We start from the raw sequence: 72,089 nt of genomic DNA, 5'->3' as shown, positions 1-72,089 counted from the left end.
CCAAACAGCATCACCCTGTAAGATGTGTGTGATGCCGAACAAAACTCATAGTTCCTGAGTTTGATATCAGATACTCCCGTGTAAATCAGGACTGATTCTACTGACATCAGAAGGTGAAATCTTGGCCCCATTAAAGTTAATGAAAGTTTTGCCATTGGCTTTATCAAGAGAGGCCAGGATGTAACCCAGAACTTGTAGAGCTTCTGTAAGTGAAATTGGAATAAGCTACAATGTTTAAAGAAATTAAAATATCAGTTGTGTTGGTAGAATTGTACAACAAATGATGTGAGGTGAGGGGTGTGGGGAAGCAAAAGATTTAAATTTGACTTCTCGACCCTAGTCAACAAAAAGGGTTAATCCATCACTGTATGAGGCCAGAACATTTTCTATTGCAAAGGCTGCAGTGCCAAACAAAAATAATGGTTCAAATATCTATAGAAGGCCTCTGCACAGCCAGCTTTTCTGAACTTCCGTCGGCCGGCAGATCTATGGTGCATAGTACATGTTGCTGTATTTTGACACTTTAAAAGTGCAAGGAACAGTTCTCCGTGTGTCAAATCCATCTGCATTCTTCTGAACTACCAGAGGCCAGAATCTGGCATAAGGAATAAAGATGAAGCCTTAAATTGTGTAGGAATCACTTCTTTAAGACAAATAATATTTACTATAACCTCCGTGTTCTGATTCAGCTTATCAGCTCTCAGTAATAAAAGTGAATCAACACCCAATTTTGCACATGATGGAATGACCAAAATTTGATCTAAACTGAAAGAAGTCCCTGTTAACTGGACAAGAAGTATTGCTCACTAGGGACTTCTCCACTAATATTCAAGATGACCGGAGAACTTGTGCTTATGTTACCTTACCATTTTAAGAAGGGGGATGCCATCAGTGGGAAAATGTTCAGTGCTGTCTCTCTGTGCTATCTCTCAGGCAGAAAGAGTATGAGTAAAGGTTAGGTTGCATCCTGATGTTGTTTGTTTTCATGTCATAAGAAGAAAAATTCTGTGGCTATAAAACATCAGGGTGTGGGCTCAGTACATATTCCCCTTCATTGTATGTAATGTATGTCTTTGTATGTATAACAGGATGATTTATTTGGGCAGTTTAGCAGCCCCATTCTCTCTCTCCCCCTCCCATACATGCATTCATTATGCTTCGTTATGGTAGATTGACTTTCCACTGGCATTGATTTTTTTCATGTCTTTGTGTATGCAGGAGCCAAACTCTACACAGATTTACTCCAATGTCACTTATCTAGGCCAGATTGTGAGTAAATCATTGTAAATCCAGGGTGGTTCTGTTTAATTCAGAGCAACATCATTGATTTTATTGTGCTCTCACTCAGCAGAGAATTGATCCATGTATTCAGGCCCTGAACTGGGAAGTGGCACATGAGCTGTGATGGATCTCTATGGATAAATGTGGGGGTTGATGTCCATGATGGAGAGCAGGTGGTAGCATGTTCAGATCAATGAGTCAGGAGTGCCAGGCACATAAGAAGGGAGATGGGGTTCTTTGGTTTGCTGAGGAGCCAACTGCCCAGACTGGGTCTAAGGCCCATTGCGTCTCAATCCACCACAGCCTTCACTTGCACAAGAGTAGTTCCACTGGCTTTGAGTCTGGTCTTCCTTAGACTAGTTTTACACAGTGTAATTCCACTGATTTTGACAGTTATTCCTGATTTACACCAATGCAAAGGGGGAAAAAAAAGCACAGTCTTTAAAAACTATAAAGTGAAATGGTTTGTTTGCCTGATTGAGAATGTCTAAACCTGGGGGTAATGGAATTCAAAGCTCTCAGGAAGGGTGAATTTACTTACTTTTCCTGCCTTATGAAGGAATATTTTACTTTAAAAAAGGGAGCTTAGAAGCCAGCAGGTGTTTCTCTGGGTCTCATTTCTCCCTGGACATTTTAAAAATCCCTCCCAGCTTCAAAACACACAAGCCTTGTGGATAAGGGAGAAGCAGTGAATGTTGTATACCTAGACTTTAGTAAGGCATTTGATACAATCTCACATGATTTTCTTATTAATAAACTGGCAAATACAACATAGAAGGGGCTGCTGTAAGGTGGGTGCATAACTGGCTGGATACCCCTTCTCCAAGAGTACTTATTAATGGTTTGCAATCATGCTGGAAGGGCATAACGTGTAGAGTTCCGCAGGGCTCTGTTTTGGGACCAGTTCTATTCAATGAACAATCTAGATATTGGCATAGACAGTATGCTTATTAAGTTTGCAGATGATACCAGGCTGGTAGGAGTTGCAACTGCTCTGGAGGATAGGGTCAGAATTCAAAATGGTCTGGACAAACTGGAGAAATGGTCTGAGGTAAACAGGATGAAGATTAACAAGGACATATGCAAAGTACTCCACTGAGTAAGAAACAATCAGCTTCATACATACAGAATGGGAAGCGACTGTCTAGGAAGGAGTACTGCAGAAAGAAATATAGGGGTCATAGCGGACCACAAGCTGAATATGTCAATAGTGTGATGCTGTTGCAAAAAAAGCAAACGCAATTCTGGGATGCATTAACAGGAGTATTGAGAGCAAGACACAGGAAGTCAATCTTCCACTCTACTCAGCGCTCATTAGGCCTCAATTGGAGTATTGTGTCCAGTTCTGGGCACCACATTTCAAGAAAGATATGGAGAAATTGAAGGTCCAGAAGAGCAACAAGAATGATTAAAGATCTAGAGAACATGATCTATGAGAGGAGACTGAAAGAAATGGGTTTGTTTGGTTTAGAAAAGAGACGACTTAGAGGGGACATGATAGCAGTTTTCAAGTACCTAAAAGAGAGTTAGAAGGAGGAGGGAGAAAAATTGTTCTCCTTGGCCTCTGAGGATAGGACAAGGAGCAATGGGATTAAACTGCAGCAAGGGAGGTTTAGGTTGGATATTAGGAAAAACTTCCTAACTGTCAGGGTGGTTAAACACTGGAATAAACTACCTAGGGAGGTTGTGGAATCTCCATCACTGGACATATGTAAGAGCAGGTTAGATAGACATCTACCGGGGATGGTCTGGATGGTGAGAGCAGGGGACTGGACTCAATGACCTCTTGAAGTCTCTTCCAGTTATAGTGTTCTATGATTCTAGTAATGATAAGGTAAATCACCCAGGGAAGTTATGAAGAGGAGCAAAGCCAAGAAAAATCTGCAAGCTGCTGTTAACTGAGGTTTATCACATCCAAGAACAGAGCATCTTGAGAAATTTTAATTACAAAATGTTTGTGATTAGAGGGAGAACATTGTGAAAAAGGGGCTGTAGGGATTTTCCAGTGGGGGGGCAGAGGATTTCCTATAGGAGGAAGATGGTAATGCGCTCCAGGGAAAGTTTGGAAAAGTGACTTGATCCTGGCTATGAAGCTATGCCCACACTGGAGAAGGCCCACTCTGGATTACAGCATGAAGAGATAACACAGATCAGGAAACCCAGAATGTCTGGGCTGATAGTCTGAAGGGTCACCTGGAAATGAGAATGGGACCTAGACAGAAACCAACAGTCTGCTGAAAGGGCTTAGTTACTTTAAGAAACTCTACTTCAGAAAGACTTGACTTAAGGTAAGTAAAGTACAGGAACAGGAGACCCAAAGAAAGAGAGAGAGAGATCGTTTGGGAGAGCTGGTGATTAGGAAGTGTAAGAAAACTCAAAGCTAATTTATGTTTAGGAAAAACCCAGAAGGTGCTGGTCACTGAGAAATGAACAGGACTATAGTTTGGAGCTAGAAATAAGATATACATGCTAATGTGTGAATGATGCTACCTTAATAATCTCTGCCTGTTTTGTTAATGATTACATCTAATTGGCCTACATGAATCTAAAGGAGTAGAAATACCTCCTCCTCCCCATACAAATTGCAATATAAGTGTTGACAGACACACTTTGTCAACACAGTGATGTTACAACCTCTGATGTTAAATCTGTCTGGGCTATTAGAAATATAATAACCAATGTTTCATTTGTTACAGAGCCAAATCCTACACAATAAAGTTTATTTATTAAGAATAAAGGGTACTTTGTCTTCTTGTGGTTGTCGTTCAGTAAGGACTGTTGATCCCTCCTTAATTACATTAATGAAATCATGTTCTATTTGTGCACTAAAAACGCCTCTTCATATTTCAATGGACAGTAGATAAAAAACAGTTTAATGGTGATGTAGGTTAGATGTGTATAAGGCAATGCACGCCTGTATTCATACCTTACACACCCTAGTAATAATCTTTGTACAGAATGTGACTAGTGTGGTATTTTTTGAAAATTGATCAGTAATATCATGATAAAATGTGTGTAGCAACATTATTTAAAGTTATGAGTTCCCTCTGAATGATGGTGATAGCACGTTCCAAGCCATGTAGCCCTGACTATGTAGGACTGGTCAAGCAAGCCCTAAACAAAGTAATGTGTGCTTACCTTAATATACGTATAAACTGTAAACATGTTCCTTAGACTGTGAGAGAGGGAAGACAGGTGACAAGGAAAATTTACATTTTAGCAAACAAAAATGAGAAAAAAACATTCTCTTTCACCAGCAGACACTGAGTCATCTTGTTTGCGGTTTGCATAAACTTTAGTTGGTCATGACCCTTGGAAAAATGCATTTTAAGGGATGACTGAAGTGTAAAAGAGGGGCAAATACACCCCAAATTATCTCCTCTACATGTCTGTGTTTTCCACTGAAAAAGATTAAAAAAAAAAAAAACAGCCTGTGGACTTTGGGGACAGATCCTGACCTAAAATTTGATCAGCAGTGACACTGGGAACCTGTGGGAAATGACTTCACCTTGAACCGAGTCTAGTTTTTTAAGTTTAGAAAGCTTTTTGTCTTTATTTTTCTTGTAACATTTTCTGACTGCAATGCCTTGTACTTATATAAGATGTTTCTCTTTGTATTTAAATAAACTTGTTTTATTCTTTAATTAAAACCAACTGAGTATCGTGAATTGTTTGGTCAACTCCATTTAAAGTAGTAGACTATTGTATATTGATCCTCTTAGAGGAGCGATGGACCTAATATATCTGGGCTGCCAGGAGAGGGCTGGACAATGCAGAACATACATTTGGGGATAGCAGGGGAGAGAATCTAGGACTGAGAAGGTGTTGGGACCAACCTGCAAGTAATAAGCAAGGCTGATGGAAGCCAGAGTGTGGCAGTGTTTGGTAATAAGCAGCTGGGGTCAGAGCTGCAGGACTTCGTCTGTACCTATACACAGACGCTCCAGGTGTGATCTGCATGCTGTTTGGCTATTTGTGAGGAGCCCACATAGAAGCAAAGCACTGTGAGACTCCCCAGGTTGCTGAGCAAGTGGTGACACAAATCCTTGCTACTCTGGACTGCGCTCAAAGCTATGATAGTGCAGTACCATGCCATATGTAGAATAGGTCTAGCACATAGGCAGTGATGATACAATTGTTCATGCAGTCTGCTCTGTCAGTCCTGACCAAGCACAGAGTTGAGGTGGTAGTTTAGGCTCTGTGCAGAGTTCATCGATTGGGCCTTCTAGGTAAGATCATGGTTGGACATGTGAACATGTGGTGCTTAGGTGGACATGTGACTACCAAGAATTGGACTGAGATTAACTTATCAAATCTCTATATATTTAGGAGAGTGCATCTGTCTGCACTACATATGTTCCAGAACTTCTCTTAAGTCATAAGAGCTATGACCACGAAATTTGGTATGCAGCATCCGCTTACTGTAACTTAAACCAAGGTCAGGGATTGGTTGTGCCTGGAAAGTGGGACTTCATGGATATCCCATGGTTTTCCAGAACATTGAAAGGGAGGGGCATCAGGAAGAGGGGCGACATACTTTAGACTCACCACTGAGCCAGTGACCATAGGAACAGTGATTCTGCAGAGTGAACAATGGGGGCAGCTGCAGCAGGAACACAGTGGCCGTGTGGCGAGAAGGCTCTCCACTCTGCCTGCCACCAGATGGATAAGTGCCCCTCAGACCCATTGCTCCACCCTCCCTCACATCCCACTGACCTGCTCCCTGACACTATTCTCCTTCCCTTCAGATACTGGGGCCAGGAACCCCAGCCTTCCCCACCCCGATGCCTGGAACTATTTCCCCCCATCCTATGCTGGGGCCAGGAACCCTGCCCCTAACAACTTCAAATGCTGGACATATTGCCCTGCCCTGGCCCCAGCGCCACCCCCAAAGCTTACCCTGGTGCCAGCCCATCCCTGATCTTCCCCCCCACACACTGCGCTACCTCCTCCACCCCTCCCTACCCACCTTCCCCTGAGCCCTGCTATTTAAATGAAGTATGAGGCCTCTATTTAAATAAAACATGTACATTTTCCATTTAATTAAAAAAAAAACAAACTTCAGTTTAAGGACATGAGCAACGCCCAGTACATCTGCTCATGATAATGTATTTCAGTCACTACTTGCCTGGACTGGAGGCGATAGGGAAAAGTAGCTAATTACTGAGTTAACTGATCTCACTGTTTTAGCTCCTGCCAAGACACAGCCATGGGCCTGCAGTAGAAAGGGGATTAAAAACATTGCTACATGGCATTGCCCCCATGTGTGCACAAGCCACGCTGGCACAGACACAGTCTGCCTGATACTTTGGCAGTGCTGTGCCTGTGCTAGATAATGCCCAGCGAGCTGCTGACTGCACTGCATGCCTGCTTTTCTGGTACAGTCAGGGCTTCCACATGCCAAACAGAATTTCCACATGCCCACTTGGCTGCCTGAACTGTCACTGGTACCACCCTACATGTGCCGAGAGGCCCTTTAGTCTTCCTCGGTGATACAGCAGAGCCCAGGGCTCTGAGAGGATGCTACTGTTGCAGTAGTAGTGACCTGGATCTCCACGCTCTTCCTATTCTTTTAGATTGCCTCCCACCCTCTCACCTCATCTGTGGGCCTGCTTGAATCTCATTTTAAATTTAGATCTACAACTTTACAGTTAGTTTTAGATCTAGATTTAAAATGTAAACAGCATTATTTAGGTCTTGGAATGTGGCAATGTCTATGTCTCCTTCCTCTTGCATACTATTAAACTTATGAAATCAACATGTTGTAGATTCATTATTATTTCTTTTTATTTGTTAAGCACTGGTAATGTGTTCTTTGTTGAATCAAAGTGAATATGATCTCTACCAAGAGTAGCTGGAGATTTCAATAGTAACCAAGAAAGAAGTAGTTCTAAAGTCTTACGATCGCACAGTAGTCCCTGGATGACATACAATTCATTCCCAAGGATATTGTCTGTTACATTTCCTTGTGCTGTTGTTATTATTACTATTACTACTACTACTGAAAATAACGATGTTTACTATGGTAGAGCCAAAGGGTCAACTGAGAAGTCATATGAGTTATGGTATAAACAAAGGGAGCTTGAAGAGTTTGTAGTGCTAACAGAGCAAACAGGTTCAGGGTGGGGGAAAGGGCACAGCATATAAACAGCATAGACAAAGTGCTGGAGGCAAACATCTTGGTAATACCTTGATATTTTATTTATTTGTTGTTGGCTGGTTGGTCCAATTAGGTGGGGTAAATTAAATGGAAAGTAAAGGAGGACAGAAAAGGGAGAAAGAAGCTAACAGGAAGACATTCAGAAGGAAGCTAAACTGAAAAGACTGTAGTGAACCCACTTGTTTAAGCAGCATGCTAATATTATAATGACTCTGTACACACAGAGGAACAGAGTGACCTGACATTCTGAACTCAATATAAATTCCATTCACATAAGCAGTACATGTCTTTAGATCTGCTAGGCAGCATATTTTAGCCTGAATGGTCCATTTTAGAAGAAAGTTCAGAACATAAAGAAGAAATTAATTTCCTGAATGCTCTGATCCAAATGGGTGGCAGCTGCACATGATTTATCTGCATTTATCTGGCATTGCTAGCAATTTTGTGCACAATGTACTGCTATTGGTATGTTTTGCCAGAGTTTTTGCAATGATCTGTCATTGTTCTCAGATCACTTACATATATAAATCCTGAGATAATAGTAATCCTTTCAGAATCTTTAAGAGGATTGAGGGATATTAATACTTACTAAATAGCAATTGTTTGAGCTACACACGTGAGAAATGTCATTGAACACCAGGTAATAGATGAAAATAATAGATGTGTGTGAACAAAAAATTCTGCATCAAAAAGCTCTGGATTATACTGGGGGAAATCCACATTCTGGCATCTAGATACTACGGTGATGGGTATATTAGAAGTATACAAATTAGACCAGGATATCTTTAGATTCAGCTTTAGATAAGAGTCAATTAGATCAAATCAGATCAACTCAGCTCTAACATTATCTATTGAGGTGCAAATCCTCAGCTCCTACGTTCATATTGCATAGGGTAGTGTTTTCATGGCACATTCCCCTGATGGAAAGATCACAGATAGATTTCTTATTTGTTCTTCAGAATTACAGCTTTCATTTTTTAAAAATAAGTTTCTGTTACTGTTGTGAAAAAACCTTCAGCACATGGAACAAGTACTGTATAACACACACTGACTACATCTACACTAGCCCAAATCTTTGAAATGGCCATGCAAATGGCCATTTCAAAGATTAGTAATGAGGCACTGAAATGCATATCCAGTGCCTCATTAGCCTGCTACTGGCCGCGGCTCTTCGAAATTGCTGCTTTTCACTGCCACGCAGCTCGTCCAGATGGGGCTTCTTTTCAAAAGGACCCCGCCAACTTCAAAATCCCCTTATTCCTATCTGCTGATTTTGAAGGGGATTTTGAAGTTCCTGGGGTCCTTTCGAAAAGGAGCCCCATCTGGACAAGCCGTGCAGCAGCAAAAAGCAGCAACTTCGAGGAGCTGCAGATGGCGGCATGCTAACGAGGAACTGAGTATGCATTTCAGCGCTGCATTAGTAATCTTTGAAATGGCCATTTGCATGGCCATTTCGAAGATTTGGGCTAGTGTAGACACGGACACTATGTGATATCTGCTTGAGTTTATAGAAAGCCTGAAACAATGGGGGACTATCCTGCTCTTTTCAAAGTGTGATGTTGATGTAGATGCCAATGATGGTACTTTAGTAATGTTGATCTTATTTGTTTCACAGTTCATCAAAACATATAAGCAAATAGAAAGTACATCATGAAGATCTGCAACAGTTTTCTGCAGTGAAAGAGGAAATGAAGGATTGTGGTAAAGAGGAGTGGAGTGAGTCACAAAAACAGCAGGCCTTTAATATCACATGATCAGACTGTAGAGGAGGTAGCACATAATTGCTTTAAACTTCCATAAAGTGGAATCAGCTTTCCAATATATGGCAAAAAACTGTCATAAGGGAATGGCAGAAAGCTGACACCTGTAGCACTACACTTGTCTCCTGCTGCCCTGTTAGCAACCTGCCAGTGTAGTGAACATTCTGGCTGTCTATTAAGGCATAAATGGGAGTTTCTTGAGCTGCTTGTGCTCCAAAACTCCTGGGCTGACTGAATGGCCTGCAGGGAGCCATCGTAGGTGGCATAATTTAGGGTAGCCGTGAGCCCGCTCTAATTTACATTGTCAAAACAAAAAAGCAGTCAAGTAGCACTTTAAAGACTAAAAAATAATTTATTTGGTGAGCTTTCATGGGACAGACTCACTTCTTCAGACCATAGCCAGACCAGAACAGACTCACTATTTAAGGCACAGAGAACCAAAAACAGTGATCAAGTTGGACAAATCAGAAAAAAAAATTATCAAGGTGAGCAAATATTTTACAGTAACAGAGAAGGAGCTGTGTTAGTCTGTATAGTATCAAAACAAAAAAGCAGTCAAGTAGCACTTTAAAGACTAACAAAATAATATATTAGGTGAGCTTTCGTGGGACAGACCCACAAAATATTTTATATTGGAAGCTGAACAAGAAAGCTGCTGCTCCCAAAGGAGTCTTCACCCATCAAGATCTGTACTGAGAAGAATTTGACCACACTTAAAGATCTGATTCTTAGAATCCAGATAGTGAGGAAAATGTTGTGGGCTGGATAACAGTTGTAGAATTAAACTATTTAAAACTATTTGTGTTCTGTAACTTGTGTGCAGTTACTTTAAGGGAGCATCCCCAAATTACAGGTAAAACTTTGGCTATGTAAATGTAAAGTGTTGACCGACTCAAACCTCTTTAGCCCAGCTTCCTTTTAACATTATCAGTAGATTCAATTCTATTTTTAAAACAACAGGAGTCCCTGCACTCCCACACCAATACTGAAACTGAAACTAGGCAGGAGAATGAGAGAAGGACACTGTTAGGTGGGAGAAGAAATAATAAGGCTGCCAAGGGCTCCCTTAACAAACCAAACTCTCCGTTTGAGTCCTGTGACAGCCAGCATCTATCAACGGGTAGCTGTGACCCAATAAATCAAAGGAACGATTTTTATGTGAACCAAACATATGATAGGTTTTTTAAGGGAAAGTTTACAATAGGGGATTCAGGGGAATATGCAAGAATAATTAAAACAACCAGTAAACAGTACAATAATAAATTCCCAAACCCACAAGGGAAAGAATAATTTTGACTGAGTCCAATTGGTAAAGCAAGTAAAATAACAAAAGTTTATAGCAACCTTCTTGCTAGTTCCCAGACAGTTGCTCAGGATCTCTATATCCCTTGGCTCCTGTAGAGCCTCAGGAGAGGAACTCTGAGTGATCCCTTGCAGTCCTCCTTGGAGTTTATGGTGAATAGTGGTCAGGGTGGCTGGTGTGGATTTCACTGGAGTCTCCCAAATGGCTGGAGATGTTCCGAATCTGAATCTGATGACCTGCAAAGGAAAACCTTGTGCACCCTGCCTCTAGGATGGGCAGTCCTGAGCTGTCCAGCTGTCAGCTTTTTATCCTGAGGTTTGATTAACAGTGTTTCGTATAGCAATCATCCATTTTGTCATGTGTCTTGTGTTTATCATGTGTCTTGTGTTTATCAGTTCATGATTTTCCCGCCTTTGGCAGAGAAAAGTGGTAAACAAGTTCCAGTCTAAACTGGATTTACCTCAGAGAAGCTGAATTACCTCAGAAAATCTCTAGGGGGTCTCCCTAGCAGGGGCAGATTCTACGGGGTCTCCCTCCCTGCTAGGAAGACCCCATTGAGATTTTCTGAGGTAACTCAGCTTCTCTGAGGCAAATCCAGTTTAAACTGGAAATTGTTTACCACTTTTCTCTGCCAAAGGCAGGAAAATCATAAACTGATAAACACAAGACACCATACATTATTAGCCAAACCTTAGGATTTTTCCCCAACAACTGTAGAGCCTATTTTCATTGTTCATGCTGATTGCAGCACAAAAAAGGAAGCCAGCAGCATAAAATGGAACATTACATTCACTTAGCAAATTAAAAAGTGATAGTTGATGTGTGGAGAAGGAAAGGGAATCTAAACAAAAATATTAAATTAACCTGACGTGCTTAATTCCACCATTTAAGCACACTGATAATTGTTGCCTCCCATCACCTTACATGTTGGATTGTATTCTCTTTGGGGCAGGTACCTGGGCTTTTTTGTGCATAGTATACCTAACACAATAGTCACTAGGCAAAAAATGATGATACCATGTCACCCAGGAGACAGCAAAAACAGGACAGAAAGAGAGCGAGAGAGATCCCTAAAGAGTGACTGAAGATCACTTTATTATCTATTGTTATTGTCTGTACCTAAATTTTTTTTTCAAATGCTGAGGTAGCTAGTCCAATAATTCAGCCTCTCAAAGGACTTGTTTGGAATGAGGAAGCTGTCATGCAGTAGAAATCAAATAGCAAATATTAAAAGATAACAGACCTCACAATTCCTATAAGAATTATATTACTGGAGAAGAGGTTAAACACACTAATCAACAGGATTTCTGTGAGAAGGCAACTGAGGTTTCTTGCTTGGGGGAACATAACATACAGAAAAGTTTGCATTAGCTGCAGACTGCAATTCTTTTGGCAATCTATGTAGGGACACAGCCAGAGCTTTATGAAATGTTTGCCAAAAAAAAAAAAAAAGTCATCTGAGTTTGGGCCTCCTTACAGACTCAAAACATAGCTCAGGTTTAGTTAAAAAGTTAACAAACCTTTCAAATGACTCCAGACTAATTCACAGATGCTGTATGATTGACTATGACTGTTTATATAATTGATATTATCATTGTTGCACAATTGCAGTTTGTACACAGTATGTCATATAAGGTATCAAGAGGAAATTTATGATTGCTTAATATAATTATTTTATTTATTTGCACGTATCATTTTTGTATCTGAAGTTATGAATATTGTCTATATACTGGTATCTTACACAGGTATTGTAGTCCTGAATAACATCCTCTCTCCCCACATTCAGAATTTACATTAAGGTCAGACAGCTATGTATTGATAGCCTATTTAGATCACAATGGGTCAGATGGGTGGTGTCCATAGTTGAATAGCAAACCTGAAAGAAACAGTAAGACACCACTTGAAATGTTACTGGATGATGAAGATCATGGTGCTCTAACCTCTGAACCAGTGATGAATCAATATCTTAGGGAGGGACATTTTTCAAAATGTCTGTTACTCCTAGGTCCTCATAATTTATAGCATTAAAGAACATATGATGTTTCTTACAAGAGTATTGGCGTTAACCCCATTTTTCTAATAAAATTTCAGCTCAGATAATGACATTCTCTCTACCTGAATTCCCCCTGCAATTTGAGCTAGGAAAGACAGGTTTGCTATTATTACTTGCATTCAGTACATAACATCCAGGCGATAATTTATTTTTAACACAATTGATGACTTAAATATACTTTATTTCATTGTTGTCGTAAAAGTGGTTTATAAAATGTGTGTTGTAAAATAGTGTTGTATTGTAGCTCAGAGACAGCCAAAACACAACCAGGCTAGAGATGGTCCTTACTTATTCGTTTCCCACCTTTGTTACTTTGGCAATGCTGATAAGTACTCTAACACTGCACACTATTAATAATACTGAAAGTTTCTCTTGTTCTTCTTTTTACTGTTCAGGCCTCCAACCTGCTCCCACTGAAACCAAACGCAAAAATTCTTTTGACTTTGATAGGAAAAGAAGCACTAGCTGTTATCAGATTGGATAGGTGTAAATATACTGAAAGCCAGTCTGACTCAGATGCAGCTATTAGGAATACACCCAATAACTGAACGCCCCAAAGTTTTATTTTAAAGCTCATTCAGAACTTTATTTTTAAACTTCTGGATCCTTCTGATACATCTGGGCATGAAACCTGAGAAATACTCAAATCCTTTTAAGCCAATAAGCCAATATGTCAAACACTAACTTTTTAAAAGATGAGTATTGTCAGTCTTCTGTAGAGCAGGGACTTTCCCTGCCACAGCGTGTGAGCCAATTCACTTGCTCCCCGACACCACAGCATCTAGGAGAGGCTTGGGGCATGGCTAATGGCAGTAATAAGTACAGACAGAATGGATCAATCATGGTGGTACAATTAAGAGCAACTGTTAGGCAGCAATAACTTGCCCCAGGGTCTCACCCAGCACTTTGTTGGTTCCAGGATCAGAGGAGCTATAAGGTGACAGAGCAAAACTGGGCTGGATTATACTGCATATCAGGCTTCTGCATCCTGGGTCAGACACACCAGTCTGCCTGGGGAGCTGGTCCAGAATTCAGAAGATTGAGTTGCATCATAATATGAATTATAGTGTCTTCATTTATTGTTACTTTTTTCACCTGAGTTTGTGTTTGTCTCCTGTGAGGCACTTCTGTACTCCTTTGAAATGGATTTTTATGGGAGCTGGGTGACATACTATACTGAAAGTACTTCTGTAAACTGCTATGCACGACTATGGTACTGCTGGAGCAATCAACATTTATAATGATCTAGAGAAAACATCTGGACTTTTGTAAAACTTCAGACATGAAGGGTAAAATTCATACCTGTGCAGAGACCAGCAACAAGGCCTGTGTGGCTGTAAGCCTTTGATATAGGACTTAAGTGAGAAATGAGGGATGTTGAAGCTTTGTACTGGCTCTTGGCACACGAGTGAATTTCACCTGCTGTGGGAGAACAGTTTGCTCTTACTGAAACCATGTGCAGTTCTTGATGAGGATTGTATCTATATATGTATAGATGCAATCAAATCCAGCAACATTTATTGGCAAACCCCAAAGAAACAGAGGGAAACATGCATAAACAAACACATCTAATTATATAAGTTACTTAAAACCTTCTTTACAATAGCAGGGGACTGCTTTACTAAAAAGAACAAATGGATGCTATCATTTTTGTATATTCTTGCCAGCAACAACAAAAATGAAGTAATCTGCTCACACTGATGCAATTTTAATTCCTGAATTTATTGCAATTTCTACTGGAAACATTAGGGTGGGAGGTCTGAGTAACCACATGACTACATTCTTTTTACTACCTAATCTATTTACTTATATTGCTTCCATCTCCATAGTATTTGAGAATTTACTGCACACTATACACATGCAGCTCTGTTGATATTAGTAGACTTACTGTAGAGTGAAATTCACTAGACCACATACAGCCTCAGAATTCAACCTTTATGTAGCTAGAGTGCAGGTGAGTTATAGCATCTAGTCTAAGGGCAGGCAAGATATAGCCCATGAAATAATTGGAGATACATACCTCTCCTAGAACCAGAAGGGACCTTAGGAGGTCATCTAGTCCAGTCCCCTGCCCTCTTGGCAGGGCCAAGCACCATCCCTGACATCTATTTGCCCCAATCAGCCTCCTCAAGGACTGAGCTCACAACCCTGGGTTTAGCAGGCCAATGCCATATGGAATCCACACCCATGCCCCTCAAAGACAGAGGCAGTGGACTGACTAGTCATGGTTTATTGCAACCACTGCATAAGTGGTCACAATCATGCAACACAAGGCAAAGCATTCTGACACTCTACTTTGTAAGGAATGTGAATCCATTGTGTGTGTGTGTGAGTATGTGCATGCACACACATACATAACATAAGGTTGCAATAATCATCTGATAAATTACAGAAGCTTATGATAAAATAAATAATAAAACCTACTCCCCTGGTATTGCTACTGACTGAATCATTTAATTTGCCCTGGCAGAGCTCCCTTGAGGAAGCCTGCCATGTCCAACACTATAGTGTTGGTACTGAGCTGGTCCTTGTTCTGAATGTGGAACTCACTATGAAATCACTAGAAGCTTTCATGTGAAAAAATGGCACATTCAGGCTTCAATTTCTTTTCCAACCCTGCTTAACAACAGAAGCCAGATGAAATATCTAGACATCCTAGTCCTGACTTGTGCAGGAAGACCACAGCATAAAGCCTGTCTGTTATTTTTTGATTGGTTGGTACATGTCTTATTGTTTCTGTACATGTGTGTCCTTGTCTAAGTATGTTTGTTCATGTGAGAATGTCAATATTTGTGGGGAAAAAAACACTACATACCAAAAAAGTGAATACTTAAAAAAAAAAGTTGTAATGGATTTCTGCCCTGGAAATTTCCAGTTGTGTTACACATAAAATACATTACAGCCACTTCCAGACTACCACTATGTGTATTGCTTTGCTTTCCCATTTCTGCATTGGGGGTCTCTATTTCAACTTAAATGAAACCAGACATGTGAAAGAACATGCAGACTTTGTTAATCAGTAGCAATCTTTCAAGTATTTTCTGATAATCCTCCAAAGAGCCTAAGAAATGCACACACAAAAGACTTAATGGGGCAAATTTATTAGGCACAATATAAATGTCATTCCATTGTTGTTGTTACTCCACAATGGAGTAATGTAATGTCCTTACAAGAGAGCATGGAACAACAGAATTTGGCCCATATTGCTAAATTGGACTAAGAACAAAAATAATACTCTTCATTGCATGTTGGGTTACAATGTGCTTGCTAATGAAAATAGGGTAGTAACGATCATCTGAAGCAAAACTGTGCAAACCAACAAGCCATGAAAATTGTTCCTATTGGTCCCTACCTTGCACATCCATATGAACATAGCTCCCTTATACACACAACTGGTTGCACTGCTTTGGGGTACAGTGGGACCACCCATGAGAGCAAATTGGTTCATTTCCCTAACTCAGGGTTTTCAGGATTTGGCTCCTTCATGCCCACCTACTAACTACTGTGGTGCTGGGCAATGGAGAAAAATCCCGAGCTACATATTTTTTCCTACCACTTTAGGTTTATTTGACACGCTCTTTAGGTTCAGCCCTGGGTTGGTATTTCAGTAGATAGACCACATTTGAATGGTGACAGGTGCACAGAAAAATAGGAGCTGTTGGAAACTTACACAGGATGGATCCACTTCGGGGCAGCCAGAGAAACACACCACCACCTAGTAATAAACAATGTCCCTACCCAGGAGGACCATCCCTTCCCTTCCTCAACATTGCAATTGTTTCCCTCTAATAAAGTGGTGGAGGCACTCAGACATCCCCCCTCCCCCCCAGTAACTGCTTTCCAACTCCGGCACCTCCGGCAAGCGCCGAGCCTGAGAGGATTAAACGTCTCTCTCCAGAAATAAATGCCCTGATTGCGGCACCTTTCCCTTCGGCTCCCAACAGGGAGCAGCAGCAACTTAGCAATGCCGCCCCCGGCTGCTTTCCCCGGGCGGCCGCTCCGGCTCCCCCCGTGCCCGCCCGCCCGCGCTGCCGCAGCTCAGCGCAGCTCGCCCCGCGCTCACGTCCCAAGGTCACCGCGGGGCTGAGGCCAGGGGAGCGGGCGAGCAGGCAAGGCGGGCGGGGCGCTGGGCGCTGCAGGTGAGCGGCCGGCTCGGAGCGGAGCTAGCGGGGAGGGGGAGGGGCGCAGCTCCCGCCTGCCCCGCGGGGGCCGCGGCCAGCAGAGGGCGGCGCTGCGCGGGGCGGCAGGAGGCTGGCGACGGCGGGTTATAAGGGCTCGCTGCCTCTCCCCGCCCCCTGCGCGGGCTGAGCCGTAGTGTCCCCCCCACCCCCCGCGCCCTGCCGCCGGCCGCGGACGGGGCTATGGAGTTTGCTGGAGCCTATAAAAGCCCCTGACGCTCGGCGAGCCGGGCCAGCGTCCTGCCGCAGCCAGCGAGACCATGTCCCACCAGTGGGGCTACGCCAGCCACAACGGTGAGCGAGCGGCCCCTGCCGCAGCCGCCCGCCCGGCCCCGCTGCTCTTTGCCCGGGCCGCGCCGGCAGGGAACAGCATCTGCTCCGCTGCACTGCGGGGGGGAGGGAGCGGCCCAGCGCGCTGCGACCAGCTGCACCGAGCGGCGCTAGTCGCGCGTAGCCTGGCTGTGTGTGCGGCGCAGGGCGGGGGGTGTGGGGGCTGATACCGGAGCCTCGGCTGCTCCGCCTGGCTCGGGAGCTGCAGCCGCGGCGCCGCGCAGGTGTGCGCTCCCGGGGCGCCCGCCCGGCTTCCAGCCCCGCCAGGGGTCTGCGCGCAGCGCTGGAGGATGCAGCCAGGGCGGTTCTGCCCCTCGCGGTGAAGTTCCTGCAGGAGATCGGGGCTCGCGGGGGAGGCAGGAGCATCCGCGGCATCCGGCGCTGTTACACAACTGGTGCCGGCCGTCCCGCGGCGCCCGGCGGGGGGCTCACACGCATCCCATCCCGGGCGGGCAATCCACGCAGGATCGGGCCCTCCTTCGCCCAGTCCCCAGCGGGGCGGCCCGGCAGTTCCTTCCCCTCTTGCGCTTGAGAGCGGCGCGTCCCTTGCGCCCGTGGCCACGGCTCAGGATCTGTAGCCCTGATTTATGCGGCACGGAGCCGCGCTGGAGTAGCTAGGTGCGCTGTTACTTATTAATGGAAGCGTTACGCCCGCCAAGGCGCGTCTAGCATTAACTTCTACGCTGCATTTGTTGGAAATTAGCCCTATCCCCAGTGGGCTCGCCTGCGTGTTTTTCACATTGGATCTGCCCGTTTTCTCCTGTAGGACCTGCTCACTGGCACGAGAGTTTCCCCATCGCCAATGGAGAGCGTCAGTCCCCGATTGATATTAACACCAAGTCAGCTCAGTACGACTCTTCTCTGGCGCCTTTGCATTTCAGCTATGACCCCTCCACAGCTAGAAACATCGTCAACAATGGGCACTCTTTCAACGTGGAGTTTAACGACTCTGCTGACAAATCCGGTAAGTCCTCACTTTCAGGGGTTCTTGTAAGGGACTGAAAATTGGAGAGTTTGGACATTACAGGAGAAGGAAGGGGAGAGAGGATTTTAACACTTCCTCCTCCTCTGCTGCTAAAACCTTGTGGTGAAATTCTGGTCCCAGTGAGGTCAGGGAGACTTTTTGCCTCAAGGCATCAGGATTCAGCCCATGAAAATTCAGGCCATTCATTTAAGCATCCTTTGCTCTAATTAAAAGAAACTTGGGGTTTTCTGTGCTGTCCTGGCCTGATGCAAAGGCCACTGAAGTTAAAGGGAATCTTTTGGGTGAATTCCGTAGGATTTGGATCATTCCTCAAATGAGAAATGGACAGAAGTAATTGATCAGTAATACAAACTGTATTTCTTCTTCTGAAAAATACTAGCTGTGAGCGGTACCTGCCTAATGGTTACTATAGAAGGCAGGATGTGCTTAGGAGAAAAAAGAGGACAGAATAGCAAAAGCACTAAAATTAGCAACTTAAAATTATTTGGAAATAACTTCTTCAGTTTTATATTTTTCCTGTCAGTAAATGTAAAGTAGAAAAATGGGGCATCTCTCCATGTCTTAGAACAGAGGGGTGGCTAGGAAATGTCAGTCTGATGTTCTCTAATTTAAATCAGCATCAGCCTTTGGCATTCCCTGCTTGGGCTTTTTAGATAAAGATAGCAATGAATGTAACACATTCCCACACAGTTCACTGAGAGCTAGCTATTCTGCGTATTTCAGGAGCCTGTTCATTGTACTGTACTGACAAGGGTCTGATTCTGAAAACCTCCAGTCACACTATCAGTCCTTACTCACAAGAGTAGTCCCACTGAAGTAGATGAGAGTATTTGCATGAGTCAGTCCTACTTGTATGAGCAAGGGTTTTGCAGGCTTGTTCTAACTGTAATTTCTCAGCTGGCTGCATTTTCAGAAATCACCACCCTGCAACAATGATTGTGCCTCTATTTTTAATTTAGAAAGGGGAAAATAATCCCTCTGTAGAGACAGGAGCAGCCTTCTCTAGACACGGCCTGATTTAACTTGCTTGAGCAAGTGCCCTATTTTTCCTAAGCAGTTCCTTGGCAATGCCATTTAAGGGATGCTGCAGAAAACATCAGTGCCTACAACATCTGTTTGTATGTGTGTGCATGAGAGAGAGAGAGAGAGAACCTAGCCGGTACTGTAGCTGTTCAAAACTATAATAAACACTCAACAATGTATTTTTCTACTTGCCTTTAGAGGAAATGGGAGGAAATGGATAGGTAAATGTTTCACAGAAGTATAGGCAAGGATATACAATTGTCTGAGACCTTCTACTGTAGCACAAATATCTGTTTCACTTTGAACAGTGATTCCGACTGTGCTGAGACCTGTTAAAGTTCAGTGTAATTGACAGCGCTCAGCACCAAGCAGGTTCAAACCTTCAGTGAATTTTAACTATTTCACGAGAAGTGTGAAACGTGATAAATTCCAAAAAGGAGATATACTTTTAGATGGTTTAGTAGGGCTAGGGTTCCATCCTTCTCCCTTTGAAGTCAGCTGAAGCAAGATCAGGTTCTCCCTGTGTCACTAAACAAGCTGTGCATAGTGATCCTGATTTTCAGATGTGTCGGTCAGCTACAACTCCTGCTGAAGTCAAGGATAGGTGCATGTATACAGCACCTCTGACAATCAGGGGAAAGAGAGTGTAAAAAGGATGTTGTAAAACTTCATTTAAATTCAGTAACTCAGACAGTAAGCTGCCACGACCTATAACAGTTTCAAAAATATCCTTTGGAAGAACAGCTTCTAATGAAAAAATTAGCACAGAAATGGAACACCTCCATTCTGTGAGAGTGATTCACGCACAGCTACAGCTTGTAGGAGGAGTGGAGGCAGGGGGAGAGGAGAGTGAAAATAAAATAGCTTTACAACTCATCTAGCATTGGACTGGAAAAAAAAGCGAAGAAAAGATTACACGGATATCTGTATAAATTCACTTAAGAGAAGATTCTGCAATCTTTGTTAGTCTTTTGAAAATAACCGTACATGAAAGCAAGCTGGCTGCACGCGTAATTGCTTCATTTGTATGCAGTTAACTAGTTAGCCTAGTTTTACAACACAATATATGGCTGATTATGACTTGGTCACATTTCATGCACTTTCTTTATACAGCATTCTGATGCTAAGCAGTATTATTTCTTTACTGGTTCTTGTTTAAATATAGTGTAGCAAGCATGAGGAGAAATTATAAGAATTTATTTTCTCTGCTGTCCCTTTTTACATTAACAATTGGGACTATATCCTGCAAAGGCTTATTAAAGGGTATAATGTTCAATCCCACAAGCAGTCCCATTTATGTTTGTGGAGTTCATGTAGTAAGTTCCCCATGAAATAATAAGTAAGGCCCTGATTTGTGACTAATTTTACACACAAGTAATTTTGTACAAAGTAGTCCCATTGTCCTAGATCCTACAAAGAGTTAAGTAGATACATACCTTGGCTTGTGTGACTAATCCCACTGAAGTCAACAGCAGTACTCTTGTGACTAAGGTTATGCATATGCTTAGTGTTTGCAGGATCAGGGCCTCATTGTTTACAGAATCAGGTCACGTCCCAGAAATTACAGGCACAGGTTTTAATCTCTTAGGCTATGTTACACTGTAACCGTCAAGTGACGTAACTTACAAAAAACTTCGAAATGATCGTGCTAATGGCCAAATTGAAGAATATTAATGAGGCACTGAAATGAATATTCAGCGCCTCATTAGCATGCCCTGGCACTGCGGTTCGCTCACCCGTAGGTTGTGTACACGGGGGTCCTTTTTGAAAGGACTCTGCCCACATCAAAATCTTCTTCTTCCTATTTTAATGTTGGCAGGGTCCTTTTGAAAAGGAACCCCGTATAGACGAGACTTGGGTGAGCGAACCATGGCACTTTCGAAGTGCCGTGGCCAGTGGCATGCTGATGAGGTGCTGAATATTCTTTTCAGTGCCTCGTTAGCATTCTTTGATTTGGCCATTAGCATGACCCATCTGAAGTTTTTTGTAAGTGTAGATGCAGCCATTTTGTGCAACGCAAATTGTGTATGTTGTTTCAAGTTAACTTATTTCGAACTTCATGCTGTCCAAACAGCACCAAAGTTTGAAACAAGCAGCTATTTCAAAGTTTCTGCCACCCCTCTCCCAACAAGGGGTAGCAGAAATGGAATACTGTGCTCAAAACAGCCCAGCTGTTTTGAGCACTTTGTTTAGCTGTGGGGTTGCTATGTTGGGTTCCAAATGTATCCTGAAATAGCAACCAGAGTGTAGCCATAGCCCCAGTAAAAACAGGTGGAATAGCAAAATAACTCCCAAGTTTTTGGATACAATTTTTTGGAATTGCATCATTATGATAATTATTCTATGATTCAGGCAATACTTAATATGGTCATTATTGATAAAATCATTAAAAATAGAAATCAGAGATCAGAATATCCAGACATTTGATATAAAACATAACCCCTGAATTTTATAATACAGTAGAACTCCAGTTATCTGACATAATGGCACTAACGGATGGTCAGATAACCGTAAATGTTGGATGATGGAGGGGCTAGCTGCCCTGGGGCTGGCACCCTGGGGTCAGGTTCTGGCTGCAGTGGACCAGCTCCCCAGGGCCAGCTGCCATGGGGCAGGCTGCCGGCTGCCGGCTGCCACAAGGCTGGCTGAGAGAGCAGGGCCGGTTGCCACAGTGCTGGCAGAACATGTTGGATAAAACGGAATGTTGGATAACCAAAAAATTTGTAAGGGGGAGTTCTACCATATATATAAAATCTAAACAACTTGTCGAGTGCCAAAACACTAATACAAAAACAAATTACTTAAATGTCATCCCTTCCCCTTGCAGAGGCACCCAGGTATTGTGCAGCATAACAAAGGTAGAAAATGTTTGACCCTCTTTAAAATACAAATAATTCCACATGCCATTTACAAATACTGTATCATCATTGGAAAAAAGCCTTTAGTCTGCTCATTTGGAAAATTTGCTCTTTAATAATAGGCGCTTATGTGCGCATAATTATTGATTCAGGTTGTTTTTTCATTATTAAAATATTTCAAGCGCTACTCTAAATACTCTAAAAATCTCCTTTATACAGTAATGGTTTAAGATTTCTAACTTAATCGTGATAGAAGAAGGCTTGTGATAACCTTAGAAATTTAAATTTTCAGAAACTACAAAGTATTGAGAGTAAAATTTAAAAAAAAATGGTTTATAAAAGCTTTCAGCCCAATTCTGCAGTCCTTACTCCTAAGTGTAGTTCTTCTGAAGTTCTTAGGACTACTGTTATGAATCAAATGAGCAGGATTTGTCCTTGGGCTTGTCTACATTAGCCCCCCTCCTTCAATGGGGGCATGTAAACAAGCTAGATCAGTGAAGAGCAATGAGGTGCTGAGGGGCATATGCAGCACCTCATTAGCATAAATCTCACCATGAGAACTTGGGAGTTGCTAACTTTGAAGCACGAGCAAGCAGTGTAGGGACTGAATTAAAGACTACAGTGTATGCATTCTGATATCACGAAAATGCAACTACATCAGTGGAATTGCTCGTAGTGGTAAACATGGTTTGCAGTATATAGTGTTTGCAGGATGAGGCCCTAAAATATCATAATGAGCACACATTATTCTTGGGATTTGGCCCTACTGCATTTGTAGCAAAGAACATATTTGCTCCTATTTAAAGTTATAGACACTTCAGATCTTTTTGTGAGAAAAGAGTTATACTTTCACTATTGCTAAATAACAGGAAGAAACTGCAACTAACCAAAGTTAAGAACTGACTTGACTCGGTAACTGATAGTAAAATCTGCAACCTGCTTATCACCTGATTTATATAAATATTCCTCAATTTATATACATTTTCCCCAGGAATGTTTTTACAGTATGCTAGTGCCTTCATTTCAATGGCACTGCTCAAAGTAGCGAACACATTGCCCTATAGAAGATCTCACATTTAATGAGCATATAGAAGCAAAGATCATGTGACTAATGAATTTGTTTTATAATCATAATATAAACTGATCTATTTTAATCTATAAAGATGGTATAATTCAGTTGGAAAGTCTAACTTAAAGCTCTACAGCTAATAGTAAACAGACTGGTGATTCTTCCCCATGGCCAACTTTTTGTTAGCCGTCTTTTTATTCTTCTTCTTTCATATAATTGCTTTTAAGATAGCGAAAATCAAGCTACAAACTCATGTAAATCTGACATTGTTATGGAAATACAACTATAATTAAACTTTAAAGTTTGTCTGCCATCCCTGGGAGGTCAGAATATTGGGCCAACTGTTCCACTACTACTGCGTGGAAGACTCTTCTCCAGAATTTTAAGCAAGTATATTTCTTTTCAAATAACAGAAAAGAATGAAGGAGCTGAGGGGGGAGGGGTGACCATTCATACACATTTCCTTAGTTATGATTCAGTGTAAATAAACCAAGGAATATTTATTATTGTAGAGAGTGTGTGGGCACTGCTTGGTTTGCAGTGAGTTACACTGAAAGTTGTATCACTGTTGGATTTTTCCACTTCCCTCTGCAGCAAGGATCCGTATAAGGAGGAAACATACAGGTCTGCAGTCTTCAAGATAAGATGTTCTGAACATAGCCATAGACATAGGAGGTCTATTTTTAGGCCTACAAACACTGGTGGTATAACTTCAGCTATTGCCCAGTGCTACATGTCACTATTACACGTAAAGAATCTTCTAAGCCAATTATTTGAATCAAAAGGGGAACTGACTGTAAAGCAAAAAAAATGGAGATGCTATTGTGCTTCAGGACATACTTGTGCAAGTCAGGACTTCCTCACTGTTATCATAGTCAATGGCAGCCCTTATGTTATTCCTTTCAGTAGTGGTTTAAGCTAAATCTTCTCACCAGAAATCAATTTTGGAATTGTTACAGAGAGCGTGAGAACTCTCTTCACTTCATTCCACTCTATCCTTAAGAGTGGCTTCTACTGTGATGATGGAAGAAATTAGTCAACTAACAACAGCTGAGTTGCGCAGTACTTATTTTTAAAATATACTTCTAAGATGATGTGTGCCAGTTATCCCTGTGTTGATGAGAGAGACTTTTAAACTTACACAGACCTCCTTCTTCATCTTCAACTGTTCTATGTAAGCTTCAAAGCTTGTCTCTCCCACCATCAGAAGCTGGTTTAGTAAAATATATTACCCCAGCCTCCTTAAGAACATAAGAACATAAGAGCTGCGTCTACATGTGCATGCTACTTCGAAGTAGCGGCACCAACTTCGAAATAGCGCCCGTCGCGTCTACACGCATCGGGCGCTATTTCGAAGTTAACTTCGACTTTAGGCGGTGAGACGTCGAAGTCGCTAACCTCATGAGGAGATAGGAATAGCGCCCTACTTCGACGTTCAACGTCGAAGTAGGGACCGTGTAGACGATCCGCGTCCCGCAACGTCGAAATTGCTGGGTCCTCCATGGCGGCCATCAGCTGGGGGGTTGAGAGATGCTCTCTCTCTAGCCCCTGCGGGGCTCTATGGTCACCGTGGGCAGCAGCCCTTAGCCCAGGGATTCTGGCTGCTTCTGCGGCAGCTGGGGATCTATGCTGCAGGCACAGGGTCTGCAACCAGTTGTCAGCTCTGTGTATCTTGTGTTGTTTAGTGCAACTGTGTCTGGGAGGGGCCCTTTAAGGGAGCGGCTTGCTGTTGAGTCCACCCTGTGACCCTGTCTGCAGCTGTGCCTGGCATCCCTATTTCGATGTGTGCTACTTTGACGTGTCGACGTTCCCTCGCTGCGCCTATTTCGATGTTGGGCTGAGCAACGTCGAAGTTGAACATCAACGTTGCTGGCCCTGAAGGACGTGTAGACGTTATTCATCGAAATAGACTATTTCGATGTTGGCTGCACTTGTAGACGTAGCCAAGAATGGCTATACTGGGTCAGACCAAAGGTCCATCCAGCCCAGTATCCCGTCTGCCGACAGTGGCCAATGCTAGGTGCCCCAGAGAAGGAGAACAGAAGACAATGATCAAGTGATTTATCTCCTGCCATCCATCTCCTGCCCTTGTACTGAAGGCTAGGGCACCATACTTTACCCCTGGCTAATAGCCATTTATGGACCTAACCTGCAAAACTTTATCGAGCTCTTTTTTAAACCCTAATAGAGTCCTGGCCTTCACAGCCTCCTCCGGCAAGGAGTTCCACAGGTTGACTGTGCGCTGTGTGAAGAAAAATTTCCTTTTATTAGTTTTGAACCTACTACCCATCAATTTCATTTGGTGTCCCCTAGTTCTTGTATTATGGGAAAAGGTAAATAATTTTTCTATATTCACTTTCTCCACACCATTCATGATTTTATATACCTCTATCATATCGCCGCTCAATCGCCTCTTTTCCAGACTGAAAAGTCCCAGTCTCTTTAGCCTCTCCCCATATGGGACCCGTTCCAAACCCCTAATCATCTTAGTCGCCCTTTTCTGAACCTTTTCTAATGCTACTATATCTTTTTTGAGGTGAGGAGACCACATCTGCATGCAGTACTCAAGATGTGGGCGTACCATAGTTTTATATAGGGGAAGTATGATATCTTTTGTCTTATTATCTATCCCTTTTTTAATAATTCCTAACATCCTATTTGCTTTACTAACTGCCGCTGCACACTGCGTGGATGTCTTCAGAGAACTATCCACTATAACTCCAAGATCCCTTTTCTGATCTGTCGTAGCTAAATTTGACCCCATCATGTTGTACGTGTAATTTGGGTTATTTTTTCCAATGTGCATTACCTTACACTTACTCACATTAAATGTCATTTGCCATTTTGCTGCCCAATCACTCAGTTTGCTGAGGTCTTTTTGTAGTTCTTCACAATCCCTTTTGGTTTTGACTGTCCTGAACAACTTGGTGTCATCTGCAAACTTTGCCACCTCACTGCTTACCTCATTTTCTAGATCATTGATGAACAAGTTGAACAGGATCGGTCCCAGGACTGACCCCTGGGGAACACCACTAGTTACCCCCCTCCATTGTGAAAATTTACCATTTATTCCAACCCTTTGTTTTCTGTCTTTTAACCAATTCCCGATCCATGAAATGATCTTTCCTCTTATCCCATGACCTCCTAATTTACATAAAAGCCTTTGGTGTGGGACCGTGTCAAAGGCTTTCTGGAAATCTAGGTATATTATGTCCACTGGGTGCCCCTTGTCCGCATGTTTATTAACCCCTTCAAAGAATTCTAATAGATTAGTTAGACACGACTTCCCTCTGCAGAAACCATGCTGACTTTTGCCCAACAATTCATGCTCTTCTACGTGCCTTGCAATTTTATTCTTTACTATTGTTTCTTCTTGTCTTTCTAATGCCCTAGGACCAGTGTGGCTACAACAAAGCTGCACACAGTCATCCCCATGTCTACTCTGTCTTATGAGTCCCTTTCCTCACCCTCTTTCATTTCTTTGTTTATTGACAGGAGTAAAAGATTTTTAAGCTCTTTGAGGCAAAGGACCCTTTCTTTCTATGTTTCAGTTCATCATCCATCTTGCTGGGTATTATTGTAATATTTCGCAATACACTTTTTTAGTAACAGTTGCTAGGATTGTTCCACAGGTACAGCTGCCAAGAGATGAGGTGGCATATTGTTACCATGATATAACTTAAAACCATCCTCATGCTTTTAACATAGCAATTATCAGTCCAAGGACATCTCATAGAGGATGAAATTCATCCCAGTGTAGTGGGTGCATAAAGGGTCTGGCCATTTAAAACCCATATAAAGCCCATGCTAAGGTATAATGTAAGAGTTAAGTGCTGCACTGGACTTTGTGCCCTGGTAGACTTCACCAATGGAGAACTGGTGTTCCTGATCTGTTCCCCTCCTATTAACAGTAATGCACTTTTCTCACATTTTTTGTTAATGATTTTTAGGGATTTGTGGCATAGATATTTAATATTCATCTGCAAATGGTTTCATTATAGGGAAATTTTCTAACTGAATCCATTGAAAACGTCCTCCTCTGGTTTTTTTAGAAGTAGATTTGCCAGTTTTGTCTAGACATATTCCTGAAGGCGTAATCACATGACATAATTTTAATGAAAGATTTGATTTAATTTCTGGAGATGCCAGAGCCTAGTTGGAAGCCATTTGGGGAGTCTGACTGAGTACAAGATGTGTATTTGAGAGATTTAAAAAAAAAGAACTGACCTGAACTGGCCTATGTGTCAAGTACGGAGAACCCATCCCTACTTAAGGACTCAAGAGTACTGGGCAAAAATGCTCCCCAGGTACACACACACACACACACACATAGGTGTGTGTGTACATGCACAGGTATATGTATGTAGTGATGTATTCCTGTCTACAAAGACTCCGCTCCACCCCCAAACATAAACTGCATTAATTATTAAGGAAGGGTACAAGGAGTACTCTGGTCAGCATGTTCGGGGTCAGGGAGTAGTCTTAAATCCTTACAGAGGGTGAGCTGTCCTTAGCTGACACTCAGACCATATCAGAAAGTTCAGTCAGGGTGAGTCACGGTCACTGGCATGCTGCCAATATACAGTTTGTGTAAATATGGCACACATTGGGAGTGTTTAAATTCATATATGTTATCTCCTCAGAACACATTCTACCATCTCAGGCTTTTCAAATGGCTTCTATTAGACCCAGATGAAGTTGTATATCAGCACTCACTGTCACACACATTCCTTTTGGTGAAACTTATTGCAGAGGTTTCCCACAGTAGCGTTCCAACACCAGGTTAACCCTTCATTCAGAACCGTGGGGCCTGTCTTACTCTCCCACTCACTGCATATTGCGATGTATTCTCCTAGGAAGGATGCTTTGCAGAGAGAAGAAAAAGGGGCAGCTTCTCCCAAATGTAACATTCTGGCCTATGTATTGGCAGCTTTACAAGAATTATGACTCTCCCTAGCTGAACTCTTCAGTATGTCAGCTGGGGAAGCCCTCCCCCTACATAAGTGCTCAGAATCCCTGAACATGTTCTTTAGTGTACTTCTCATCCATTACAGAACAGTGTGTTCAAGCATGGCATGTTTTGAGTAATATTTTATTTTATTTTATTTTATCTCCTTGGCCTTTTTTCCTATCATTTATGCATTTGTCTGTATGGTAGAGTTCATATATATAAGTCAAAATATTCTCAAATAAAAATCCTAGCAGAAATAGAAACACCTATTTTAGCCTTTCAGGATAGCTCTCTCTTACACAATTTGCCTTTCCTTATTGAAAGCTGTGATTTCATAGCATGTTGATATAGAAGAGATACAACTACATGATAGACATTGGCTGTGTCTACACTACCCCCTCCTTTCAGAGGGAGCACGTTAATGCGGCAGTTCCAAAGATGCTAATGACATGCTGACATGAATATGCAGTTCCTCATTAGCATAATGACAGCTGTGCATGAGTTGAAAGTGCCACTTTTGAAACGTTGCCACCCATGGAGACAGTGGCCTTTTGAAAGGACCCTCTGACTTCGAAAGCCCCTTCCTAAACCCAAATATGAAAAAGGGGCTTTTGAAGTCAGGGTCCTTTCGAAAGACCCCCATCTACATGGGTGTCAGCTTTCTGAAAGCGGCTCTTTGGAATCGCGCACAGCTGCCATTATGTTAATGAGGTGCTGCATATTCACGTTAGTGCCTCATTAACATCTTCCAAACTCCCTCATTAACATGTCCCCTCTGAAAGGAAACGGCTAGTGTAGACACAGCCAATGTGTATCATGTAGTTGTATCTCTTCTATATCAACATGCTATAAAATCACAGCTTTCAATAAGGAAAGGCAAATTGTGTAGGAGAGAGCTATCTTGAAAGGCTAGAATAGGTGTTTCTGTTTCTGCTGGGATTTTTATTTGAGAAGATTCTGACTTAGCTCTAAATTCCATAGATTTGAGCAGTAACAGAGAGGGAGCCGTGCTAGTCTATATACTATAAAAACAAAAAAGCAGTCAAGTAGCACTTTAAAGACTAACAAAATAATTTATTAGGTGAGCTTTCGTGGGACAGACCCACTTCTTCAGACCATAGCCTTACCAGAACAGACTCAATATTTAAGGCATAGAGAACTAAAAACAGTAATCAAAGTTGACAAATATTGAGTCTGTTCTGGTATGGCTATGGTCTGAAGAAGTGGGTCTGTCCCACAAAAGCTCACCTAATAAACTATTTTGTTAGTCTTTACAGTGCTACTTGACTGCTTCTTAGATTTGAGCCGTGGACTTCTACCTTGCTTGAATGTCTGTTGTTTCAGCTATAGGAAAATGTTCCATTTTGACCCATTTTTCCATTTGACCAGTATTTCTTACTTCTGAATTTATACAGAATAACAAGACTTAGAATACTTTTATTTCCTACCAATTTGATTTGTGAAAGTGGAGGATTTCACACAATGTTTGAATGATTTCATGAAGGATTCTTGCAGTGTAGCTTTTTGGATTCTTTCCAAGAAAGGCCTTTCCCTGAATGAGACAAATTAAGGCTTTGCTCTTTATAATGAGAACATCCTGTCAGTGTTTGGAATCCCAGGAGTATTCCACAGGAGTTCCGGGAGTGGAGCCACAGTATTCCTACAAAGCTTCACATCAAGGACCTGACTGCTCTAAATAACATCCACATTGCCCATTCAGCTTAGGCCAAAGCTGCTAGTGCTCTGAAGTAAAAATGGGAGAAGTAACTGCCCAATAAAACTCCTTCTAGTATAGCAGTGGAATGGCCTGATTCATGTAAGATTTCTCTTAATCAACAAAATCTCTTAGTCCTACACACACTACACAATTATCAGAATATGTATTAAGGCCAAATCCGTTTTCATGTATTTATGCAAAGAACCCAGTAGCATCAGTGGGAATTTTTGTATGGGTAAAATTAGTAGGATTTGATCATTAAACTTTCCTGCCAGACAAATTGCCTTTTTCTCCTTTTTAAAGTGCTTTGAGATCTTCTGATGATAACCTCTATGTATCTGCTTGGGATATTATTCATCTTCGTCATCACTATTATTATTAATGCTCTGTCTCATCTGTTCAACATTGTCTCAGTACAGAAAACATGCAGAGTCTATCTCTAAATTTAAATTAAGTGCCCCAAAACGTGCTGTACCTTAACACCTCTTATGTTGTCATTGAATAGAAAAAAATTACATTTGTAGCCCATTATCTGTCACCTGAGCCTCAACCACAGAACAGGAGTTCCTGCTGTATGCTGCTGCTTTGAGAAAGGAACATGTGTTTGAAATGGGGTATTCCCCTCTACGTCTCACACCCAGCTAACAATGTTCTCCTGCTCACATGTACTTGAGATTGTGCTGTGCGCCCATGGAAGCACTGCAGGTTGAAATCCAGTGGGGAGGTACTTATTGTTCTTGCAGTCACCCTTCCCTTCTGTTTGCCACAACTAATTCCTATAATTTGGCCAGAGGGCAGAAGAAAACATATATGCCTGGGTATTTTGTACCCAGATTTAAAATAAAATCTGTTTCAAGAAGGGATGGCTTCAACTTAAAGCCAGGAAATTCAGAACTGGATCTAAACTTCCCTGGCATTCAGGAAAGGAGTCAAGAAGATTGGACTTCATAGTGTTTCTAGTTGTAAGTGACGAGAGATGAAGCAAGTAAGAAAGAAAATTTTACAGTGTAAGTGCTCTTCTGCTTCTTCAGGCAGCTATTAAATTGAAGAAACGCTGACATTTATTAAGGATTAAACAAGGTCTTGCTGGTTAGAAATGAATTTGACATGTATGTTTTGCATGTCAGATTTATTTTACTCTTTGGTTTTTTGGCATTGTTGATAGGTGATAACATACTTTAATAACTGTTGAATTGATGCTTGTTTACAATGGCCACGTATACATGAGCAAGTTCTTTCAAACTATTTTTTGAAAGAAGTGGGTCTTTAGAAATATCCAGCAGAGCATCTACACACAAAAAGCGTTCCTTCCAAATTAAATCGTAAGAATGCAGTGATCCGTTAGAAAGCACTCTTCCAATCCTGTTTTAGGAAGAATACCTTCTTTTGAAAGCCTCTTTCGAAAGAACACATATGTAGACACTCCGTGAGCCCTTTTTTTTCCGAAAGAGCAGTCCTCATGGCACCTAATTTTTTGATCCCTGGCCCATTCTTTCAAAAGAACGGGGTCTGTGTGGATGCTCTCTTTTGAAAAAGCAGATCACTCTTTTGAGCCGCTGTTTTGTGTGGGGATGCACTCTTTCGAAAGAAGTTCTTTTGAAAGATCACTGTAGTGTAGACATAGCTACTAATATAATTATTATTTTTGTTGAATGCTCTACTGTGACTCAAAATAAACTAGCACCGGATTTGAGAACCACAGAACAAGAAAAAGTAAACATAGTGTCAGGAGATATTTCTCCACCTTGTGACTTTTATAAAATCCTAGCTAGACTCCTAAAGAAGCTATAGTCCAGGGGGATTTAAATGAAATGCATGGTTCTGCTTCTCAGCACACTTGCTATTGGCTAATAGAAGCTGGTCAACCTGCCACAACCAAGTAAAATGTTATACATTATGGGATTCAAGAAAGGAAGAAGTCTTAGTCTTTTTATGCCTTTCATGAACAACTACTCTGTTAGCCAAAGAAAAAGCAAGTATGGTATTGAGACATGTTTCTAGAACAGTTCACACTTTTTAAAACAAATCTTGGCATATATGGACTAATTGATTTTTGCAATATTTTTTACGAAGCAAATATTTACTTCCTTTAGGGACAAAACCCATCTATTTGCATAAACTATTTTTATTTAAAATGTCCTAACTTATAGTGCCCTGCTTGAAACAACCATCCTTCATAATTTATGATGGCTTTTAAAAATGTATATTTAGTATAAAGCCCATACATGTCTATCTACCGTATGTAGAGATCCAGTTTTCTTCACTCATTATACACACACACACGCACACACCCCTCCTAGAACTGGAAGGGACTTTTGGAGGTCATCTAGTCCAGTCCCCTGCCCTCTTGGCAGGATCAAGCACCATCACTAGCATCTATTTGCACCAGTCTTAAATGGCCTCCTTGAGGATTGAACGCGCAACCCTAGGTTTAGCAGGCCAATGCTCAAACTTCACCTTGTAGCTTGGCGACAGGTAGAACGAGGCATAATCTGTTCAGAATGGACTAATATGTTTGAAAATACAGTGATCAAAATAGAATATTGATTCACAAAGAGAAATGTGGGGAGAGTTCTGTGGTTCGATTTTAGTTGCCAGAAAAGGAATATCGGGCTAGATACCCAAAGTAACTTAGTTGTATCAGTGTTACCACATCTAGTTTCAGGTGCCTGGAAAATCACAGGGAATCTCAAACCCTGAGTTGAGGCTCTCTATACCATGAATGAAGGAAGACAGATGTCTAAGAACAGGAGTCACAAAAGCCAGCGTACAAAGACAGCTCCCTGCCTAAGCTAGCCAACAGGAAACGGGAGACCAAGGATAATATCATAAGCCCGGCTCCTCTTGGGCTATGGTTACACTGATTTGACATTCGTATCCTGAAATAGAAACCCTGCGGCCAACCATTGCACTTATTAGTAAGTTATTAGCAGTTATTAGTAAGGTATTTCAAGATAGGGCTATAGCGGATGCTCTACTGTGTTCATGTCTCCTTTCCTGCGTCCTATGGGGAAAAAGGATGTGAACAGGAATCTGCCACCTCTCAGATGAGTTCCCTGGCCACTGGGCAATGGGATACTCTTATGTGAGATACCTTAAGTCTCTCCTGTTGCAGCTATTCCATGGTGGCTAAATAATTAAATATTCATTGGGCCAAAGAGAGAGAGAGTGAGCAAGTGTGAGACTGACTATACTGTGGTGGTTAGGACGCTCACGTGGGACACGTGCTAATGCCCTGAAAGTATTTAGCCACAGTGGGAAAGCCTCATCAGGAGAGAATGAAGGTAACCCTTATTGAAATGGCCCATAGCCCAGTGGTTATGCTATGAGCCTAAGCAGTACTAGGTCCCTGTTCTTATCCTCTCTCCTCTTAGTTCCGAGGGAAATTTCACTGGCTGTTTCCTACAGCCTTTGTTCTCTGAGAGCTTGGGCAGGTGGCCTGGGAGAGATTCAGGTGCTATGCAGCTGTAGGCACTGTGTGTTTCTACTGGTGGTGCAGATCTGTGCATACCTTGGTGCACCTAAAACTTAGTCTGCTCATGGATGGAAAAAAATTAGAGGGAATGCTGCCTGTCAGTCCCATGGGAATATCCTCTTAGACTAAAAGTTATGAAAGACCTCCCAGAGCTGTTTTGTGTGAGCTTGCTTGTGGGGCCCAATCCAGTAAATGGCCTCTGAGCACACTTACTGGACTGGGCCCTGTAGGTGAGTTAAGCAGAGGAATGCCTGTCTTTCCCAGCTTGTGCTTCACATGGGGGCTTAGACAGCCAGGCTGCTTGAGTGAAGCAGCTGTGCTTGTGTCCGGAGGCAGAAACATGGGTGCCAAGCAAAATTTAAGCACCTACAGGCTAAGTGGCAGTGGAGTGGAGCTTTTGTGATTGCCTGTGGGGCCTGATTCTGGGATGTAGGCACATAACAGTCCCTATTGATAAGTTGTCTAGCTCCTTTTGTGACTCTTGCTCAGAGTGTATTTTGCCACACCTACAAAGCTGTAGACTAGGATGCTAAAGTTGTGTATATGTTAAATTGCATTTTCTTGTGGTTAAATTCTTCAGTCATTCCTTTCATACCACTATAATTCCCCCCATCTCCAATTGTCAAGGGCTGTTTTAGTCTTTGCTGGCATACATTCATAGTTAGCCACAGCTGAATAGATAGTGGCCTTTTGTAATCGGCCCTCAATTTACACAGTTACACAGGCACACACTGAAACAGTCATGGATATGGACTGTTTGCAAACAGAGAAAAGCATCTTTATTCCATTGACCTATTTTGTTGTGATGCATAATCCAGGCACTTTGACAGTAACATCTAGCACATTTCCATCACTTGGCAAGTGTAACATTGGGTTTTAGGGTATATAGCAAACTGAATTTTATTCCTAAATACCTCTGCTTTTCTGACACAATACCACCTCACACGAAGAATTAGATTGTGAGGCCTAAATGCAGAGGAACAGCTTGGCCTCACTTTTCTCTGTTTACCCACACAACTTGCTTCATTGACTTCAGTAGGATTACTTATTACCTGTTCTGGGCTTGGTGCTGCACATGAAGACTGTTTCCTTGCTCTGAGCATTTTCCAAATTTGGGGCTTGATCCTTCATCTCACAAAGGTTGGCTGTTCTGAGTGTAAACCCAAGGTAAAAAGCAATAAGCAGGAGAGAGAATTCAGGGAGTCTAATCCTGCATAAATGCAAATGCTGCCCAGTGCTCTGGGTACACTAGGAGCTAGTTACTTCAGTAGCAAAAGTAATATCAAGTACAGGAGATAATAACTAAGTACCCCACTGCCAAACCCATAGCTTCTCACACCTGACTCACATTCTACTCTCTAGTTTAGCAGTATTTGGGGGGATTAAGGGGGAGGGCACACGAAAGGTTCAAGATATAACTTACTTTAGTAAGAAGGGCTATGCCTAGCATTTCACCTCACCTATGCCTGTGGCTGGTGTTCACTCATACTTACACTGGAGAAAAGCAACCTTTGGCTCCGTGCTGGGCATCACTCTCTTTGCAGGATCAAGCTCTAAATAGATGGCATAAAATGAAAGGCCAATTTGCCTGTGTAAGGCAAACAGGGTTAGACTTATAAGGGCACCTCGGTGGATCATTTCTGCGTGGACCTAGAACTCTCATGATTCATCCTCTTGGAATTTTTTGTATCATGACAGAAAAGTTTCTCACAAACTTTTCCTAAATCAAATCACGTTATACTATTAGCATGACCGGTAAATTGCCCTTGAATCTCATACATTACAGGCATGTACGTTTTTAGATGTCTGGTACAGGCGAGGGCTTATAATAGCGTTGTATTGTAAAAAGTAATTCAGAGTAGCTTGCTAATGTACAGTGCAACAAGAAGCAATCTTACTCAGTCAAGGTCTCCACTACACACTTCATAATAACTTACGTTGCTCAGGCATATGTGAAATCTCACCTAGTTACTGCCTTTCCTGTCAGTTTAGGACATCTTCAGCAGAAGTGCTTCAGAGGCATAGCTGCCTGTGTGCAGCTGTTTGCCAATACAAGAGTGTAGTGCAGACCTGCCCTTAGGAGCTCTGAGTTAAGTGTTCTGTTTTAGAGTAACGCTCCATAAGAAAGGAGGTGAGGCTAATGATAATAGAGACTGTTTACTTTGCAGAGCTGAGAGGTGGAGCCTTGGAGGGACCCTACAGACTGATTCAGTTTCATATTCACTGGGGCTCCTGTGAAGGCCAAGGTTCTGAGCACGCTGTGGATGGTGTGCAATACGATGCCGAGGTAAGGCTTTTTTTTTCTTATTGAGGACTGTCCATATTAGGCTTCTATTTTTTTTTCCCCCTTAAAACTTCCCACCAGTGCAGCTCTCCCAGTGGCAGCGATGCTGGGAGCACTAGCAGTGTTAGACAACATGGTGGTTCACATGTCTGCTCCTGGTCTACATTAGCTCTCCCACCAGACCATAGTGGCCCCACACTCTAGCGCTGGTGGAAAACAGTTAAACATACAGAAAAAAATCTTGTGTACATACAACTTAAAAGTGCTGGAGGGCATTGAGTGAGATGTAGTATGTTCTATAACATGATTTTCATCACAGCCATTTCCTTTCACAGAGGTGACAGAAACAAAACAAACAAACATTATGGCTGTTCCCTACTCTCCCTGGGGATCATGGGAAGTATTGGGTGGACGCTAGGGGCAGGGGGGATCTATTCCCACACATCTGTATAACAGAGCTTCTCCTTTGGTTTGTCTCTGTGTTAAAAACCAAAGTGTTTGCTCTGACATGATAAAGCTTTTGGTTCCTTAAAGTCTCTATTGTGGTTTTTAGTCATGGTCTGCGGTAGTGAGTAAGCAAGAAGAGCTGTGCAGGGGACATGCATCAGTGGGACCTGAGGCAGGCATCTTTGTTGACCTGGCCAGGATGCCTCCAGAGACCATATAGAACTGTATGCTTGAGTAGTAGCTGCACCTCCCTTTGCTATACACATTGGACCCAGCTCATCTCTCCTCTGCTTCCTGGAGCAGAAGGAAGATGAGGCCCTATATTAACTCTCATCCCATCCCTCTTTGTCCAGTCTTGCACTGACAGCAATGGTGTAGTTTCCAATTCTTTCACTAGAGTAGTACAAGGTTTGGGATTATGGCTGGTCCTTGCACTACCAGGTAAGAGAAGAAACTTCTTGTGCCCTTTCTTTTCCCATTCCTTGTGCCTCCCTACAGGGCCAGTGACAATCTGACCTGAGAGTTCTGAGCATCTTTCAGATTTTTGAAGGCTCTGAGTACCTTGTTGTTTCCTTGTGATTATAAAAGGACATGTGATTGTAAAATACTGCCTGGGACACCATAATTAGCCACTTGAACTTCCTGTGCAGATAGTTATGATGGCACAGATTATGATTTCAAATGAGGAGCAGATGAACTTCTGAAGAATCAAAATCCTGTTGTAATCTTATTAGCCCTAGAAACAACTAAATAAACAAAACCAAAGGTCAGCAAACCAACTGGACTGATGTGGTGGTACGTTTCCAAACAGAATGATCTCCAAAGCTCTCCAGGATCTGTCATTTTTAAAAGGCTTTCCCTAATTTGTGGGCCAAATTCAGATGTAGTGTAAGCAAGTATAACTCCCCTAAAGTCAATGGGCCTGGTTTTAGAACATATTTAACTCTAGTATTTAAAAACAAAACAAAACAAAACAGAATACATACATTTAAAATAATTAGGCCAACTCCTCCCCTTGCTCAGGCACAATTCCTGTCAAAGTCAACTGGAGTTTTGCCAGAATAATGACTGCAAGATATAGCTCATACTTTGTGTTTTAAAATGTTTTTGAAAATAAGCATGAGAAGTATATTTTATAGATCATAAATATCTACTGCACAAATTTCTACAGGAAACCTAAAATCAAATCACTGATGCAACAAATTTATAGCTCTATTCAAAACGTCTGAAGTTTCAGCAGTAAAAATACTATCTGTGCTAATGTTTAGTAAATGGTCACCCATTAGTCAAGATGCTACATTAGACGGAATGTACTGTTCCTAACCCTCTTATCACCTTGATTTTTAGCTTCACCTGGTTCACTGGAACACAAAATATGGTAGATTTGGAGAAGCTGTGAAACATCCTGATGGCTTGTCTGTAGTAGGCGTTTTCCTGCAGGTTAGTTAAACAATATTATTATTGTAATGTATTGTTTGTATTGCAATAGTGCTTAGCTGCTCCATCTTACTAGGTGATGTGCAATCACAGAACTAAAACACTTTCCCCACCCCAAAAGACTTAAAATCTAAGGCCTTGCCTACACCCAGAAATTGTACTGCTTTAATAATACTGTGGAGTTAAAGACGTACATCCGCCAGATTTATATTGGTATAAAGGTACTTATACTCAGTAAATCCCTTGGTATGAGAAGAGCAGTGTGATATATTGTTCTATGGCCTTTTATTCCAATACAATTTTGTTCAAACTAGAGATGCGATTGGTATAACTATGTCATTAAAAATATTATGTAGTATAAAAACCATGTAGACTAGGCCTAAGTAACCTCTATTTTCCCTTTTCTTTTTCACTGCTCAGTAGCAGAGTGTTTTGTGCAAGAAGAATTATCTTTGCTTAATACAGAGGTTGAGAAACACACAACCAGCTAGTGACAAACAGGCCTGTGGAACCTTAGAGACTAACAGATCAAATGATGATGTGGATTTTACCCATGAAAGTTTGTGACTTAATGAATTTGTTGATGTCTAAGGTGCCACAGGACTGCTTGTTGTTTGTGAGGTTACAGGCTATTGCGGTTACACCTCTGAGACTTACAACCAGCTAAAGAAGCTGATTTGTTCTATTGTGCTCTGTTTTGGCCATATTGGTAAATTAAATTTGACTTCTGCTGAGAAATGAACAGATAAAGTCCAATGATACATCCACATATCATAAAAGAAAAACATTTGATTCTGTCCCACAGTCCTCAACTTCTGTAGCTTAGTCAGCACAAGTCACTTCTTCTGACTGTCAAACTTCATATTCTTTAAAATGAGAGGGCACAACCACATCATCTCATCATTCAGCATTATGAGAAATCTCTATGAAACTAATTGGTGCTGTGGTGATATTTAAAATGTGTCTTCAGTCAACTGTAGTGGTAAATCTAAGCTGTCACATATGTATCAACTGTCTTTTTTTTCCTATGATTTACATTACAGGCAGGAAGTGCCAGGCCTGGAATACAGAAAGTTATCGACGCACTGGACTCCATTCAAACCAAGGTAGTGTATGATTGCTTTGCCAACTGACAACAAGCACAGCTGTATTTTACAGTCCTCTTTCAAAGTGCAAAATTTCAATTATTTACTTCTGCTTTGCATATGCAAGTACTGCTTTAGTTCTTCATGTCATCAGCACAGGCACCTTTTTAACCCCTACCCTGATGAAAGATCAACATTCTTTTTTCAGATTAGGCTAGTAGAAGGCATGTAACGTTGTAGGTTATCTACCAATTGGAAAGGGATTTCTGTAAATAATGATTTCATAACAATATGACTGACTGTGTGCTTGTGGCTTTCAGTTACATTGGAGTCCATAGTTATTGTGCTGGGCCAGGTTCATCCCTGTAAATGAAGTGAGTTACACTGATGACACGTTTGGGTTGTATTGTTATGAAATAGGTAATTTAAAGTAAATACATTGCACCTTGTGATGTTTTTTCAATATTTATTGCCATTTTAGGTGTCCAGCTGCAAAGGTGGTAGGAATATTCTTTCCGTGTTTTTAATGTGCATGTCTTTAGTCATATAAGACATGACCCATTTCTTCCTGAAGTCATGTTGAGTAGTAACAGAGAGGTAGCTGTGTTAGTCTGTATTCTAACAAAACAAAACAGCAGTCATATAGCACTTTAAAGACTAACAAAGTAATATATTAGGTGATAAGCTTTCGTGGGACAGATCTGATGAAGTGGGTCTGTCCAATAAAGCTCATCACCTAATAAATAATTCTATTAGTCTTCAAAGTGCTACATGACTACCATTTTGTTTTCTACTGAAACAATGAGAGTTTAGCTATCCACATAGCAGAACCAGATCCATATTTTTTTTATATTTGCTATAGCCCTTTAGCAATCTGTGCATGGAATAAAGATTGTAGATTTTTTTAGAGGATGAGGCGGTAACTTTAGACATTTGAAGCAAGCACTGATGTCTTAATCCTGGACAGTGCTGAGTAACGTTAATTCCAATAGAGTTTAGCAAATTGTAGGAGAGGCTCATTAGTGTGTAAAATTAGTATCTATCTTTCTCTCTCTTTCTCTCTTTGAAGTAGGGGATATACTTGGCATGAAATATCAAACCTCCCTTAACTAGCTCCACTAATGCAAGCAAGGTGTGTGTTTTTCAACACCTCTTACTCAAAATTTTAACAGGCTGTTCTATCTTCTTAGGGCAAGCAAGCTTCCTTCACAAACTTTGATCCCATGAATCTGCTTCCCACATCCCTGGATTACTGGACTTACCAAGGTTCATTGACCACTCCTCCACTACTTGAATGTGTTATCTGGCATGTTCTGAGAGAGCCCATCCATGTCAGTCCAGCACAGGTAAATCTTCAATAGCTAAAGGCCACATTTCTACATCAAAATACTCTCTCTTATCTTGGTTTAGACTTCAGTGTGATCATCTGCTAAAGCTGCAGTTTACAAACTGGAACAGAATAGATTCTGATTGCAAAGCTTTTTGAAATAGCAGATACAATCATGAATCACTGGTTCAATACACATATCTGAAACGGTTATTTTCTCCCTCCGCAGCAAGTGTTCATATACGTCATAGTGGACTGTGCTGCTGCTCAGAATGGGTGTCAAGTAGAAATGCTATTGCTTAGACTGCAGAAACTTGCAGAAGTTTGCATTTTATCTCAAGAAACATTTATATTGCACAGCTCAATGACACTTGCAAATGCTCTAGCAGAGTAGAGCACTGAGACGTTGAATGTCTCCGGGCATTAGTTCTGTGCGCCATTCCTTAATGAAATTACATAGGTTCAAGTTTCATTCTCAGGTCTGCAGTGGTTTAGCTAAGATGATAAAAATAGGACCTTCTATTCTATAAATACAATCCATGTCTGAAGGGCTTTTGTTTACCCTCAGAGGCTTAAATCAATTTTACCAATGGATATTGCTCTAACAGTAATAAAATGATTGTGCTTCTTCATTGACTCAAGATGAAAAGAAGCTGTGATCTAGAGCTGGGAATAATATAAAAAAAGCGCAGTGGAAAGGAAGAGCGTGAACTACTGGAAATTTTCACTAAAGTACAGAATCTGTTACTGCTAATAAGATGCTTTGGAGCAAGTGGTAACGTTGACATTTTGCTTAAAGCCACAAAACTACTACTAATGATTAAAGAGACATGAATGTAGTTGCACAATGTGGGAGAGAAGGGAGGGGATAATACTCAAAATAAATGAGTATTTTTCCTCATGAAAGCCATCCTTCATTTCATCCCATCCTCACATCCTTCATCACATTGTACCTTTCAAAAACAACTATTCAAGATCAAAGGTGAACACATCATGCATTTTGTCATTCCCAAATGCTGAACAAATCAAGAAACTATAAAACAGTCTGGGGGGGCGGGAGTGGGAAAAACAGGAAATCCTAAAATATAGCATATTTGGGGAACGTTTTCATAGAACTTCAATCCACAGTTGGCAACTGATTTTCTAAAGCTAGATTTTGAATAGTTGTCCAGAGGGGAGGAGGATGTTTCAGATTGCAAATTCCTAAGGATTTCTATACTGACTTAGTGTTGCAGCATTCTGAGCCATGCATCATGCCTCTCAGTGAAGTTTGAGGCAGGTCTTTGCCTATGAGATACCTCCATGCAGAAATCAGAGTCTGGCATGGTTTTGTGTCACAAGTCTTCTGCATGATACAAAATGCTGCAGCCCCCCTCTCACACACTTGTGAGCAATTTCCATGTAGCTGTGTGTTCTAAGACATGGTCTGTGTCTACACGTGCCCCAAACTTCGAAATGGCCATGCAAATGGCCATTTCGAAGTTTACTAATGAAGCGCTGAAATGCATATTCAGCGCTTCATTAGCATGCGGGCGGCAGCGGCGCTTCGAAATTGACGAGCCTTGCCGCCGCGCGGCGCGTCCAGACGGGGCTCCTTTTCGAAAGGACGCCACCTTCTTCGAAGTCCCCTTATTCCCATGAGCTCATGGGAATAAGGGGACTTCGAAGTAGGCGGGGCCCTTTCGAAAAGGAGCCCCGTCTGGACGCGCCGCGCGGCGGCAAGGCTCGTCAATTTCGAAGCGCCGCTGCCGCCCGCATGCTAATGAAGCGCTGAATATGCATTTCAGCGCTTCATTAGTAAACTTCGAAATGGCCATTTGCATGGCCATTTCGAAGTTTGGGGCACGTGTAGACATAGCCATGGTGTCCCAAATCAGTAAACTAAAGTGTGGACTGTTTCTAACCTGCTGGTCATTTGAACTGACTTATACTTGCCTGACCTGTGTGACACATGAGCAAGCAGCATGAATGGCTGAGGGCTTGTGACAAATCCTCATGGTGTCCTGGAATGCTGGGTTTTGCAATTCTGAGTTAGCTGAAGAGTGTGTAAAAATCATATATAGGCAGGTAGTTCCCTATGGACAATATGTAAAGGGTCTGCTATGTCTTGATTATTCTAGCAGTTATCTCAAGTTTGGCCCAGTGACACTTGTTTTTAATGAAAGTAATTGAACAAACACTGAGTACAGTAAATGTCCTGCTGCTTGGGAACCACAGGTTTTTGCTTCAGATTCTTCAGGGCCTAGCTTATATAAATCACCTCTAGAACAGAAGAGCTTTATGTCACAATTAACTACCATTTCTGTTTGGGCAGGGGTTGGGAAGGGGTGCTATGAAATTGCAGATTGTGCTTTAAGACAAGCCTTCACATTCTTGCTGTACATTCCAATGGAAATGGAGACCCGTTCTCCGCTCACACCAGTGTAACACCAGGATAGCTTTACTGACTTTTGTTGAGGTAATTTTGGAATTACAGCAATCTGAGAAAGGTTTGTTTTACAAATCAAATTGTCAAAAGAGCTTCAGCTTTCAAAATAGCCAAATGTTCAATAAATTGTAGATCTGGAACAAATATAGAGTGATCTCTAGCCCCTTTGTGAGGTCTGTGTGATTCAGAAAGTCCAAAAAACTGCCCCCAGATGGTTCCATACCACTCTTTTCCAGCTCTACCAGCAAACGAAGGCACACTGTGGGCAGGAGATGACATGTCAGGGGCAGGGTGAGGGTTTGAGTGAGGCACCTTGCACCGAGATCCTTGGCCAGCAAAACAAAGAGGGAGGTGATAACTTAGGGTATGTCTACACCTATCTGACAATTGACTGCACTGCAGTCGATCTTCCAGATTTGGATTTTGCTGCACGTGGTAAGACATGGCAAAGTCTTAACACACACATTAACAGGTGTGTTGTGAACAAGACACGAGAAGTCATTCTCCTGCTCTACTCTGCGCTGGTTAGGCCTCAGCTGGAGTATTGTGTCTAGTTCTGGGCACCGCAGTTCAGGAAGGATGTGGAGAAATTGGAGAGGGTCCAGAGGAGAGCAACGAGAATGATCAAAGGTCTAGAGAACATGACCTATGAAGAAAGGCTGAAAGAACTGGGCTTGTTTAGTTTGGAAAAGAGAAGATTGAGGGGGGACATGATAGCAGTTTTCAGGTATCTAAAAGGGTGTCGTAAGGCAGAGGGAGGGAACTTGTTCTTCCTTGCCTCTGAGGATAGAACAAGAGGCAATGGACTTAAATTGCAGCAGGGGAGGTTCAGGTTGGACATTAGGAAAGAGTTCCTAACTGTCAGGGTGATCAAACACTGGAACGAATTGTCAAGGGAGGTGGTAGAATCTCCATCACTGGAGATATTTAAGAATAGGTTAGATAGATGGCTTTCAGGGATGGTCTAGAAAGTGCTTGGTCCTGCCATGAGGGCAGGGGGCTGGACTCTATGGCCTCTCGAGGTCCCTTCCAGTCCTACTCTTCTATGATTCTAAAGTCGATCTCTCTGGGTTTGGCCATTGACCTTGGTACTCTATGCTATTGTGTGGAGTAAGGGATGTTGGCACAAGCCTGACGTGTAGATCAGGCTTAAGGGCAGAAAGCTGATTCTGTTACGTCAATTCTAGCTACACTAATGTTATAGTCAGAATTGTGTATCTGAGGTTGACTTTGTTTTCTAGTGTAGCGCTAGCATTAGACATATCTTTAAAGGTACCACCTTTCCCCTAAGCCTTGTACTGTCTCTGGCTCAGTATGTACAGCAAATATGTCTCTGGAGTCGTGGGGATGAATCTGAAGATTAATGTTGACCTGTTTCTTTTTTATTTTCCAGCTGTGCAAACTCCGTGGCCTTTGCTTCAGTGCGGAAAATGAGACTCCCTACTATATGATGGACAACTGGCGCCCGTGTCAGCCTCTGAAAGGCAGAGAAGTTAGAGCTTCATTTCAATAAGTGAAGCACAGAGCCAATAAGAAATTGCTCTGTTTAAGAGGGAGGAGTCCCTTCTGCTAAGCACAAATCAAACCTTTGCTAGTGGTGCACTGGCAACATTTCTTCTCCTAGATATTTCACTTCTTCCATTCAGCAGCTGAAATTCTGGCTAATGAAATGTGAAAGATCCTAGACTAAGAGCAAAGTGTCTTACTGTGTGGGGAGTGGGGAAAATCTGTGTGATGCTTAATGATAATTGCTGTAACTGGCACATAGGATGTTTGGCAAAACACATAATGACAGCAAAATAAGCCATTTTAAGTAACCTCATCTACAGGTAATAGTACACACAGCTAACTGTACTCAGTAATGTGAAGCTTTTTTGGAAGCACAGAACTGTAGAATAATTTGAACATTTTAAATGTGATTTAAAAGCTTAAGTAGTGTCAACATAGTAAAAAGCAAATTAATATTAATGATTACATGTCTAAGATTTTAAGAAACTGAAGTGTATATATTTTTTAAATTGTTTTACATTTTTAGCCATGGTATTATTGGCCTCAAATATGTCTTAATGTTAGTGTGTTGGGTTTTTTTAAAATCACACAATGACTTCAATATCTTTAAAATGCATTATCATAGATATACTATAGAGTATCTTTCCATTAAAATAATATATGTCTTAATTTAAGGAATAAATTAATATTGTATTTTAGATAAATTCTCTAATAAAACCTCTATAATTATAGTTCTGTTTCCAGGCTCTTATTCAATCCAGGAAACTGGGACAGGGAGCTTCCTGCAATTATATGCATGTGTGTGAATGTGAATTATATATCATTTGTATTACATATAAATAATTATAGGCTAAGTACTTTAATAAATATTATTTAACAAACCTAGAATACACAGTCTCACAGGCTTTGTGGCAGAGTTCAAGAAAACAGAAGCTGAAATGTGGACCAGTTTTGGTAAGATTGCCGTGCAGAATCCCTGGCAGCAAAAAGAAGGCACCCTATCTTTAATATACAGTATTAGCCTTAAGCAACTGATCCTGAGCTTCAGCAAAACCACTTGCCTAATAGAGCTGCTCTTAACAAAAAAGGGAAGCAAAAACCTACTGAAGACCAAGGCCATGGTAGTCCTCAGTCTAAAAGATTTGGTTTTTAAGAGTGCTGAGCAACCAGAAGCTTCCGCTGACTGCTGTGGGCCTATATAAGCAGCTGCTACCTGATGTCTTCATTAAAACGTGTGCATCAGATGCAAAAATAATGATGATGAAGCCAGAGTGCTGGAACAACATATATAGTGGTGGCGCTGAGAGCCATTGAACCAAACTGCAAACTCTGCACAGCTGTGTCTACATGTGCACGCTACTTCGAAGTAGCGGCACTAACTTCGAAATAGCGCCCGTCGCAGCTATACGCGTCGGGCGCTATTTCGAAGTTAACTTCGACGTTAGGCGGCGAGACGTCGAAGTCGCTAACCCCATGAGGGGATCGGAATAGCGCCCTACTTCGACGTTCAACGTTGAATTAGGGACCGTGTAGACGATCCGCGTCCCGCAACGTCGAAATTGCGGGGTCCTCCATGGCGGCCATCAGCTGGGGGGTTGAGAGATGCTCTCTCTCCAGCCCCTGCGGGGCTCTATGGTCACCGTGGGCAGCAGCCCTTAGCCCAGGGCTTCTGGCTGCTTCTGCGGCAGCTGGCGATCCATGCTGCATGCACAGGGTCTGCAACCAGTTGTAGGCTCTGTGGATCTTGTGTTGTTTAGTGCAACTGTGTCTGGGAGGGGCCCTTTAAGGGAGTGGCTTGCTGTTGAGTCCGCCCTGTGACCCTGTCTGCAGCTGTGCCTGGCACCCTTATTTCAATGTGTGCTACTTTGGCGTGTAGATGTACCCTCGCAGTGCCTATTTCGATGTGGTGCCGCGCAACGTCGAAGTTGAACATCGACGTTGCCAGCCCTGGAGGACGTGTAGATGTTATTCATCGAAATAGCCTATTTCGATGTTGCTACATCGAAATAAGCTATTTCGATGTCGGCTTCACGTGTAGACGTAGCCTATGTGATAGAAACCACTTCAAGCCAGGAGCTGTGGCAGCACCCCTAGTTCCAGCATGTGACAGAAACTACATGTGAAGACGACACACAGGCTCCATCAGGTACAGAGGGTGACTGCCTGTCTTCTCCATGGCTCAGGCTGCCTGTGCTGAAGTCCCTATCCTAGCTTACGGTCAGTTTCTGATACCAGTTTAAATCTCTGCTCCTAATTTTTAAAGTCCCATCTATGTTAGAGGTAAATGAACCACTGAGACAATTGTAGTTCTGAGGGACAATGCAGAGCTAAAAGCCCAGGGTGAAGTGTGTGCAAGCAGTGGATAATATACTCCCAGGTGAGCGAACCAGCTATGGAAGGGGTTAGGAGATTCATTATTGTTTTATCTTTATCCTAGTAACTTCATAGTCTTCTGATAAAAGGGACTTTCAGAGGTGCTTAGGAGAACTCAGAATATGGCTTCTTTAGGAAACCCTTTTCAAAAAGGCCTTGCCATCTGTCTTCCCTCTCATTTTTTGCATCCATATATGGAATTAATTTGATGTGCACCCACAGGGAGGTGATTTGGGGTTGGGCTGAGTGGGGTTGGGGTGGGGTAGGGCTCAGAGCTGGGGCACCAAGGTGTAAGGGTTTTGGCTGTGAGGTGGGGGCCTTTGGGCTGGAGCCAGGGAAGAAGGGTTTGGGGTACAGTCTACCTCAGGGACAGGGAAACTTCCCCCAGCCCTCTCTTGCCACAGCAGCTTTGGGCCAGGTGAGAGCCACCTCTCCTCAGCCACAGCAGCACCAGAGGGGCTGTGTTAGGCGGGGCCAAGTGCGTGGGGGAACCTCTCCCTGCCTACATGGAATCTGATAGCCTGCAGCACAGCTGCAGAGCTTACAGGAAATTTAATAAAATTTCATCTTGTTGCAATCAGACCAATTCTCTGATTTGTCACAGTTGTTTTGAATTCTAATCCGATCCTCCAAAATGTGAGCAAGATCTCCCAGGCTGTTGTCATCTGCAAAGTTTATGCCCCATGCTTCACATTCCATAAACCAAGTCATGAAATGAAATTGACTTCCTGCACCCAGCACTATCCCTGCCAGATTCCATTAGCTTTGCCCCTCACAGTCTGAGAGCAACCCACTAGTACCTACTCTGGGTATGGTCTGCCAACCAGTTCTGCACCCTCCTCCCTAGCCAGCAGTATCACACTTCCTTCGGTTGCGCATGACAAGGTCATAGAGGGCTGCCTAAAACATCACTAAAATCAGGTTATGTCACGTTCACTGCTTCTTCTTTATTCACTAGGCCAATAACCATGTTAAAGATATAGATGGGTGCTCAAAAACTACAGTGGCAAATGGCAGTATAAACTCCTAAGACAGACAGAAACTCGCATTTCTGAGTTAAACTACCCAGCAAAGCACACTATGTATTAATCATGTTCAAAAGAACAGGAAATTAACTTGTGATGTGTGGTTGGGTGAGACATTCTGCTGAGATTCTGGGGAATATAAGAGACTATAACAACCAATAAAACAAGGCAATGAACGAAATGTGCCACAGGTGTAAACTGGCCAGGCTACATGCCTGATTGAAGTAAAGCTGATGTCTCAAGAAATAGCTGTTGCAAAGCCTGCTGTAAGGATTGTAATACAGGTTTGAGGTGGAAACTCATTTGCTGAGAGTGTGGCAATAATAATTAATCATCTAAAAATTCACAGTGTGCCTTCAGAAGGTACACATGCTTATATAAGAAACAGTCAAGTAGCACTTTAAAGATTAGCAAAATAGTTTATTAGGTGAGCTTTCGTGGGACAGACCCACTTCTTCAGACCATAGCCAGACCAGAACAGACTCAATATTTAAGACACAGTATTGTCTTAAATACTGAGTCTGTTCTGGTCTGGCTATGGTCTGAAGAAGTGGGTCTGTCCCACGAAAGCTCACCTAATAAACTATTTTGCTAGTCGTTAAAGTGCTGCTTGACTGCTTTTTGTTTTGATAGTGTATAGACTAGCACGGCTTCCTCTCTGTTACTATGCTTATATAAGGTAACTGTATGGCCTCAGTACTCTAACCTTCCCCATAAGCCTTCCCTACTGTTTGTTATCCACGCAGTTCGTCATATCTAAAATTAGCCTGTAAGCACCTTGGGGCAAGGACTATATCTTTCAATTTACTCTATAGAACACCTTGTACTTTTTTGGGTGCTCAATTTGCTAAGACAGTGTTTCTCAATTTGCACTCCCATCTCCAAGCTTTACCCTCTTCAGCCCCCAAATCCACCCCCTCTATCCCCAAGCTTTACCCCTCCATCCTACAAACCTGCTCCCACATCCCCAGGCTTAACCCCTCTCAGCCCCAAACTTGTTTCCCCCACCCCCATCCCCAGGCTTAACCCCTCACAGTGTCAAACCTGGCCCATCCCCAGGAGTAACCTGCCTTAGCCCCAAACCAGCCCCTGGAGCTAACCTATCCGTGGTGCTGGCTGGGGAGTCTAGGCCAGGCAGCCACATGCGCCCTGCAGATGGAAGGCTGGCATGGATGTGTTCTGCTGCCAGGGATGAGCCAAGACACGCCCTCTGGAAGGGGGTGGCTGCTTGGGTCATGAGGGCAAGTGAGGGGCTCTCTGCAGCTCCCTGCCCTGCCACCACTGAAATAATGGAACTAAATTCAGTTCGTTTAACAGCCAGATCCTCCCACAGCCTTGCCAGCCATTAAGCCAATTAAATTTAGTTCTACTGTTTCAGTGGCAGGGCAGGGAGCCCCAAAGGAATTTTCTCGCCAAACCCTTATTTTCACTTTGCAGAATACCATTTGGGAAACACTGCACTAAGACCGCCACCATCGTGCATATATTTACATTTCTTGTTTGTGTGGGTATGCGCAGGGCCAATGGCACATATTTAACCTCACCAAATATACAAGGGGTTGGCCGTGTAGCCTGGGAGTGAGAGAGAATTCAATGATAACTGATCTGAACAGGCTGGTAGTTGTGGCTGTTGCAGTGTGCCCATGAGCATGGCCCCTGGTTGGCTTTTTACAGACGTAGCTCTCAGCTGTCCTTACTTTCCCCTAGCTGAGACCAAACTGACAAACAAACAAGAATTTTCAGCATAACCGACATGCTGGCTCCCCCCGCATGAGGACTGCATTGCACAGCTGCAGATGTTTTAATGAAGATATTTGTGCTGAGACCAATTGAAAAAGATAAACATAAAATAAAGGACTTTCCTGGTATTCATGGGCTGTGTCTCCAATGATAATTTTCCTGGCAACGACTATAAGTGGAACAGTAAGGCTCTGCTTCATGGCCTACATTTTCCTTCCTTGCTGATTTACATGAAGAGGTCATAACTATATTTCACAAGTGTCTCCCAGCAGAGGGACAAAGCAATGCCTACAGGTAGCACAGCATGATTCAGTATGACCAGGACACCTGGTATCTGGTGTCAGTATTTATTAAATTCATGATACCTGGTGCAGTGGTAACTGGTGAAGGCATTTCCACAGGAGACACCAGCCCCTGTTCCACCCATGCCCTGTCCCCTCCCCTGTTCCACCTGCTCTCCCTCTGTCCATCTCTTCCTCCAGAAGTGATGTAGCACTGACAGTGAGTGTGTGGGGATGGAGCGGGGAGTTCACGTGACTTCCGATGCACCCTGCACATGTCACCCATGATCTGGTTGACCCACAGATAACATTCCCTGTGTGTCATTACTGCCAAGTGTGCACCTTTGGTACTAGTGAAATGTGTTAACTGTTGATGAGAACCTGTGATTTACCCTTTTTTTGCACAGTTTGATATCCTGTTTCCCACTGGCTCTTCTGCCATAGGAGTTAGATCATTTTGTGATTCCTCCTTAGTTTCCAAGCACCGGATTTGTACTGCAGTGCTGTGACTGGGCATAATGTGGTCAGAGACAGGCTGCATCAGACTGGATTATGTATTAGTGCCTCATGTGAAGTTAGAGATGGGAGAATTTGTAGCCCGGGCTTGACGCATGAAATTAAAATGGGTTGGATTTTCTGTCACTTCTAAGAAAACCTGCCAGCAAACAGCAGCAGTTTTAAATTTAGGGGCACAGAAGCAAGAAGTAGGTGACTCAAAATGTGGCAAACAACGTCACAAAGATATTTTCATGGACTATCGTCCCATGAGCTCACAATCACATGGACCATGTTCTCTCCCAAAATACAACCAGTCAGACATCCCTTGGCAATCGCCATAACGAACAACTAACATGAGGAAAGGGTTTGCTATTATTTTAGCCCATTTTATTGCAATTCAAGAGAACTGGCTGGCAGTGTGCTTTGGCCATATCCTCTTCATCCCTGAGCATGCAGACAGTGCCAGCAAATGCAGTTATACTGGCTCCTGCATGCTCAGAGAATCCTCAGATGCTAGTTTAAGAAAGCTTCATGTCTCCTCATTCCACCAAAATGGGGCAAAGGCAGCATAATAGGAGCCAGGAGCTCCATGTTGTTAAATTCTTACCTGGTTTATAGAGTACCCTATTATTAATTAGTTATATGATGGGAGTGGGAGTGTGGGGATTATTAAGTGACTGGTCACCTCTACATTGCAGGAACTACAGTTGCATAGCTATGGTGCCCTAACAATGCCAGCATAACCCTATGGCCTAACTCAACAGGAGGGTTTTTGGTTTGTTTGTTTTTTTCATTGCTGTAGGGACCCCTGCACTCTGAACGATAATAGCAAGGTCAGCAGAAGCATTTCTGGATTGATCAAACTGCATTGAGGTCTGCAGTTGTATTATTGCAAGAGAAAAAATAAACTGCAGTTGGGCAATGCACTGAGGTCTGCAGAGCTATAGCTCTCAGCAGTGTGTAAAATCTACACTCATGAGCGCTGTAGATATGTTGATCTAAGTTTTAAGTGTAGACCTGGTCTAGGCTTTGTCTACACTGGTAATTGAATGATGCTTTTGCTGTCCACAGGTGCCTAAACCTCCAACTCCCCAAATGACTAAAGCTTTGCCTTGGCAAGTGCTAAGGTAAGTAACGCTTTGCCAGAAGGAGCGCTCTCCTACCAACAAAGCAAACACCCCTCCTGGGGTCTGGGTGGAAGCTTTTTTGTAGGCAAAACTGTCAACAAATGGCATTTACCCTGCTTGACTTCTAGCAACAAGGCCTGTGTCGACACAACCATGTCATGAAAAGCTGTGTAGTGTAGACAAAATCCTAGCTGGTTTGAGAGCAGCAGTTCTATAGGTATTGAAAATGCCAGCCTAGAAATGCAGTAGGGTAGCACCCTTATGGTATTAAGCATCGACAAAGACATGATATGAGACGATCACTGTCCTGAAAGCCCTATAATCTAACTAGAGAAGAAAGGGCTACAATATGCTAACACAATGATCAGAACAGATGGCTGGCAACTGTCCCATTGATTCCATGCTTTGCTTGTATGAGATGGGTCTTTGATGAGTCTGATTACATCACCAGCAACCAGGGACTGTAAAAATCTAACGTGGGGGTAAATCCACTCGCGTTTGGTGCACAGGAAAGGATTTGGCTGATTTGATGTAATCATAGTCTAATAATACCTGCATCTGGTGAGTGTTATTATCTGGACGATGCTTCTTGTCACCACATTGGTGACCTATTCAATCTAAATAACACTTTAAACAATATGTATGATTTCCATTTAGAGCAAAGGCAGCTAAGTACCTCCTCCTGACAACCAGAGAGATAAGGTGGATGAGTAATATTGGACCAGCTTCTGCGGGATGAAAGAAAGAGACATGTTTGAGCTACTATGTTGGTCAAAGGAAAGCCATCACCTCATTGTTCTTGTGTCTCTAACATCCTGGGACCAACACAGTTATAACACTGCGTAAGGCTGACAAACCCAGGTCACTGACAGGAGGGAATGAACCTTCAACCTTAGGGGCTAAAACCATGTGCTCTACCACACGAGCTAAAAGTCATCTGGCCCCAGCCAAGGCTGTAGAGCGGAGACTTCATTCTCCCTTCTCAGTGGGCTCAGTGCCTCTGGGGTTACAATTACAAACAACAGTGGGAGAAATGCAATAGTTTCCTACTGCAAATGTCTTTGGTGCCTTCATTTTACCCTGGCCCCTAAGAACCATGCTCACAAGAGGAATAAGAAAACAAGAAAACCAGAGCAGATAACAGAAGAATGAGGCTTGAAAGAATAGATGTAAATACAGGTTTTGTGATCCTAGAACAGATCTGAAGGCACAGTATGTTGAGGGTCTACTTGAAGGTGCATGAAATACATCATGTTCTTCTATTCTTTATGGAACTATAATGCATTAAGTGCTGAACAACTGGGAATGAAAATCACTGCAAACTAGTTATTTGAATTGCAAGCACTTTAAATGGCCTTCAAAACCACAGTAAAATGAGACAATCATTCCGCAAATTATAAAACCAACAGATGTAACTAACTGATGCTATGATCCCAGAATGAATACAACTGCCCCCACTGTGCCTCCTCCTTAAATGCCATCTTCTGCTTGCTGCATTTCCTAATCTAACCAAGTCTCATGTCTGTCTCTGGAAACTAACTCATTGCTTTGTCAGCATTGTGGGGCCTGATCCTTCAAATATTTGTGGCTGTGAGTAATCACTCACATGAGTAATCCCATTAATTCATTTAAATGGCCTAGATTTTCCACTCATGAGGTCTCTCCTTTATTCCACAAATGCATCTGTCTAATTCCACACCAGGTGGAATGGAAAGATAATCAACATTGTAGGACTCCTCCTCCCCCGGAGTTCTCATAAGGGAACTGCAGAGGCTTATGGTTTCAGATAGCAGAACGGAGCAGTGGTGTGCTGTGCAGCAGGAAGAGGAAGTACAACCGTCTCCTGTCAATGACAGAGATTCTTGGAACCAGTACAGCCCCACCCAGTCTATCTTTATCACGAAGCCATTGCAGAGGCATAGAGCTTCCATGAGGAAAATCCTGACCTACCAAAGATCTTCCATATTTGGGGCCCAGCCCTTCAGCCGATACACACACAGGGGCTAAAGTTAGCCCTAATCCTAACAGAACAATCAGGAAGAAACGGTATCAAGGAGTCTCTGCAGACAACTTCCTCTCCAGAGTCTGCTCCTGTGGGTGTCATCACGGAAGCCCATGATCTGAGCTGGAGCTACACATTTGAATAAAGTTACTCATGCTTGTTAAATGTCTGAGGAATCCAGCCCTTAATTTCCATGTATTTTAACCTTATTTCTATGCAGTTACCCAGACCATGGAAAATCCCCAGAGAATGAGAAATGACAATTCATTCTCACTTGACAATTCATTCCTAGTTCAACCGGGATTTTCCTAGGACCAAATAATTCTCTAGGTTCCAGTCAGGAAGAAAGTAATCTGTGAAAAGCTTTTTTTTTTTTTTTTTTTGGCCATATATTTAGCGTAAGAGAAATAATAGCACAGTGTGGAAAAAAATCCCAAGACTGAGGGATGTGCAGGTGATTTTTACATTAAGGAATTATCATCTCTGTGTAATAACTCTCAGCCCTGCAAAGCACCTAATCTACTAAAATAATGTCATAAATTAATAATGCTTTATTAGAATTTTGTCTCATACCAGTCTGCCTGGATTAATATCTCTAAGCTTTTATCCACAGGCCTTTTCTGTCACATCCTTTTCATCTAACTTACTCTAGAGTGATTCATTAGCTTGTCCTCCTGCATGCTGTTTTCTGATACAATCACTGTGTTTTAAATGTGTTGATGTCCTTAGCATGTAACTGTATTTTTCATCCTGGAAATGGAGGAAAAATCCAGTACAGTTTAATACTACAAAAATCAATAACCCATATGAAGTTGAGAAATGTAATGGATTATCTGCATCAAGCAACTGCTGCGTTTATTACAACATCATAGCAGACATTTTGCACTTTGCCCAAAACTGCCCTCCACAATTTTAATTTCTAATAACAAAGAGAAAATATGAATCTAGGTCACAATTCTGAGTGCCCCAGCAAAATACTGTGAGTTACAGAAAATACAAACTCGTCTCTGGTTCATTACAGGAAACATAGCTTCTTACCATGGTACATAAGCTCTGTTCTGGGAACTCAGCTGAAGCTTTTTGTGCAGGAGAGATAGTAGGCTAAGTTAGGAGTAATACTGTAGCTGGCAGCCATCACTCCTACTCACGGCATTACCAATGATTGCAGAGCTATTGAAATGAGATCCTCAGAAAATTCAGTCTGAAAATCTGATTAGATAAGACAGAAATTTCACAGGAGTCTATGAAGGAGGCATGCTGTCTGAGTCTGCATTTAAGAGAGCAGTGCATAGGTGGAAAATGGCACATATAGTTTGGATTTCATAAAAACAAGTTTTTATTAGGCACAAGATCACTGAAGAGAAAACAGCTAGGAACTGATTAGACACAGCATGAAACTCTCCAGGGCTCTGTTTCTAAATATGATGTAAACAGGCAGCTCTGCCTGGAGTCCAGCTGATTCTGAAGGGCTTCCAGAGAGATACTGGGGTCTGCCTATACATCCCACATGTACAGGGTTGGGGCCCACTTCATTTTTAGGCTCCAAACTGAGTAAAAAAAACCAATACATCATTAACACAAAATTAAAATCCCACACAAATAATGGAAAGTGAATGAGATTTTTAAAATTATTTCAGTGTTATTAATCCATGGTGGTACTGCTAATATCCACAAGGAAATGTAAGGATTAGTTTTTAACGTGTGAGATTGAGCAACAGTGGAAGGTTCAGTACCCAGGGGATGCTTTTAACATTACAAAATAGATCTGGCTCAAGACACCACCTCACCCAAAAAGCCCCATGAATGCCTCTGATAGGCAATCCTTCCCCACTCACAAACACACTGAGTCTGTATAACCAATAGACAAGTTTTATGAGCAGGAGGGTAACAACATTTATTTGGAAAAATACCATCACAATGACTCAAAGCTATGGCAAGAATAAATATAATCCTGACCCCACTCCATGGTATCTTGGACCGTGTCTTTTGTTCCAATGATACTTTAGCCACTGGGTCCCATTCCTCTGCCACAGCCGATGCACACCTTGTTCTCCAAGATCAGTAAAGTTCCAGAATCCAGAGTGGTGTTCAGGTGGGTTCACCTCCAGACCCAGAATATGGGGTAGTGGTGCCTGCACAAACTAGTCCCCTCGTCAGGGCTGCTCCACACTCCGACTGCAGAAAGTGAGGTCCTGCAAAACATAAAACACCTTGCCTATAAAAGGCTTTGCTTAAAAAACTCCCCAAGCTCACAGATTCCCTTCCCCTGCGTTGGTAGACTGTCACCATCCAAGTGAGACAAAACCCCTTCAACCCAGGAAGACATACTTGGGATGTCTCCCTGTGGGGTACCCCAAGCTCTTAACCCTCCCTCAGGACAGACCTTAGACACAAAGACTACAATCTTGTAGCTGACCTTTCAGTCCAAGGCATGAACATACACAGACTCTCCTCTAGGACACAGGGCTTAAATCATTTGCTTTAAAAAAGTAATTTATTTGTAAAACAAGAGAAAATAAATCATACCGGTTGCAGCACAGAGAATTACTTCCCTCAAATTTAGCTCAAAAATTACAGATTATAGGGGAAGGAATCAATTCATTAACCAAAGCCACTGAAAAAGAAAGTCCACACCAAATCCAAAATAACCATCACCTGATAGCATCTAACTACAGATTTTCCTGCTGCTTACATATCTATGGATGATTTTGAGAGGGTCAGGATATTCACTGAGTTCATTCCAACTGCTTAAGAGCAACCATTACTCTGTGTCTGCTGCATCAGCCACACAGACGAAAGACCCCTCAGACTGCAATTATTCTCAGTTCAAAAAAGTTTCTCTTCTTCCTCTTGGCTTAGCTGGCCACTCCCTGCAGAAGGTTGTATCTGTAGGGGTAAATCCTTTCCCTGCACTCATTCATGACACACCTCTAGCACTGCTTTGCAGCCTCTCACATAAATTGCTTTTCACCTCTTTTCTGCTGTGCTAGTTTGGTCCACTGCACTACAACCACTGAACCCAGCCAGCAGAAAGCTCAGCTCTAAGATGTGCTGAGTAGGGGGCACTTGAGCTGCTCTCTGCATATTGCCTTTGGTTATGATGCCATGTTTTGGGTTCCACCATCTAGCCCAAATGATTTCAGCTCTCATGGTTTTACTGAAGAGCAGGGAATCTCAGTGCTGCTGCTCTCTGTGCACTGCCCTTCAACACAATGCTGTTTCGATGCCAGGTTAAAAGCTCAGATCTTTAGATCAGCTTAGGAGCAATCTTTGCTCTAATGATCACTGAAAAGAGATGACTCAATTGAAAGCATTTAGCCCTAGGTCAAATTGCATGGAGGGCTCAATAGCAGGTCTGACTTTCACTTGGCTTTGGCACCACAACCTCACACTTGGCTGCTGATATTTAAATCAGGGTGACTCATCAGCTAGGGCACAATAAGTACAGTTGTTCTGCATCCTGATCCTACAATAAGGATAACATTTCTTTACTTCTGCATCAGAGGCTTAAACAAAATTCAATCAAAAAAAATTGACCACCTTGGAAAGATTATGCAAATAAGGTCTCGTCGTGAGGTCTGTTCCTTCAGTTCATCATTCAATGGCAGGAGGTCGCTCATTTAGACCATTGGCTGAATAATATATGACTTTTCAACAGAAGTTTGCTCCTGAATGTTTGCAGAGCTATGAAATAGCATTTGAGAGACTACCCTGGCCTCTACAATCCTGGTCTGCACTAATGCTGTCAAAACCTGGGTTATTCCTGAACTTTAAGAAACCTCCTCTGTCCTGTATCTTCCTCCCTATTTTGAGAGTGAACGGGCTTAGTTAATGCTGACTGGATGTTTCCGTTCACAGAGGAGATTTGGGGAAATGGACAGTTGCCACTTATTTCATCCTCACCTTTCTCAATACCTGCACCTTTTCTTGTCATGCAAAATTCATACAAACAACACCAATAGCCAGAGAAAGATACCTCTGGGCAGTGGAGCAGTGGTCCACAGGGGAGGCACAGCGACTGCTTGTTCATTGTATCACTTTTCTATAGTTTTTATGATTGTAGTATGTGATATCCCCTCCCTCAAATATTAATGAATGTAACTAACCAACGGTCTTGTGAATAAGTAAGAACTAGCCCCACTTTGCAGCTAGGGAAACTGAAGTAGAGATGTATTAATGAGGTGCCCTAAGTCACATAGGAATATTTGTGGCACAGCCCATAATATTATCCACATTTATGGAGGCAAAGTCCTCTGCATTAGCTGCGAGATTGACTTTAGTCTCAGAATAACAAAATGAGACACTAATTGAAAGAGCAATAGAGAGTCCTCGTAGAACACTGACTCTTAGGGCAGGGCTACATTTAGGAAGAAAACTGGCTGCTTATCCATGAGGCTGGACAGGAAGTGCCTCTGCCCCTCTGTCATCCTGACTTCCCTGTTACTTTTAAAAAGGCTAAAGGCTTGTCTACACCTACCTGGAGATTGAAATTCTGGAGATCGATCTTCTGGAGTTCCATTTAGTGGGTCTAGTAATGACCCACTACAATGACTGCTGACGGAGCCCCCCTCAACCTTGGTACTCTAAGGGGGTGTGAGGGCTAAGGGAAGTTGATGGGAGAGTTTCTTCCATCAATCTCCTTCCGTTGGGACACCGCCGAAATTTGGTACATCAATTCAAGGGATGCTATTCATATAGCTGGAGTCGATGTACCTTAAGCCAAACTCTCCCATCAATTTACCTTACTCCTCACACCCCCTTAGAGTACCAGCTTTGAGGGAGGCTCAGTCAGCAGTGGATGGAGTGGGTCCTTACTAGACCCACTAACTGGAACTCCAGAAGATTGATCTCCAGATCACCAATTTCCACATAGGTGTAGACGAGCCTTTAGCCTTTTTTAAAAGTGTCAGGGAAATCAGGATTACAGACAGGCAAAGGCACTTCTTGTCAAGCGTCCTGGATAAGCAGTCAGCTTTACAGTGTACAGCGTGTGGAGCTGTATACATCATCAAGTATATGAGTCAATGTCTCCATGGACTTGTAGGGCTGAAAATATCAGTGGCCTCAAGACCTTAAAATGTCTCGGAGTAGCTGAAGATGGAAGTGAAACTGGATACAGCAAACCCAGCCAGGAGAAGGGGAGGCAGAGCTAGCATAATGAGCTATAGCAAAGTGTCTGCCAATGTGTCCATTAGCAGTCCTTAACTCCAGGGGTTTGCAACTCCTCCATAACCACTCAGTCCACAGGGAAGCTAGGCAGATAAAACCCTGCCCTGGAAGCTGCCCTCTTTATTTATTTACTTCCCTTTGCCTTTTAGCAAATCTGAAAATATGGCACAGCTTGCATTTGTGCATTCTACAGTTTAATGAAAAAAGGTATTAAAAGAAAGAAGACAGAAAGAAAAAATTTAGAACAACTCAGGAAGCTTAAGGTTCTTCACAGCACAAACTCTTATTCACATGTGACAGTGGGACAGAGCCTGTAAATAAGGTTGTATATGGGAGGTTAGAGGATCAGGGACCATCAGTACTTTAGCGATCCCTTTTTTGATTGTGTTTCTGCTGTATATCTGCTGAGGAGGGTTAGATGGTGGATTTACAGCTGCACATGCTCATTAGCCCCATGCCAATCTCCTCTGAATGCCCTGCCTTGTCTGCAGTCCTGGAAAGAGACTGCACTCTACCACATACAGCAATGCAGACAACTACAATCAATCATTCTTCATTCAGTTGTCAGCACAGGGTTTGGCCCTCATTATATCCTCTTGTGATACAAAAGCACAGGAGGGAGACTGTAAGGAGGAAATATCCAAACAATCCCCTTTTGAAGAGCCCCATATACGGACTTGTCAGTGGGGCAGGGTTTACAACAGCTGTCAGAGGTATAGATTCGCAGAGATCCCAAAGAGTCCTGTGCCTTTGAGGCAGCTCTGGCTCCTGGCAGAAGCTGTGCTGTCCGGGTGGATTCCCACCTGTGAATGTCCTGAGGCTTTCCCAACTGTTTACTCTACCTAAATGTCACTGATTCAGGAGAGAACTGGTGAGTGTTTCTGCCACAGTCCTATTCATCCCACACGAGCTCTCTCTCCACTCTTCTACTCAGCCCATCCTGTCTACAACCCCTCCCCAGCATAGATGCCAGAACCACCCCGTCCTTTTCATCTGGAGGAGTTGGGTAATACTACAGAGACATGTGAGTTCCTTTCCCCAAGTGGATGCCAAGAAAATCCATTCACAGCCTCCTCTATATGCAAAGATTGTGGAATGATCCAGGCTTCTGCTCTTAATTATTCTATCAGGACAAAAAAGCAGTCAAGTAGCACTTCAAAGACTAACAAAATAATTTATTAGGCGAGCTTTCGTCGGACAGACCCACTTCTTAATTATTCTAGTTAGAGTAAATATGAAATAATTTCAGTGTAGTCCATATAGTTACTACAGCTTGACTGACGTAAATACAAAAAGAATTTGGTCCATCGCATGGCACTTAGACCTGATCAAAGAGCAAGCAGAAAGTAAACTTTAGTGACATTTGTTATAAATAAAGTAGACTTTGTTGCTGAAATAAATTTGAGGTTTATTTGTCTTATATAACAATTCAAATTTTTGCAAAATTACCCGCTGCTCCAGTGATTGGACAAAAATCTTTATGCCCCAAGCAAGGATTTCTTTGTATGTGTATACATACAACGTGTATACTCGGTTGTGAGAGATCAGTGACTCTCACTTTTATGTGGCCATGGAACATTTTAAACTCGAAAGTGTTTTGCAGAATCCCTAACAACAGTCTTATACATGGAACAGAAAAAGTAGATCACAAACAAAGATAATAATAAACAAATGCTCAACAAGGTCATGAGGTGAGCATTTAGTTTAACTGCACATATTTAAAAACAAAGATCTCATTTAATGTGTACAAAAATAAAGCACAAAACTAATATGCATTATATTGGCAGTTTTCAATGCAAAGAGTGGGTTTTCTTCTTCTCTTGGCAAATTCTTTTATATTTGGTTTAATAGTGGAATGCTGGATTTGCACATCTGGTGTGGCTTTCAGTCAATTGTTATGTTTTGTTTTTGTTGCTGCATAAGTCGAGAACCCAGTTTCGAAGCAGTATGTGCTGGCGAAGGGCAACAAATGATGAATTGCATGTCTTGATAAAGCTGAATATTCTTGTCATAAGCCACCCCAAAATGATCCATGCTCCCTGAGAGTGAGTATGGGGATTTACAGTGGTATATAACAGAGAGATAACATACATATATACATATATATATATATATATATATATATAAAACACCACTGGCTGCGTGCACAAAGCTAAGTAGTGACATCATCATCCCCATTCCGTCACTAAACTGGCATTACACAAGTACACATCATGGCAAACACAAATGAAAATTGTTTTTAATAAAAATCGTAAAAGCTTAAATATTAATTATTATTTTAAATGTTATTGTGATGGAATTTTCTTGCAGAACCCTTGTTTTCACTATGCGGAAGCCTGGGGTTCCACAGAATACCATTCAGGAAACACTGCTATAGATCGCTCCTGAATGTTTGCAGAGCTGTGAAATAGCATTTGAGAGACTACCCTGGCCTCTACAACCCAGGTCTGCACTAATGCTGTCAAAGCCTGGGTTATTCCTGAACTTTAAGAAGCCTCCTCTGTCCTGTATCTTCCTCCCTGTTTTGAGAGTGAGCTGGCTAGTTAATGCTGACTGGAAGTTTCAGTTCTCAGAGGAGATTTAGAGAAATGGATAGTTGCCACTTATTTCATCCTCGCCTCTCTCAATACCTGCACCTTTTCTTGTGGTGCAAAATTCACACAAACAGCACCAATAACCAGAGAAAGATACCTCTGGGCAGTGGAGCAGTGGTCCACAGGGGAGACACAGCAGCTGCTTGTTCATTGTATCACTTGGCTTTTCTATAGATTTTATGATTGTAGTATGTGATCTCCCCTCCCTCAAATATTAATGAATGTAACTAACCAACAGTCTTGTGAATAAGTAAGAACTAGCCCCACTTTGCAGCTAGGGAAACTGAAGTAGAGATGTATGAATGAGGTGCCCTAAGTCACATAGCAGTATCTGTGGCAGAGCCCACAATATTATCCACATTTCTGGAGGCAAAGTCCTCTGCATTAGCCACAAGACTGACCTTAGTCTCAGAATAATGGAATGAGACACTGATTGAAAGAGCAATAGAGAGTCCTCGTAGAACACTGACTCTTAGGGCAGGGCTACATTTAGGAAGAAAACTGGCTGCCTATCCACGAGGCTGGACAAGAAGTGCCTCTGCCCCTCTGTCATCCTGACTTCCCTGACACTTTTAAAAAGGCTAAAGGCTTGTCTACACCTACCTGGAGATTGAAATTCTGGAGATCGATCTTCTGGAGTTCCAGTTAGTGGGTCTAGTAAGGACCCACTACATCGATTGCTGATGGAACCCCCCTCAACCCTGGTACTCTAAGGGGGTGTGAGGACTAAGGGAAATTGATGGGAGAGTTTCTTCCATCAACCTCCTTCAGTCAGGACACTGCTGAAATTTGATACATCAATTCAAGGGATGCTATTCATGTAGGTGGAGATGATGTACATTTAAGGCAAACAAATGAAAACTGTTTTTATTAAAATTCATAAATGCTTAAATATTAATTATTATTTTAAATCATAAAATGCTATTGTGATGGAATTTTCTTGCAGAACCCTTGTTTTCAGTATGTGGAAGCGTGGGGTCCCACAGAATACCATTTAGGAAAAACACTGCTATAGATTGGCATACATGGGTACGTTTAATGAGAGATGATTTCCTGTGAGTTTAGAAAATTAAGTGCTGGCTGCAAAAGCGCTCACTTTTTTCCAGCAATGCTGTAACTCCTAATTAATTGACTTCTCTGTGATTTACCAGTTCACATTAGTTTATGGATTTAGCAGGAATATGTTTTGTCTTATTAGATCTTCCTGATGCTAAAATATTGTAAGTGTTCCTTTAAGCAGATTGGACAAAAGGGCAGAAAACTTTACCAACTTTAGGGGAGACTGTCAATGTTTTTTCTCATAATTTTAAACTTCACTTTCTGTTTGTTATTAATATCAGTTTACAACAAAGGATTTGACATGGGATGCAAGAAACAGCATGTTAGCTTTTCTCTGCTTGTGGTTGTGCCTATCTTCATCAAAATGAAGCAACCGGAGCATATTTTCAGTTATGTTTAACCAATAAATATATCAAAAGTCTAATTCTATGGATTACAATTGCCCAATCAGGGAACAAACACAACAGCATAATGCTGTCATATTCTGTATCTAAAAGTTGTGATTGAAGGTGTCGTATGGAAACCAGTAACAAGCTGCCCACGAAGATCATTGTGGGAGGTATGCATGGGCAGTGTGTCAATAATTATAAAGGTGTTTTGGAAATCAGTTCTTAAAAAGGAGTTTTACAAGCAATGTATAGGTTTGGCCTATCCAAAACAAAGGAATGTTAATTTGCCTCTTTTCCTGTATCTCCAATGTAAATTGAGACAGATAACATCTGTAAGGACAGTAAAATTACATTTACTTATAAAATAAACAAAACGATGAAGCTAAATGTGTGAGGAAAGATTGTTTAATGATCATAACATGGAATCGCACCTACACCTTAGGAATATATCATGGTTTAGGAAAGATATAATAGTCCTTGAGAAATATATGCAGAAACAGAAAGCCATTTTGGCACCATACCCTACATGACAAAGAGGGAGGCTTTGGGATCATGAAAAGTGAATCTTCTTGGCTTGAAAACCAAGCAGGACTGGAACTGACTATAGGTGGGAAACCTGCTTAGATAAGATTGGAATTTGCTGAATATAAGTTGGGCACTAGAAAATGTGTTTTGTTTTACTTGTAACCTTTCAACTAGCAGTGCAACCACCTCATCATAATTTCATCTAGATCACATTCCCCTAGCTCAAAAACCTTACTAAAATCAGTGTATATCATAGCTACAGTTTCCCCTTCACTGCATCCCCTGTGAAGTGTTCCCACTGCTGTGTTTGGAAAATCGAGATAAGAGGGCTTTTCCCTTGAAAAAATAACTCCAGCTCTGTGAATGACTTTTTTTGACAGAACCCCCCTTTTCAAGGTAAAAAATGAATGTGTGTGAACAAAGCATGGCTATTATCAGCTTGTGTGAATACTCCATTTCATAATGCTGGACTGTGTGAATACAATTTTTGACTTCTTTCAGTTTTAGGATGTCAAAGAAAACATGCAGTGTGGACACGGCGTAAGTCAGTAACCCTGCTGAAGAAGGCAATTAGGTAGCATCTGTTTTTAAAATATCCATGAAAGGTATTTCTTATAATTCTGTTACCACTAGCTGCTTACAAATTGATTGCTTAATAGCTTATTCCAGTACTATTTCCACGTTTTGAAGTTACACTTACGCTGCCTCAGGCGCATCCTTGGAATATCGTGGAAGGACAGAGTGTCCAATACTACTGTCCTTGAGCAAGCTGGAATCCCAACTATTCACACCCTCCTCAGGCAGCGGTGGCTCCGCTGGCTTGGCCACGTCCACAGGATGAATGATGGAAGGATCCCAAAAGACATCCTGTATGGCGAGCTAGCCTCTGGCAAAAGACCTCCTGGACGCCCCCCGCTGCGCTTCAAAGATGTTTGCAAGAGAGACCTCAGGGAAGTAGACATCAAGCCAGGCAGCTGCGAGGAGCTGGCAGACGATCGCAGCAGATGGAGGCAGGAACTATATAAGGGCCTTCAGAAGGGTGAGTTGAGGATCACACAGCTAGCAAAGGAGAAGCGAGCCCACAGAAAGCACAGCAAGGACCTGCCAGACACCCATTACATATGCAACAGATGCAGCAAGGACTGTCACTCTCGTGTGGGTCTTCACAGTCACAGCCGACGCTGCAAATGAGGATGCCAAACGGAACTACGAAGGGCACGATCCATAGTCTACGTAGACTGAAGGATGCTACTACTACTACTACTACTACACTTCGTGGTCTATGAATCCCTGGATCCTCTTTGTTCCATTTTTTAAAGCTAGGTACTGTGTTTGCCCTTCTCCAGTTTTATGGGGCCTCACCCATTCTCCATGAGTTCTCAAAGATAAGTGAAAACAGTTCTAAGATTCCATCAGTTAGTTCCTTAATTTTATGATACATTTCTTCAGGCACTGCTTGATTCCAGACCCTGACTCTTTACATGATTAATACACAGCCTGAGAATTTCTTGCAGAAATTGTGCTGCAAATTTCAAATACAAACATATTTGTGAAAATCGTAAGTGGCTTGCAGATACTCCAGTAATTTATAAGTCAGAAAAGAGACTGTTTACTTGGATTTATTTGCCGAAATCTTGGTAAGACCAACTATATTTTTCAGGTGGAAAATGCAATTTATATGCAAATAGCCTGCAGTAGCCAGAATTCTTTTCACCTCATGGTTCTCTGAGGGCCTACATGAAATGAAGTAGTGAGCTTAATCCTAACACATATGTTTCCACCATCCCATTTAGCAGTAACTGAAAACTTTGCTGGCGACTCCACTGACAGATCCAGAGCAAATTTTCTGATCCAAAGCCCACTGAAATAAAAGGTGTCTTCCCATTGACTTGGACTTTGGACCAAACCCTGAGTTCCACCCTCACTTCCAAAGGTGGCAGACCAGGATAGAACTGAGCTGTAATGACCTTCGCCTGAGACACACGTTACTTGTGGAAACTTCCTGGGGATAACTGAACAATTTCATTCTGGTATCTTTTCACTAGCCCCACAGTGGCTTAACATTAATGTTCAAATTTTGTGTAAATGTACCAGCAGGTGGTGGTGAGGTGTACATTACTTTCTGTGCAACTGAGTATGGCTATGGAGTGTGTGAACAGATCTCTGTTATGGGACCCTTGCATTGTCTCAGTTATCTTCACACTTACCACACTCCATTAAGGATATACAACAGCTCTTTTAAAAAGCTCCTTTACAAACTGCCTGATATTGTTACTGACTCGCCCACTTGTTTGCAGAGCTAGTTTTTGCTATATACATTCCACATAAATGCTGAGAAAGCTTTAATTCAGTAAAACTCAAGTAAGTCGTGAGATGGAATTCTAAGTCTTAGAACTACATTGTTTCAGAGGTAATCAAAAGCATTTATTGTGTAAGCACAGACTGGTTTAATTGTGACATTTTGTCCCAAAAGGACAAAAATGGGCACCTAAAGTTCTGTACTAAATGCTGATGAAGTACTATGAGGAGAACTAACTGCTAGAACTAGTTCTTCTACATTTTACAAAACATTCTACCTTTAGGCTAAGATCACACTGCCCCTAGCACAGGTGCTAGTACAATTACTTTAGCTTGCTTGCTATGCTGTCTGATCTATAGCCAGTAGACTTCAAAAGAAATAAACTTGGGGGCACCACAGATATCTACATTGCTTCGTAGTCACAAGAACAATAATTGTCCCACTATCAATAATTTTGAGAGGGCTTCAGCCCCAGATTTGGTTCCTGTGCATCTATTTCTTTAATGTGAGATAGTAGGTGGATGGATTAGGCCACCTAGATATAGGTAGAATATAGATGCTTAAGACAGAGCTAGAAACAGGTGGTTTGGGACAATAAGGAGCCAATACATGACCTAACTCCCCACCCCCCATGATTTCAGTAAGAGTTTCATCTACTCATGCCAGAGCTGCATTATGTAAAGCATGAGACTATTATTGCAATGATTACTGATCAGATAATGCTCGTGTTTTGTTCTTGCACATTCAAGGGCCTAAGCCTGCAGCAGTTTCTCATATAAAACTTATTAAAATATTAAACTATTATTAAAATATTAAAAAAATATTGAGTCTGTTCTGGTCTGGCTATGGTCTGAAGAAGTGGGTCTGTCCCACGAAAGCTCACATAATAAACTATTTTGCTAGTCTTTAAAGTGCTACTTGACTGCTTTTTGTTTTGATCAGATAAAACTGTTACAGAAGCCCTCAGGCCTGAGTTGGGTCTGGAAATTGAGCACTGACTTATTTTTTTCAAAACTGCATTAGAACAAATAAACTTCTGACAGCTGGGGGGAGAAATTGAGAGAGAGAGAGAGAGAGAGAGAGACCCTGTTTTTAATTATATCATTCTTATCTGAGTTTAAAATAAAACAGCCATGCTTTTGTAATTTCAAAGAGAATCATGCCTACAGAATCCTATCAGTTTCTAAACTGACAATTATTAGACAGCTACATTTCCCCACTATTTAAGTCTACTTCATACCTATTGTCAACGCAATCCTTCTTCTGTGAGTTGGCATATAATAAAAAGTCACTCATGCACATGATGCCTACTGTACCTTAACATATCATTACCAGCAGTAAGAAAATCAGCATGCAATAAGTACACCTAAAAATGGAATAAGTATCTTACAAAAGCAAGTACACTGAAGGTTTCAGCTTTGAAAAATGAAGGATGGATTAAATGATTGCAAGTCTTTATAATGCAGTCAGAGATGCATTAGTGTTACCCTAATTCACACTAGAGACCACCCAGGGTTACTTTCATTTTTATTTTATTAAATGCCACCATTGGATTAAAGGAAAAAGAGGAACTAACTTTCAAGCACACACCCACATCAACTCATACCCTCTTGCACTCATACACTTACACAGGTGCACAGAAGCTCACACAACTGCACAGAAACAGAGGAAGAAGCCAACATACAGCGAGTCTGGTGTGTCTGGCTGCAGTCATGAATCTGGGATCCTTTTTGTCAGCTTATTACTCATGAGTAGTCAGGACCATCTATCCTGGGAAGAGGGGAAGGGACCCAGAGCCCTTCTCCTGCCCCCACCACCTCCCACCCAAGACTCACTCCTGCAGAGAGGTGATGGTAAGAAGAAAGCAGGGAAAAAGAGAAAGCTCGTATAGCTTTGCTCATATCTTTTATAAGCATCAGTCTAGTCCAGCCGGCCCAGGATGCTGTATGACCACGAGTCATCAGCTAGCAGCAGATGGGACTTCTGTTCATCTTCTCTTGATGGGTCCTCTTTCTCTTGCAGGGCTCAGCCCCTATTATTCTCTGGCTATCCAGGTGCTGCTGGTAGTTGGTTGTCCAGATGGGCTGGCTTCAGGGACTGAGTCCATTGTCCACACACCCACAGTCACGCTTTCCTCACTCACAAAGGAAAGCTCACTTCAGAAAGAAAAAAAAATCTTTTACAAAGGAACAGCCAGGAAGGATTTCTTACAAGACTTATGGCATCTAGAAAACAGCAAGAAGTCCTGTGGCACCTCATAAACTAACAGATATTTTGGAGCATAAGCTTTGGTGGGCAAAGACCCGCTTCATCAGATGCAACTTTGCCCACGAAAGCTTATGCTCCAAAATATCTGTTAGTCTATAAGGTGCCACAGGACTTCTTGTTGTTCTCGAATATACAGACCAACACGGCTACTCCTCTGATACTTGGCATCTAGAAACAATTTCTTACTAACTTAATATAGACCCAGCAGCTACCACAAGACAAAGCTCTTGAAACAAAACATGACTGTGGAGAATAAAGCTACAGCTACAAAACAAAGCTACTGTTACAAAGTTTATAGCAAGTTACAGGGCTTCAAAACCAGCAGTGACTGAAAGTTACAGAACTTACATCTGTGTTGCACTGGGCTGAGCAGAACCTTTGTACAATTACCATTTGTGGAAAGTGGTGTTCCTTTCCCACCTCCTCCACCTGCAGCCCCTGTTCCTCTTGCTCTTCCACCAGAGAAATGGGGTCCATACACGGGGCTTTCCCAGTGCTTCTGATGGGGAGTTGGGTTGGGAGCATGGGGGCTTCCCTTGCTCCCTAGAAGAAGTACTGGGTGGATGGAATAGGTCAGGGCATGAGGGCAGTTGGCTGAGACCCTGGGCACAAGTCCCTTTGGCCCAATGGCTATCTGCTACTAAATGTAGTTCACTGTATTTTGCCCCGGAATTTATTTCATGTCAGCATTCCCACAGACAGGCACCACGGCTGCGTCTACACTAGCCAGTTCTTTTGAAAGATTTTTTGAAATAAGGGGGTGCTTTCAAAAGATCCCACAGAGCGTCTATACACACAGTGTTCCTTTGAAAGTAAATCAAAAGTAAGCAGCTCTCCTTTCAAAATCGCTCTTCCTTTCCTGTTTCAGGATGAGCGCACTCCTTTCGAAAGCTCCTTTCAGAAGAAAGCGTGTGTAGCTGCTCCGCAGTTCTCACGGGGCCTGATTTTTCAATCCCTGGCTCATTCTTTCAAACAAGCAGGGGCTGAGTGGATGTTCTTTTGTCAAAGAGCAGATCACGTTTTTGATCTACTTTTTTGTGTGTGGATGTACGCTTTCAAAAGAAGTTCTTTCGGAAGAGATCTGTAGTGTTTTACAACATAGTCTTCTTTCCCCATTGCAGTTTGACTTGTACTTCCAGACCCCTGGAGCTTCAATACACTTGTTCAATACTCCAGTTTAAAAACGCATGTTATCAGAATTATGCAACTTCTCTACAAGGGTCATCTTCACATTGAATCAAGTTAATATTTTTTCACTTATTGAAATCTAGGGTGATCGTGCACAAGAGACAGTGTTCTATCATTCTAATGGGACATCACCTGGCATGTAGACTGTGTAAATCCACCCTCTTTGGAAAATGGGGAAGGGAGAGGGAGGAGAGACGCCTTCCTTGGCATTCTGGAGTTCTTGTCTCATTTGTCCTGCGCTTCCCACATTCCTACTATGGGCCTTAACCCTGCTGTGGATTTTAAAGCAGAATGCTTCACATGAACCTAATTAAACAAAACAATAACAATAACTTAGGGTGTTCTGTTTAACACCGATAGCACAATATAACCCAACCTAATTTCTAGTCCTGACCTTGGATGAATTTTTCATGCACTACTAAGTTCTTCTGCAAGCAAAACTCACTGACATTGGCTCTTATCCACAAGTCTGGTCAAACTATATTTGATATAGATCCAAAAAAGGGCTGAGAATGTTGTGTGGCTACTCATCACCACAGTATTTGCACCCTGTTTCATCCACAGCATAATTTAGATCACCCTCATAGCTACTCTAATGTCCATGAGCTGACAACGCTCAGGGACTATTTTGCAAAGACCAGGAGAACACAGCAGTGCTTCAGCCATGCTCCATCCCCTGGCCATGACCCAATATGTCTGGTACCTGGGGGTAGGCTAGGATTGAATGGCACATAGATGACCATGCTTGTTCAATGCCAGACAGAGATTACCCATATTAGGAAAATTCTCAGCTGCTTGATTAAAGAGACTTATTTGTTCATTTGGGTCACCAAAGCAACATAAAGAAAATGCACAGGCCTGAGGATCTGGCTCATTAACTTTACTGGGAGGTTTGCCTGAGAAAGGACTGCAGCATTTAGCAGTTTGCAAGTTTACTATCTGTTATGTCGTGAGCACCAGTGTGAGATGATGAAGAGCCAACCAAAAAGGAAAACCAGAGAGTAAAATCTAGGCTGAAGCCTCTACCAGAACGGTAAAGCTCCTGCCAGACTAAAGTTTCATTACGAATTGGAAGCCATGAACTCTGTGAAAGAGCAAATTGATATTATGCTAAACAGTACTGATTTTCTGCTAAAGCACCATCAGAATTTCAACCAAGTAGCATGCCTACTCATCTAGTTTGTATGCTGCCTGCCCCCTTAAAAATCTGTGATTGCCTCATATCTTATGTAAGAGACAAAGAAAGCTTCGTTTTCTCTTTGAGTACATAAAAGATTTATAGAAATCTTCATTTATTTAGATCTTTTTTATTATGCCACCCACAGGGTGACCCATCTTGCAGAACTTAGTGCAGGTCTGACCTTGACTACCTAATGAGATGTGTAATGATGACACTGCCGCAGAACCAGAGCTGGCAGAACAAATGCAAGCAGGCACTACACAGAGATAAGATATCTTGCTTCCCACAAATTAAACTCTGGGGAAAAGTAAAAGCCGGATGTGGGACACGCGGCTAAAAGAGTGGTGGCACCATACACTGAACACTAAAAGAGGGACAAAGAGTATTGTCTGCCTTACGTTCCATTAGAATTCTTTTAACAGTGTAGATCTGTGCTGGAATATAAACTAGACAGGAACCCGCTCAAGTTAAGACAACATACTCTCATTGTGACTATGAAATGCATTTCAGCGTCGGCCAAAATAAGCGTACTGGGCTGGATGGTGCAGAAGTTCAATGTATGCCAATAACATGATCATTTTGGTGCACCGGAAATTCAAAGGGGCCTGAAGCTGGCAGCTGTGGGGCAATTGCTCTCTTTGTCCCACCTCCCTCCACCCTGTTGGCAGGCCTGCCAGGACGGTACAGGCAGGCCTGTCAGGCTGGCTAGACCTTCACATGTGCAGCTGATGTCCAAGCAGGACCCAGGGCTGGCAGAGGAACCGCCAGGCATCACCAGGCCCAGTGGTCAAGACCCCAGGTGGCAGGGGTATGCTGCTAGGTCACCTGAAACTTGGGGGGGCTGCAACACCCCTGGACCCCTATTTCCTGTGCCTATGCTGTCATAGGCTGTGTCTACACGTGCCCCAAACTTCGAAATGGCCATTTGCATGGCCATTTCGAAGTTTACTAATGAAGCGCTGAAATGCATATTCAGCGCTTCATTAGCATGCGGGCGGCAGCGGTGCTTCGAAATTGACGCTCCTTGCCGCCGCGCGGCGCGTCCAGACGGGGCTCCTTTTCGAAAGGCTGCTGCCTACTTCGAAGTCCCCTTATTCCCATGAGCTCATGGGAATAAGGGGACTTCGAAGTAGGCGGCGTCCTTTTGAAAAGGAGCCCCGTCTGGACGCGCCATGCGGCGGCAAGGAGCGTCAATTTTGAAGCGCGGCTGCCGCCCGCATGCTAATGAAGCGCTGAATATGCATTTCAGCGCTTCATTAGTAAACTTCGAAATGGCCATTTGCATGGCCATTTCGAAGTTTGGGGCACGTGTAGACACAGCCATAGTGTTTTAGGAGCTCACACATGTTACTGGGTTGGTAATCTCCAAGTATAGAACACACAACTAGTTTGGGGGTGTGTGTTCTATTTCTTGGCAGTCTGCCTTGTGGTTAGCTTGCACAGGGTGGGGCTACACTTGCCTAGCGGGGAAGTGCTAAATCAAACCATCAGTGCTAAATCAAACCATGCAAAGAACAAATCATGTCAAACCAATCTGATAGCTTTCTTTGATAGGATAATGAACCTTGCGGACAAGGGAGAAGTAGTGGATGTGATATACCTAGACTTTAGTAAGTCACTCAATATGGTCTCGCACGATATTCTTATTAATAAACTAGGCAAATACAACTCAGATGGGGCTACTATAAGGTGGGTGCAAAACTGGCTGGATAACCGTACTCAGAGAGAGTAGTTATTAATGGTTCTCAATCCCACTGGAAAAGTATAACAAGTGGCGTTCCGCAGGGGTCTGTATTGGGACTGGTTCTGTTCAATATCTTCATCAACGATTTAGATATTGGCATAGACAGTATGCTTATTAAGTTTCCAGATGATACCAAGCTAGGAGGGGTTGCAACTGCTTTGGAGGATAGGGTCAAAATTCAAAATGATCTGGACAAATTGGAGAAATGGTCTGAAGTAAACAGGATGCAGTTTAATAAAGACAAAAGCAAAGTGCTCTACTTAGGAAGGAACAATCAGTTTCACACATACAGAATGGGAAGCGACTGTCTAGGAAGGAGTATGGCAGAAAGGGATCTAGGGGTTATAGTGGATCACAAGTTAAATATGAGTCAACAGTGTGATGCTGTTGCAAAAAAAGCAAACATGATTCTGGGATGCATTAAGAGGTGTGTTGTGAAGAAGACACGATAAGTCATTCTTCCTCTCTATTCTGCGCTGGTTAGGCCTTAGTTGGAGTATTATGTCCAGTTCTGGGAGCCACATTTCAAGAAAGATGTGGAGAAATTGGAAAGGGTCCAGAAAAGAGCAACAAGAATGATCAAAGGTCTAGAGAACATGACCTATGAAGAAAGACTGAAAGAACTGGGCTTGTTTAGATTGAAAAAAAAGAAGATTAAGGGGGGACATGATGGTTTTCAGGTATCTAAAAGGGTGGCACAAGGAGGAGGGAGAAAACTTGTTCTTCTTGGCCACTGAGGATAGAACAAGAAACAATGGGCTTAAACTGTAGCAGGGGAGGTTTAGGTTGGACATTAGGAAAAAGTTCCTAAGTGTCAGGGTGGTCAAACACTGGAATAAATTGCCTAGGGAGGTTGTGAAATCTCCATCGCTGGAGATATTTAAGAACAGGTTAGATAAATGTCTATCAGGGATGGTCAAGACAGTATTTGGTCCTGCCATGAGGGCAGGGAGCTGGACTCGATGACC

General features: G+C 42.3%; 1 protein-coding gene across 1 annotated transcript; it reads left to right on the top strand.

Moving 5' to 3' along the window:
- Positions 1-16,856: 16,856 nt before the first annotated feature.
- Positions 16,857-44,391, top strand: LOC142009243 (carbonic anhydrase 2-like). Its single transcript, XM_074986999.1, has 7 exons — positions 16,857-17,029; positions 17,832-18,029; positions 35,312-35,430; positions 37,222-37,314; positions 38,355-38,417; positions 39,587-39,742; positions 43,545-44,391. Exons 1-7 carry the CDS (start codon positions 16,996-16,998, stop codon positions 43,662-43,664), a joined length of 783 nt encoding a protein of 260 aa, XP_074843100.1. The 5' UTR covers positions 16,857-16,995; the 3' UTR covers positions 43,665-44,391.
- Positions 44,392-72,089: the final 27,698 nt, after the last annotated feature.

This window comes from Carettochelys insculpta, chromosome 2 (assembly GCF_033958435.1).
Source record: "Carettochelys insculpta isolate YL-2023 chromosome 2, ASM3395843v1, whole genome shotgun sequence".
NCBI classification, from domain to species: Eukaryota; Metazoa; Chordata; order Testudines; family Carettochelyidae; genus Carettochelys; species Carettochelys insculpta.
This window is presented reverse-complemented; position numbering and strand designations above follow the sequence as displayed.

Excerpts from the sequence above, each read along its gene's own strand:
- LOC142009243 (XM_074986999.1), top strand. The coding sequence starts at position 16,996 with ATGTCCCACCAGTGGGGCTACGCCAGCCACAACG. Across the intron at positions 35,431-37,221 it reads GTGTGCAATACGATGCCGAG|CTTCACCTGGTTCACTGGAA; the intron begins GTAAGGCTTTTT and ends CTTGATTTTTAG. Across the intron at positions 39,743-43,544 it reads TCCATGTCAGTCCAGCACAG|CTGTGCAAACTCCGTGGCCT; the intron begins GTAAATCTTCAA and ends TTTATTTTCCAG.